Genomic DNA, 72,089 nt, shown 5'->3' on the forward strand with positions numbered 1-72,089 from the left:
AGACATTCATTATTGGTTCTGGAGGACTCACAAAGTAAGAATTCATGGGATTGTATCAAAAAGTCCATGTCACGGAAAAACAGCTGCATGTGTAGAGCAATTGAGTTATACATGGCATTCACAGTGGGGCCTGCTCTGTAAGGGTGGCCCATACAGAATATCTATCTAAAGCCTGTGACTCCATTTTCTTGAAAACCAAAAATCAGTCCAAATCATTTAATTTCCTGAATACTGCTCTTCCAAAACTATCCAGCTCATCAAATAACCACAGTTCATTTACAAATTAAAATTTTGATTTTCAAATATTCAAAGAACTCCAGAAACAACACCATACTGGTGTGCACCATTTTATATACTATATAAGACCTATCACTCCTCCTCCAAACCAATCATTATTCATGAGAAGATAAGTTGAATGTTTGATTTCTAAACCAAAATCATCTTCCATTTCTTCTTGTTTATCTGTGGTTTCCTATATTGTTGTTGCTCATTTTATAATCCAGCAGTGGCTGCAAAGAAGTCTTATTGAGTATTTTAGCAGCAAATAGAACCTGGGAAATAGCCCTGTGTTTTATGTACAAATTCTTCTCATACAATTTTCCTACTCATCTACTTCACTTGCATTCTGGGACCTGCACTGCCACTGTGATAATGTTCGGCTGAGTATGGGATAGAGAGCCTCTCTCAATGGATATGGACTACAGAGGATGTAGGACAAATGTAGGGCAAGTCTTTGTTGTGGGTGGTGATATGTCCCAATTAGTATTTGAGATGAGGCATACAGGACTACTGCTCTCTTCTCAATCTTATTGTACATTTAATAATAAACATGTAAAAGTGTATGACCTCTTGGTTTGTGATCAGTTACCCTGTGGGCTGAAGATGTAGATATAGAGAGTGTGACAGGCAAATTCTTTCATAGTAAAATAGATAAAATTAAGCATTCAAATAGGGTGCAAATAAAAATTCCAGTGGTTCAGATTCAGCACAGTATGGAATTTTGGTTCAGTTGGATAATTATTTTTTATAATTAATATACAGCATAGAAGGTTTTATTGGAGCAATTCACACATATGAAGCACGTCCTTTGTCGATATTTGCTCTTCTGTCACAGGTATCTGTTGCTCATCTTACTAGTGATTCCATCCCTCAATTCAAACAGCTTCCTTTTCATTTTGTGACTTTAGTGTACTTGTTCAGTTCATGAGACAGGTGTGATAGTATCTTCATACTGGCTTCAGATCGTAGACCACACCCAATTCCTTCAGGCCTTCAGTTCTCAAATCTTAACTCTCCTACATGCTTTGGGTGAATATATATGTATATATGCACACAAACACATGGACACACACACAAAAAAAAAACACATACACACAAACACACCCTAACTATGTTACATCTTGAGTCTGTGAAAAATTTGAATTTCCAGGGTTTGTCTATTTAGTTAACATGATGACCACATTCTACATCCCCAATTCCTGCTAGTGACGTCATTTAATTCTTCCAGGCTGAGGACAACTGCTTTATTTGCATGTAAATTCTTTGAAGCTTTCATCTGAATTCCAATATAACTAAGAGATTTCTCTACCCAGTAATCCTATTTTTTTAATTACATCACTGGTGTAGAAGTAACCATCTTATTCAATAAGAAACACAGAACCAATGCAAAGATGAAAAGCCCAAGAGGTCAGAGCTAAGAGCCTTACCCTTCACTCTGCCGCTATCCTCTTCAGTCAAAAGAACTACTTCTTGTGTGTTTGTCTTTATAAGGATTTTCTGTTCTGCCTTCTCATTGGTTGTAAACCCAACCACATAACTGCCTCCTCAATGCCTGTCTATACAGACCTCCAGGTCTTCTATGGTTGGTACTGAGATTAAAGGCGTGTATCTCCATGCTGGCTATATCCTTCATCATTCAGAGATCTGCCAAGCTCTGCCTCCCAAGAGCTGGGATTAAAGGTGTGCACCACTACCACCCAGCTTCTGTGATGGCTTGCTATTAGTTCTGGCCCCCAGGCAACTTTATTTATTAACATACAAATAAAATCACATTTCAGTTTAAATAAAATATCTCCATACACTGGTTTCAATCATTCAACTGAATTACATAGCAGTTATTTTTGTAAACTTCTCTAAAATTGGTGTCTAAGAATTAGTTAAAAATAACTGTGTATTTAAGTGTGGTAAATCATGGAATGAAACTTTCAAAATTCTAAGAATGCATTGTAAATAGCAATTATGCATCTTTGTACATATAAAAATAAAGCCACAAAATTTAGATGAAAACTTTTCTTTATTTTCTTATATGTTGAGGGGCATCTTGGTTGACCATTATCTTTAATATTCTTCATAATACTAAAATAAACAAGGTGCTTTCTTTTTTCCATTGTACACTTTTAGCTTCTTTGTCAAAAATTATATGTCCATAGGTGTGTGGGTTAATGTCAGGGTCTTCAATTCGATTCCATTGGTCCACATGTCAGTTTTTATGCCAATACCAAGCTATTTTTATTACTGTAGCTCTATAGTAGAGCTTGAAGTCAGGGATTGTGATGCCTCCAGAAGTTGTTTTATTGTACAGGTTTCTTTTAGCTATCCTGGGTTTTTTGTTTTTTCATATGAAGTTGAGTATTATTCTTTCCAGGTCTGTGAAGAATTGTGTTGGTATTTTGATGGGGATTGCATTGAATCTGTAAATTGCTTTTGGTAAGATTGCCATTTTTACTATGTTAACCCTGCCTATCCATGAGCATGGGAGATCTTTCCATTTTCTGACATCTTCTTCAATTTCTTTTTTCAGGGACTTAAAGTTCTTGTCATATAGGTCCTTCACTTGCTTGGTTAGTGTTACCCCAAGGTATTTTATGTCATTTTTGGCTATTGTAAAGGGTGATGTATCTCTAATTGCCTTCTCAGCTTCTTTGTCCATTGTATATAGGAGGGCTACTGATTTTTTTGAGTTGATCTTATATCCTGCTGTGTTGCTGAAGGTGTTTATAAGCTTTATCAATTCCTGGGTGGAATCTTAGGGGTCACTCAAGTATATTATCATGTCATCTGCAAATAGGGAAAGCTTGACTTCTTCCTTTCCAATTTGAATCCCCTTAATCTCCTTATGTTGTCTTATTGCTCTGGCTAGAACTTCAAGTACTATATTGAATAAGTATGGGGAGAGTGGACAGCCTTGCCTCATTCCTGATTTTAGTGGAATTGCTTTGAGTTTCTCTCCATTTAATTTGATGTTGACTGTTGGTTTGCTATATATTGCCTTTATTATGTTTAGGTATGTTCCCTGTATTCCTGATTGCTCCAAGACTTTTATCATGAAGGGGTGTTGGATTTTGTCAAATGCCTTTTCTGCATCTAGTGAGATGATCATGTGGTTTTTTTTCTTTGAGTTTGTTTATATGGTATATTACATTGATGGACTTTCATATGTTGAACCACCCTTGCATCCCTGGGATGAAGCCTACTTGATCATGGTGGATAATTGTTATGATGTGTTTTTGGAGTCTGTTTGCCAGAATTTTATTGAGTATTTTTGCATCAATGTTCATGAGAGAGATCAGTCTGTAGTTCTCTTTCTTTGTTGCATCAAAAACACTGAAGACACTTTATGCTGGAGAGGATGTGGAACTAGGGGAACTCTCCTCCACTGCTGGTGGGAATGCAAGCTTGTACAACCACTTTGGAAATCAATATGGCGCTTTCTTAGAAAATTGGGAATCAATCTCCCCCAAGATCCAGCTATACCACTCCTGGGCATATACCCAGGAAATGCTCAATCATACCACAATAGCACTTGCTCAGCTATGTTCATATCAGCATTGTTTGTAATAGCCAAAACCTGGAAACAACCTAGATGCCCTTCAACTGAAGAATGGATAAATAAATTGTGGCACATATACACAATGGAATACTACTCAGCAGAGAAAAACAATGACATCATGAGGTTTGCAGGCAAATGGATGGATCTAGAAAAAATCATCCTGAGTGAGGTAACCCAGACTCAGAAAGACAAATATGGTATGTACTCACTCATAGGAAGATGCTAGATGTGGAACAAGGATGACTGGACTGCTACTCACATCACCAGTGAGGCTACCTGGAAAATGGGACCCCAAGAAAGACACGGAGAAATGGATGAGATCTACACGAACAGCCTGGACATGAGTGGGAAAAATGAAGGGCAACGGTCGAGGGAAAGAGAGTGGGAGATCCTAGCTGGATCAAGAAAAGAAAGAGAGAACAAGGAATAGGAGACCATGGTAAATGAAGACCACATAAGAAGGGGAGGAAGCAGAGAGCTAGGGGGGCCCACGGAGATCCACAAAGATACCCCCGCAAAAGACTGCTGGCAATGGTCGAGAGAAGGCAGGAACTGACCTACTCTGGTGATGGGATGGCCAGACACCCTGATAGTTGTGCCATAAACCTCATCCAAGGACTGAGGAATCTGGATGCAGACATCCACGGCTGGGCCCCTGGTGGAGCACTGGGAGTCTAATTATGGAGAAAGAAGAGGGTTTATATGAGCGAGAATTGTTGAAGCCAAGGTTGGATAAAGCACAGCGACAAATAACCAAATGAATGGAAGCACAGGATCTATGAACCAAAGGCTGAGGGGCCTCCAACTGGATCAGGCTCCCTGAATGGGTTAGACAGTCATTTGGCTTGATCTGTTTGGGAGGCAGCTGTGTGTTGGTGCCGGGTCCTGGGGGGGAGAACAGGGGAATCTGTGGCTATTATGTTGAACTGAATGGTGTTGTAAAATAAAAAAAAAAAAATTCTGAGTAAACTATACATTAATTCAGTGAATTAATACTAGATATTAAATTAAAAATCTGATGTAAATTTAAAAAATAAATAAACAAGGACAGAGAAATGTCTATGTGCTGTGCTGACTTAGACACTTTCAGAAAGTCCTATGATGGACCAGAAGAATACTCCTACATTTAGTGACTGAACTAGCTATATGTACTCTATGGGACTCTAAGTTTCTACTCACACTAGAAACATTCATTGGAAGCCAGACAACTACTACATGCTCATTAATTTATTTGAGAATTTTAAGCTGCTCATTATCTCTATTATTAGGTGTTTATATATATGCAGATTAATGTCAGGGTCTTCAGTTTGGTTCCATTGGTCTACATGTCTGTTTTTATGCCAGTACCAAGCTGTTTTCATTATTGTAGCTCTATAGTAGAACTTGAGGTCAGGGATCATGATGCCTCCAGAGTTTGTTTTATTGTGCAGGATTCTTTTGGCTATTCTGGGTTTTTTGTATTTTTCCATATGAAGTTGAGTATTGTTCTTTCCAGGTCTGTGAAAAATTATGTTGAGATTTTGATGGGGATTGCATTGAATCTGTAGATTGCTTTTGGTAAGGTTGTCATTTTTACTGTTAATCCTAGCTATCCATGAGCATGGGAAATCTTTCAATTTCTTTCTTCAGAGACTTAAATTCTTGTCATACAGGTCCTTCGCTTGCTTAGTTAGAGTTACCTCAAGGTGTTTTATATTATTTGTAGGTATTGGAAAGGGTGATGTTTCTCTGATTTCTTTCTCAGCCCATTTGTCATTTCTTTGTAGGAAGGCAACTGATTTTTTTTGAGTTAATCTTGTATCCTGCCACATTACTGAAGGTGTTCATCAGCTGTAAGCATTACTTGGTCTAATTTTAGGGTTCACTTGTGTATACTATCATGTCATATGCAAATAGCCAAAGTTTTCCTTCTTCCTTTCCAATTTGTATCTACTTGATCTCCTCTTGTTGTCTTATTGTTCTACCTAGAACTTAAAGTATTATATTGAATAAATATGGGAAGAAAGAACAGCTTTTTCTTGTTCCTGATTTTAGTGTAATCACTTTGAGTTTCTCTCCATTTAATTTGATGCTGGCTGTTGGCTTGCTGTAAATTGCCTTTATTATGTAGGTTCCCTGTATTCCTGATCTCTCCAAGACCTTTATCATGAAGCGGGGTTGGATTTTGTCAAATGCCTTTTGAGAATTTGGTGAGATGATATTGTGTTTTTTTTTTTCAGTTTGTTTATATGGTGTATTACATTGACAGACTTTTGTATGTTGAACCACCCTTGCATCCCTGGGATGAAGCCTACTTGATCATTGTGGATAATTGTTTTCTTGTGTTTTTGGAGTCTGTTTGCCAATATTTTATTGAGTATTTTTGCATCAATGTTAATGAGGGAGATTGGTATTTAATTCTCTCCTTTGTTGCATCTTTGTTTGGCTTGGGAATCAGAATAACTGTAGCCTCATAGAAGGAATGTGGTAACATTCCTTCTGTTTCTATTGTGTGTAACAACTTAAAGAGTATTGGTATTAACTCTTCTTTGAAGATCTGGTAGAATTCTGCATTGAAACCATCTGGTCTTTTTTTGGTTGGAAGACTTCGAATAACTGTTTCTATTTCCTTAGTGGTTTTTGGTCACTTTAAATAGTTTATCTGGTCTTGATTTAACTTAGGTATGTGGTATTTATCCAGAAAATTGTCCACTTCTTTTAAATTTTTCCAAATTTGTGGAGTACAGTTCTTTAAGTATGACCTGATGATTCTCTGGATTTCCTCATTGTCAGTTGTTGTAATTCCCTTTTCATCCCTGATTTTGCTGATTTGGATGCTCTCCCTCTGCCTTTTGGTTAGTTTGGATAAGGGCTTGTCTATTATGTTGATTTTCTCAAAGAACCAACTCTTTGTTTCATTGATTCTTTGTATTGTTCTTTTTATTTCTATTTTATTGATTTCAGCTCTCAATTTGATTATTTCATGGTGTCTATTCCCCCTGGGTGACATTGCTTCTTCTTGTTCTAGAGTGTTCATGTGTGCTGTTATGTCACTCATGTGAGATTTATCCTACTTCTTTATGTGGGCATTTCGTGCTATAAATTTTCCTCTTAGCACTGGTTTCATAGCATCCCATAAGTTTGGGTACATAGTACATTCATTTTCATTGATCTCTAGGAAGTCTTTAATTTCTTTCTGTATTTTTTCCTTGACCCATTGATGATTCAATTGAGCATTATTCAGTTTCCATGAGATTGTAGGCTTTCTGTAATTTTTGTTGTTGTTGGAATCTAACTTTAATCCATGGTGGTCTGATAGAATACAAGAGGTCATTCCAATTTTTTTTATCTGTTGAGATTTTTGTTGTGACTGAGTATGTGGTCCTTTTTAGAGAAGGTTCCATGGGGTCCTGAGAAGAAGGTATACTTTTTTTTGTTGTTGTTAAGGTTGAATGTTCTGTAGATATTGATTAAGTCCATTTGAGTCTTAACATCAGTTTAGCACCTTATTTCTCTGTTAAGTTTCATTTTGGCAGATCTGTCCAATGGTGAGAGTCGGGTGTTGAAGTCTCCCACTATTAATGTGTGGGGCTTTATGTGTGATTTAATCTTTAGTAATGTTTCTTTTACATATGTGGGTGCCCTTGTGTTTGGAGCTTATGCTCTAAATATTCAGAATTGAAACTTCATCTTGGTGGATCTTTTCTGTTATGAGTATGTAATGTACTTCTAGATTTCAGTTGATTGATTTTAGTTTGAAGTCTTTTTTTTTTTGGATATTAGGATAACTACACCAGCTTACTTCTTAGGACCATTTGATTAGTAAGACTTTTCCCAGCCCTTTATTCTGAGGTAGTGTCTATCTTTGAAACTGAGGTGTGTTTCTTCTATGCAGTAGAAAGATGGGTCTGTTTTGTTTTCATATGCATTCTGTTAGCCTGTGTATTTTCATAGGTGAATTAAGTCCATTGATATTAAAGAATGTTAATGACCAGTGATTGTTAGTTCCTGTTATCTTTTGGTGGTAGTGTGTGTGTGTGTGTGTGTGTGTGTGTGTGTGTGTGTGTGTGTGTATTTCTCTTCTTTGGGATTTACTACTGTGGGGTTATCTATTGCCTAGGTTTTCATGGGTGTATCTGACTTCCTTAGTTTGGAATCTTCCTTCTAGTGTTTTCTATAGGGCTGGATTTGTGGACAGGTATTGTTTAAATCTGGTTTTGACTTGGGATGTCTTGTTCACTCCGTCTATAATGACTGAAAGTTTTGCTGGGTATGTTAGTCTAGGCTGGCATCCATGGTCTCTTAGTGTCTGCATTACATCTGTCAAGGTCCTTCTAGCTTTCAGAGTCTCCATTGAGAAATCGGGTGTTATTCTGATGGGTTTGCCTTTATAAGTCCCTTGCCCTTTTTCCTTTGCTGCTTATCATATTTTTTCTTTATTCTGTAGGTTTAGTTCTATTGGGCTCCTCAGCTATTGGTGCATAGTTCATGTGTTTTCACTAATTTGGCTATTTGTCATTGTTCTTTTTCCAGTCATAGTCTCAATATATCTTGCTCATAGAATCCCTCCTTTCTCTTGCCAATTGGACTCCTGGACTTCCACCTGGGGCTTGGCCATGGATCTCTGCATCTGCTTCCATCAGTCACTGTATAAGAGTTCTATCATGACAGTTAGGGTGTTCAGCCATCTTATCACCAGAGTAGAAGAATTCATTATATGAAGCAATCAAACTCTAAGCACACATGGAAAAAATTCACCAAGTTTTAGTTAATAATTCCCTTTATTTATTCATGTATTTACAGTTTTGTAGAATTGCTCCATATCTTGCAAATTCTGTGAAAAATATTCATGAGTATGTCTGTGAGACATTGACTTCAGAATGTTCCAAATGAGTTATAGGTGGGCCCTGTGACAGTTCTACTTTAAATGATTGAAGCAGCCATATTATAATATCCATGGCAGGTTCTTTGCCTTATACTCACATTGGGAAGGCAAATGGTATCTCTCTTTCCACTGCACTTGATCATTAATTATTATCCACTTTTTAGGTGATAAGTCTTCTCATTGGGATAAAGGATTCACATCACAGTCATAATTTATGTTTCTCAAAAGCTAAGAATATTAAATGCCTTTCCAGTCTCAACTACCTCAGTATATTTGAAATATTAAAAGTCAATATTAATTGTAAACACTTATATAGTAATTTTTAAAAGACTTACAAAATGTGAATCTGAAGAGTTGGCTCAACACTGCCTTCTCTACCACTGACCTGGTGGGATTCCCAACACATATAAGGTGACTCACTGCATGTCCAGGAAATACAATACCATTTTATGACCTGCATGGGCACCAGTCATGCCAGTGAAGTAAAAACATATGTGTAGAAAAATATTCATATATAAAATATATAGTGAAACATTTCCCAAAATTCAGGTCAATATCTCTAATTTTTCACTTTTTTTATGTTTCAGAGGGCTGTACTTCATCATTGCATGTGCATAAAGGAATTATCTACCACAGAGCTGTTCACCCTGAGTGCACTGGCTTTATAAAATACCCATGAGGCCATCATTGAATCTTTGATTTATTTTTCTAGTGGTATGGAAAGTTAGCCTCACTGTTTCAGGGCTACAAGACATATGTTTTACCATTTGGTCGCCTCTTCAGCCACCATTATCGACTCTTGCTCTCTTCATTTGTAGTTATGTATTTCATAAGTTGATTCTCACTAAATAACAATTAGCATACAGTTGCGATAAAGCACAATGTATTCAGAACATGATGAATAAATGGACCATGTGATAGTTTCACTTTCAGGAATTAATATGGGAAGGATTACTTATTTCTCTTTTTGATCTTTGAGGATGACTTATAAAGTCCAGTCTAAGCTCTGGCTTTAATATCACTTCCCTCTCCCAGGGGTATTTTAAATTGACAATAACCTATACTTTCATAATCTATAAAGTTCTGTAGAGACTGTCTAGCTTTGTCCTTCACTGTTCCATCTAACTGCAGGTGACATAAACAATTTTAATCCTGAATCTCATGCTTATGTGTACAGATCATCTTTGTGTACCTATTGCTTTGCAGATACTGAATAATTTTTTAAAGAATTGTCTTATAGTTCATTTTATTCTTTTATTTTTTTAATTTAAAATTAAAATAGGACTACATAGTTTTGCTGCTCCTCTCTGCACCATAAATTAGCTTCAAAAGCCCTAACACCATTTATATATATATATATATATATATATATATATATATATATATATATGATTCATAATTAATCAATTAATGTTGGATTTTGACCTACATATTTTGTCTGAAATAGATTAATTTAAAAGAGTAAATTGTCAAAATAAAAACACCACTAGGTCTTTTTATACTGTACACTACAGAGATTTTTTACTAATTATTAAGCATTTCAAGCAACTATTACAATGAACAAATATGCCCTGCCTCTCTATATATTTTTATTTATATTGCAGCTTATTTGTGTGTGTGTGTGTGTGTGTGTGTGTGTGTGTATGCATGCACACCTCATACAATCCTTGTGCTTATACATTTCAAGTCTCCTGGATTGTATGAGGTATGCATTCACACACACACACACACACACACACACACACACACACACACACACACACACACCTCATACAATCCTTGTGCCTATACATTTCGAAGTCTCCTCAGTTTATTGGCTTGATCTGTTTGGGAGGCATCTAGGCAGTGGTACTGGGTCCTGTACTCAGTGCATGAGTTGGCTGTTTGAAACCTGGGGCTTATTCAGGGATGCTTGGCTCAGTCTGGGAGGAGGGGACTGGACCTGCCTGGACTGAGTCTACCAGGTTGATATCAGTCCTCAGGGTAGGCTTTGCCCTGGAGAAGGTGGGAATGGGGGGTGGGCTGGGGGGGGAGGGGAGGGGGCAGGAGAGGGGAGAACAAGGGAATCTGTGGCTGATATGTAGAACTGAATGATATTGTAAAATAAAATAAAAGGGAAAAAAATTTCAAGTCTCCTATATCATGAGTTTTACTCAGTTGTGAGCCATGAAATGAGTGCTGGAAATCATAACTAGGTCCTTTATAAGACCAGATCCTCTCTTTAAAAACTAAGCCATCTCTTTGTCCCCTATGTCAACAGTTTTAAATGCTTGGAATTAAAATAGAATTTAACAAACTTCAATGCCACATTATATGATGTGTGGCTTCCTAATGGTGTGAGTCTATGTGGGCTGAGAATATTAGTGAAAAGGACTCAGCTAAACTGGAAGGCAGAGTCATATTTTCTTACTAGAGTTCACTTTAATGAGCCCACCATTTCAATGCTCAGAAAAAGAACCAAGCCTCCAAGAGATCAAAAGTGAGAGACAAGTGATATCTACTAAGGAGCACTTAAGAGCACAACCTGTTCTTCCAGAGGATCTGGGTTCACTTCCCAACACCCAAATGGCAGGTAACTAAAACCATAAAGCCAGTTTTGGGGTTCAAAGCTGCATTTTGGTTTCTGTGATTATTGCATGCATATTATAAAACACACTTATAAAGAAAATAAAAATAAAATATTTTTTAGAAAATAAATATAACCCATATCACCTGGGACCAGGGATGATTTATTATTGCAAAAAAATTGTCTTTGATAGTTCCTAACAGAATACAGTGGTATTAAGACCCATGTTTTGTAGATGAATTTCTAAAAAGTCTTATTAAAGAAGAAACACAGAGCCAAATACAGAGGAGAAGGCCTTAGAGATCAGAGAAATAGGAACAATCACCAGCTAACTTTAGCTCACCACAACTCTTTAGCTTCCCAAGAGAACCAGCTTCTTCCTGTCTAACATGTGCCTTTATTGACTTGCTGTTTGTTCTGTCTTCTCATTTGCTCTTAGCCCAGCTGACTCACTTCCTCATCACTGTCTTTCTGCACAGACCTCCAAGTCTCTATGGTTGGTACTGGGATTAAAGTTGTGTGTCACCACACTTGGCTATGTCCTTGAACACAAAGAGACTCTGCCTGTCATGATTAAGGGTGTGTGCTACCACCACCTGACTTTTGTTTACAGCTGGCTATCTATGTCCTCTGATCTCCAGGAAAACTTTATTTATTAACATACAAATAAAATATTATCACATTATAGCACAAATAAAATATCGCTACAATGTTTTCCTTCAATAGAAATGTAACAAATGGAGAGAACTTTAGTGGTGAGAGTCATTTACAATTCATGCATACTACAATACTACAAGAGATCAATTCAACAAGCTATTCATCCCTTATCAATTACTCTAATATATATATATATATATATATATATATATATATATATATATATATATATTAATTACACTTAATGTTGAAGGGTCTTATGTCATATGAATAATCTGAACTTCAGTCATCTCTTCCCATATCTCACATTCCCTCTGTATATTCTGATTCTGACACCTTAAGAACACATTGAAATTCAGAATCATAGAACATAGTCTTTGTAATATTCTACATTTAAAATGCATTATGTAATTTCAGTTGTGGGTGTGGTGAAGTGGTGTGTGTGTGTGTTTTAGTGTTTAATTATGTTAACTGTGTTTTATGGTAAACTTGAACCCCAGAAAAGGCCATCTGACCTTTGGAGTCATTACTACAAGCAGTTGGGAGAGCATTTTGTTGGAGATGGATATAGAATAAGTTCCTCTGTACGTGAATTTAAATGCAGAGGCATGAATTCACCTTCTGTAATATTCTTTCTATCTCTTTCTCAAAACACCCTGATCTCTTCTAAGTTCTACTTTTCTAATGCATCAGGATCCTCTTACCTTCCCCTGCAAGGAAGAACATTGTTTTACCTTCATCTGAAAACATGACCAAATTCTCAAGGCATGACATCCAGAGTCTAGATACAAGTAAGTGGGTTCTTGGCTCCCTCTAGTGGGACATCGCATTCTTGCAATATTACATACACCTTGCTATACAGTTTTTAAAGATAATAATTATAAATTACTTTAAATGAAAATGTAAAACCAAAAAACATAAATTCACTCTCTCACAAATATCCTGAATTTTTCTCTCACCCCTCAACTGCTATCAAAGTCATTCATTCATCCATGTATTAAAATAAGAACTTTGAAATTATTTTGAAAATATTTATATTTTAGAACAGAAAAGGATATTTCCAACTGTGATATTCCTGATTGGCTTGATCTTGTGAAATGAGTAGCTGAGTGGCAGATTGTAGGAGGCCATGGAGACAACATTAGCAGTCATGATACTGTTGGGTAACATCATTAGAGTGAAAAGTGAGTGCCATTCTAAAAGAGATAGATCTTGGAGTGTAATACAATATTTGGCAGTATGAAACAATTATACATTCATCACCAAGAATTAATCAAATATGATTATGGGAAATTTTCTTCCTGATATTTTGAAGAGAATTTGTGTCTGGTCTTAACAAAATTATTCAGCACTTGGGAACAAAGATACATTTCTGCCGGCCTGCACTGGAAGCCAAGATGGAGAAAATATTCACAGTCACTATCACCTTTTCTTGGCACTATGGTACACAGGGAGGAAAGTGATCCCAACACCACAGAACAACAGCATGTCAAATGTCAAGAATTTGGCATCATTGAATATGCCAGGCCGATTCCTGGACAAGAATGACACAGTGAAGCATACCAGGGCCAGGCAGGACAGGTATCCTAGAACACAGAAGAAGGCAGTTGCTGAGCTCTTGTCACACACAGGGATAATGTGGCCATGCTCAGAGTATGCATCAATATCAACATAGGGAGCAAAAGCTCATAGCCTGACTGCACAGAAAATAACTTGGATGAGAGTACAGAAGGTAATGATGTAGTTAAGTGCCCTTGAAACCAGAATTACTTCATCTTCTTTTATGTCCTCTTTTGGCAACAAAGACACCAAACTCCTGAGTCATATTCATAAGAAGTAGTAGCCTTATACCTCAAGGTAGAAACTTCTGCACATACTTAGCACTAAAAGTTCTACATCTTGATTCCATCACCTTAGAGAGAAGACAGCATCTTCATACTTCCCTAATTGCCATCTTATGAGATTCAAACTCGCAGAGAGTACTCTAGTGTGAAATAGATGTTGATAAAACATCATGAGCACCACAATCCTTAGCCATCAGGGAAATGCAAATCAAAATAACTCTGAGATACCATCTTACACATTTCAGAATGCCTGCAATCTAAAACACAGAAAACAGCTTGTTTTGGAGAGGATGTGGAGCAAGCAGAAATCTCCTCCACTTTTGTTGGGAGTGCAAACTTGTAGAGCCACTTTGGAAATCAGTATGGCAGTTTCTTAGAAAATTGGGAATCAATCTACCTCAAGACCCTGCTATAACACTCTTGGGCATGTACCCAAGGAATGCTCAGTCACACCACAAGACACGTGCTTAGCTATGTTCATAGCAACATTATTCATAATAGCCAGAACCTGGAAACAACCTAGATGCCCCTCAACCAAAGTATGGATAAAGAAAATGTGACACATGTGCACAATGGAGGTACTATTTAGAATTTAAAAAAAAATGACATCATGAAATTTGCCAGCAAATGGATGGAACTAGAAAATATGATCCTATGAGAGGTAACTCAGACTCAGAAAGACAAACATGGCATGTATTCACTCATAAGTAGATATTAGATGTAAAGCAATGGATAACAAGACTACAAACCACAGCTCGAGAGAAGCTACCTAACAAGGAAAACCCAAGAGAAACTCATGGATATCTCACAAAAGGGAAATAGATGAGATCTCCATGGGCAAATTCAGAGTGATGGGGGAGCAATGGAGTATAGGGAATGGAGAATGAGAACATAAAGGGATCAGGGTGGTTGAACTTGAATAGGGACAGAATGGGAGAGCAGGAAAGAGATATCATGATAGAGGGAGACATCAAGGGAACAGGGATTCAAAGGGTGCTATGGAAGTTCCCAGGAATCCACAAAGATGACCCCACATTAGACTGCTAGCAATAGTCGAGAGGGTGTCTGAATTGACCTACTCCAGTAATCATATTGGTGAACACCATAACTGCCATCATAGAGCCTCCATCTAGTAACTGATGGAAGCAGATGAAGAAATCCACAGCCAAGCACCAGGCTGAACCCAGGAGTCCAGTCAAAGAGAGAAGACGGATTCTATCAGCAAAGGGCATCAAGATCATGATGGAGAGCCTACAGAGACAACCTAACAAAACTAGTGGGAACCCATGAACTGTGGACCAATATCTGTGGAACCTCCATGGGACTGGACTAGGCACTTTGCATAGGCAAGACAGTTGTTTAGCTTGACCTGTTTAAGGGGACCCTGTCAATGGGATCAGGATCCATCCCTGGTTCATGAGTGAGACTTTTGGAGTCTAGTACCAAGTGAGAGTTGGTTCAGTGGGAGGGGCTCAAATCTGCCTCAACTGAATGTACCAGGCTCTGCTGACTCCTCATAGGAGTCCTTGCCTTGAAGGAGGTAGGAATGAGGGGAGGGTTGGGGGGAAAGGCTGAGGTGGGGCAAGAGGAGGGAGGAGAGGGGAATCTGTGGTCGGTATGTAAAATGAACAGAAAATTTCTTAATAATGAAAAAATAAAAAAATCATGAGCACAATAACACATAAACAATCAAGCATGAGTAGTAATACAAGTTTGTGTTGAGTAATTGTGACCCATTTATAAGTTGTAATGCCCAATGTTACAATTTTAGGGAATGAGATTCCAAATGTTCTGAACCATTGAATGACTATAAAATCATGATATGAATCCAGAATTTATTTATAGACAATTTTAATTAGTTAATAATGAGGAACTGGAATGTTGGCTCAAATGTGATGAGAATATACTGTTCTTGCGGGTGACCTGAACTCAATTAACAGCAGGTGTCTCATAACTGCCTGCAACTCTAAATACAGAAGCACTGGTTGCCTCTAACCTGAATCTATACTTGGGTAGGCATAACCCACGATTTCACATATAAACATAAAGTAATAATACAAATTTTTTGTTTAACCACTGTTTAATAATTGTAGCATTTATTTCAGTAAATATCTTTTATTCTTAATTGTTTTTAAATTTTAAAACAATTTCATTAGACTTTATTTAATTTGGTGGTGGTTGTATGCAGGTGTACATGGAGATTGGATGACAACTTTTAGCAACTGGCTACCTCCTACTACGACCTGGGACCTGGGGATGAACTTAGGTCAGCAGCTGTAGTTGCAAGTGATTTGACTGCTGAGCCTTGGATGTCCTTTAAAGACATTCATTGCATCATGTAGGATGACAGATCACAGGAGAGCTAAGTCATTAGTATGCCATTTGTATGTACACAACCCTAAATAAATGATAACTTGTCCAATATGTGCTGTGTAAGCATCAACATGATTTGGATAATTGTGGCTACTTGCTTTCATAGAAAATCATTTGAATCTATAATTTCGTCACATAATTAACTGGGTGATATATATAAAATATTAAATATAAGACTTATTATAATTTCTACCTCATTTATGAACATTTATCCCCACCTCCCCAGATTTCCAATCACACAAAAATTTTGAAAAACAGTGTGTGTAGGTATTGCATGATGTTTTATTTCTCAATCCAGTAAATTTTTGTTAATTTTATGACTAATTATTTTACAGAAAAGTAGTATAAATGATATTTTGTGGCATAATCATTAGGAGACAGAGTGAGAATCACTAGATGATGAATACATCTTTTATTGTATCCAACTAGGTGGTTCTGTACCAACATTAAAGTTATCAGATACAATTTAAGAAATGTGAGTTCAGGAATATGTTTACTCCTTTAACTATGGGAAAGTATTTTTCTCCACTCTTAACAAAATTATATAGATAATAGGATATAGATGTATTCCAACAGGCCTGCACTGGAGGCCAAGATGGAGAAGATGTCCACAAACACCAGGATATTTCCCTTGGTAACCTGGTACATGGGGGAAAAGATGATTAAGACCCTTCAAAATAATACTATGCTGAATTTCAGAAACTTGGCCTCGTTGAATGTATCAGGGAGATTCCAGAAATTTCACAATGAGGAAAATCACAATGAAGCACCCTAAGGCAATTATCTTAAATTATGGCATGTTAAGACACACTAGATTGTAAGAAATGAGCCTCTGTCACACACAATGATGATGTGGCCATGCTCAGTGTACATCAATGTCAGTAGAGGGAATAGAAACTTTCAGAAAGATTGCACAGAGAATAATTTGAATGAGAGCATATATGGCAATAATGTAATTAGGTGTCCCTGGAATCAGATAGTACCTCAATCATCTTCCAGGAGCTATGACTTTAAAAGCCAGAAGCCCAGTAACTGTTTTGGACAACACAGTGGAAACAGCTCCAGTGAATATTACTCGAAAGTAATTTATTGCAGGATGCAGTTAACTGAGTTGGGATGGCCAATGAAGAGCAAGATTCACAAGCAACAAGAGTTCAGTGTTATGAGCAAGGTTTAGCTGAGAGTGTGGTCATTGGCTGTCACAAGGGTAGTGTCATGGTGCTTCACAAAGACCCCCCAAAACACACATGTGAATTAGGAGAAGCACAAGGCCACTAGGGACAGTGCCATCCCCAGGTGATCCTCATAGGTCATAAAATTACAACTTTGTCAAGGCACTGGTTCTGCTCTGTGTTTGCAGATTGCGCCTATGCTCACTTCACATATTTACTTTCATCTGATGGAGAAACAAGTTATGATTAGTTCAGCTTCAGCATATTTATTGACAGGAAATTTCAATTAAGTGTGTTGAAGGAGATTTGCAATATCTGTATTTTGTGGTGTAGGATGTAAATGAAGGACATTGCTGAACAGACATGTTTCCTTTCCTAATACTCATTTTCTTTATGAATGAAACCAAAGTATCATTCTTTTTTTCTATTTAATTGTATTGAGGAAATCACATATCATGTTTTCAGAAAGCACAGAAACAATAAATACATTCTAGATGCGATGATGGAATGAATTATTAGAGGGAATAAAGAAGTGCAACGCATGTTCAAGCCATATTTGCCATGCTCAGACAGGCTAGAGTTCTCTCAGAATCATTAAGTTGTATGTATGTGTATACATTTATAAGTATGTGTGCATGTAAAATTAACACAAATATCTCATGAATATCCACATGATCAGGTTCATATAAGGTAAGTAGGAGGGTGAGAATGAAAAAAGAAAGTTATATAAAAATAATTCTGATGTTTCGAAACTGCAAGTAAAGATAAATACATATTTCCTAAGTTTTGTCCTTATCTAGCAATAGGGACACTGTATTCATGAGTCTTGTTCATGAAAGCAGTAGCCCTTTCAATGATGGTGGAAACCTCTGTAATACTTAGCATTGAAGATCTTACATCTTGATTCCATCATCTTTGAGAGCAAACAGCATCTTTCTCCTTCCCTAATTTCCATCTCTGTAAGACACTGACTCTGTATGTGTCCTCAAGGAAGAAGTAGATACTGATAAACATTGTGAGAATGATAACGCAAGAGCTCTTAAGAAGGAGTAGTAATATACAGCTTTGGGTTGAGCAGTAATACCCTATTCATTTTTTGTAGTTCTCACAATGGCAAATTTAGGAAATATGATTGCAATTTAGATGAATCATTGGATATTTAAAGGAAGTGATGATTTACTTCCAGATATTAAATCATTTAACCTAGAACAATGAATTTATAGACATATATAAATAGTTAATTTGTGGAAAGTTGGCTCAGCTGTGGAGTGTACTACTCTTGCAGAAGACCTGAGTTCAACCCACAGCACTCATATCAGATCTCTCATAACTGCTGTTACTCTAAATACAGGTGCATTGGATGCCTCTCATGTGCATCTATACTTGGGTAGACATAACCACTCATAACACACACATACACTTAAAAGCATAATAAAATATTTTTTTAAATTTTGTATTTATTGTTTTAAACACCATTTATTCTGATCTATTTTTACATTGAAAATAATTTAATTATACTTTGTTTAATTAATTTGGTAGATGTTCTATACAGAAGCACATGGAGATCTGAAGACAATTTTTAGGTGTTGGCTACCTCCTACTATGGTCCTAGGGATGAACTCCCGTCATCAGCATTAGTCACAAGGGTTTCAACTGCTGAGTTGTCTCACTGGCCAAAAAAGTCCTTTAAGGAATTTCTTTTCATTTTGTGGATTGTCAGATCAATGAAAAAATAACATCTATCTGTCACTTGTATATAGAAGGCCATAACCAAATAATCATTTGACAAATATGGGCTGTGTAGGTGACAACACTTTTTGAACAATTGTGGCTAATTGATTATCATACAAAACCATTTTATTCTATCACTTTATGACATTACTAACTGGTTGCTATATAAAAGAATATTGAATATAGGACTACTCATATTTGCCACATCATTTATCAATATGTGTACCAACTTCCCTAAATTTTGAATCACACTGGACCTTTGGAATGAGGTGTCTAGATATGTTACTAAATAGTCACTCTCATAATTACCAGTTTCTGATAGTTTTCCAAGTAATTATTTTCCCTTTTCATTACTCTTACAGAGCAATTGCATTTGGTTCCCAGCACCACATGTGAGAGTTCAAATGGGTCTAATGTCCTGATCTGTTTTCTGTTGGCTCCTGTACATACATGGTGTGAATGTTCTTGTGTAGGGACACATACATGCTTGCAAAAAGAATAAAACTATCTTTAAAGATGTGAAAACTGAACCTGATCTACATGTCATTTTAGAAAATATTAATCATTACAGAAGATCTTGTGTAGTATTTCCTGACACTGCAGGTTGATTATTAAAACTGCTTCTTTGAGAAAAAATGTGATTCACCTTGAATTTACCGAAACAAGATGTGAGTCAAGGCATAAGGAATTTTATGTAGGGACATTGTTAATGATTATATTCCTATAAAGACTTAATTAAGAAAATGATATATTTTATTTATGCAATACTCTTTTACATCCCTTTAGAATTCCAGTGTGTAGGGTGGGGCACATGATCAATGTGGATGATTTATGTGAAGAAACACTCCCCTGACTTATTAGAAACTTCATTTTCTAAGCAGGGTATACACTCGAAAGAACGGGCCACCATTAACTCCTGACATAATTGACTAAATCAAGAAGCACAATCAGCACTACAAAGAGATTATGGGATCTGAAGAAAATTAGACACATGCTGATATAATGAATTTACATACTCCTCCCATAAGTGTACTATATTAACATGTTGAAATATCAATAAGCTTATTTTATATACAACAAATGAGAGAAAACATTTAAATTAGGGTATTATATAATGCCAAATATATGAAAGTATGGAAACAAACTGACGTAAAGTTGAGTAGCTAGAAAATACTAGAAGTTTAGGGAGCAGATCTGGTTGTTCATTATGAGTAAACACTACAAAGGATGCAAAATGTGTTTTCTAAATAATGTCTGTCAACCTGACACACAGTAAAATAAAAAAAAATATAGAGGTAACCTTAACTAAAAACTTACCTCTATCAAACAGCTTGTTGTGATATTTTTATGCATTTTATTAATGGATAATTGATGTAGGATTGTCCAGTCCACTGTGAGAAGTGCTTCCCCTAGGCAGGGATGTATGAGAAATCAAGCAGAGGAAGCCAATAAGCAGTGTTCCTTCTGGGAGAGTGTCTTCATTGCAGTCTCCATATTCCTGCATTTCTTCCCTTGACTGTAACTTATGAGCCAAATCAGCTCGTGCTCCTCACTTTGCTCATGCTCTATGGCATATTGGACATATGAAACAAGGACAAGGTCTCCTCAAATCTCAGATAGTAAAAATGAACTCATGTTTCATTTCAGACCAGTGCAAAGGAAACAGCTGAATAGGTATTTATTGTGAAGAAGTGCTAAGTTGATTTATACTGAGCTGCAAGGCAAAGCATTTCCTTATGTGAAAAGACCTTACAAAGACTGCTGCAATGGGAACCTGATTAAATGTTATATAGTTTAAACTTATTTGAAGTATTTCTTAAATTTAAAAAATATGTAAATATCTTTGTAATACCATGATCTTAGTGATGGGGATCTATATGCTACCTTAGAAAGTTCCTAATTCTTGCTTGATAAATTTGCATCCTTTTTTGCATCTTCTATGCACAGGTTCATTTCATGTTTCCCCCAAATATGGATAACTACAATCTTCCTTTTCTGTTGTGGTTGAAACAGGGTCTCACTGTGTAGTGTTAATTGATCTCAACTCCTTATCTAGACTAGGCTAAAATCTTCCTTCTTCTTTTTATTCCTTTTTTCCATCCACCAATATTTTAATGACTATTTAGAAGAATTGTGGGGAAAATGAATATCTCTGTCCAGTTTCTGTTTAGTTCTGTCAAGGCAGGGTTTCCATATGAGACCCTGTCTGACTTGGATTTGCTACATAGGCCAGGCTCTCTACAAGAAGACAGAGATTTTATGCCTGTGCTTCCAATGTACTTGGATTAAAGATTTGCACTACCATACATACCTGTCTTCATTTCAGATTTTAGTGAATATTATTTTTTCTCTAGTGTAGTACAATGCTGTCCATAAGTTTACCATAGCAAAACTTAAAATGTGAAGATATGTTCATTCTATTTTTTCAGGCTTTGTTTTATTTTTTTTATCTCTGAACGGATGCTAGATTTTTTAAGTATCTTTTCTGAATATTTCTAATAAAAATGTAGTTGTAGTCTTATAATTTATTATGTAGTATATTACACTTAACTGATCTTCCTTTGTTGAACCATGCTTGTATCTCTTGAATGAAGTTAACTTGGACACAGAGATGGATCTTTCTGTTGTGTTGTTGAGTTTTCTTGGAATGTGTTTTTCTAATGCTCTAAAGTGGTAAGGACAAACGTGATTTCATTTCTGTCCTCTGAATGGATATTTAGCTCAGTAGCTACACCTTTAGCTCATGTTCTATTCCATTATCCTCATCATCATGAGGAAGAATATTAACTGCCTATTTCATACTATCTGAGCATCCTAAGTTAGCACTTCAAATCAAGTTAGAAGACTTTTCTGAAGTTAACTCCTTTAAAAATCAATCCACCTTTTAGTTGGTCAATTTGAATTGTGTACCTTAAAACCACCCACATCAGAATTCATACCTATATTTATGCCCAGGACATATAAAGGAATATTTCATTCACAAATTTCCTCAAAGCCAAAACTTTATTACTAATAAAATCTCCCAGACACAGAAGCAAACTAGATGTACTCTTATTGGTTTGAATGGACTATACAAAAGTAATGGGGACAAAGTAAGGTTCCTCTACTGAGCAATTTTTCCACTGGGTAAATTTCAAGGTTGGAAAGATGGCTCAGCTGTTCCAAAGGGGATCCAAGTTTGATTTTCAGGTCCAGCTGATTGGCATGAAGTTCTCTCCTGTTCCCAGGATCCTAAGTCACTCTTCTGGTATCATTACATATCAGTAATGCCAGTGTTGCACAGAAATATATGCAGACAAAATACCCATACCCACATAAAGAAAAAAAAGAAAGAAAGAAAAAGACAAAGTTATACTTCCTACAATACCTAATATGGAGCATAAAAATTTATTTTTATAGAAAGAAGTGTGGACAATTTAGGACCTCTTTGTAAAAAGACTTACACAAAATTACATGATAAAATGTAATGATTTGTGCATGTTGACTTGATTCTATCCTTCAGTTAACCCAATTCTTTTCAACATCTATTCCTGAGGTTTTGCACAATGGAGCTGAATGTACTTTGCAGTACATTTGCAGAAGGTAGTTGAAATAATCTTTCTCCATTGGCCCTGCACTCTTCTAAGGAAGAATGCACAAGCTGTTAACAAGTCTCCATCCTTGTCTTTATTCTGCTTCATTCTCCAAAAGCACCTGGGATGAATAAAACTGGGCACAAAAAGTACATGAGCAAGAAGAGGAAAATTAAAGTGAACATCTTTGTCCTGCTCTGAGCCTTGGCAGTGTGTATTGTGAAGTTCTGTTCAGATCGGTACATTATGTGTGAACACATATATTCCCACCTGCCTTTATTTCTGTAGCCAAAGGAAAGGCTACTTGTGCATTTATGATTCCTTTTTTTCCAGGTGGTTCCTTTCATCTGTAAGAATCTTGGACACTTGCCTCCCTGGGTCTCTGAATCTGATGCCCATGTGATTAAATTTGGTGGAAAAACATATGTGAGGAGAGCACAGGTAGTTTCATGATATCACTCATATATGTGGACATTGAGGCTCCTTTGAGATGCTATTTTGGAGAATTTGGTCCCAGGATTGCCTGAAAAATCTGTTTACATTAATGACTTTAGGAAAGATATCAGTAAATTTTGTTAGATGATCCACATTGAGACATGCAGTAATGGTTCAGAAAGGACTCACAAAGCCAGAATTCATGGTTACACACTGGGAATTGTATCACAAAACCCTGTCAGGCAACAGGAGCTCCATGATTAGAGTAATTGAGTTCTATACAGCACCCACAGTTGTGCATATGCAGCACCAGTGACAGTTACAGAATATCAAACCAAAGCCTGTTTTTCATTGTCATAGACAATTCTGAAATTTCCTGAATCCTGGCGATTCACTACATCACATAACCACTGTTACATTTACAACATTACACAAATGTTGATATTTATAGATTCAAAAACATCCATAGAGAGATTTGTGTGTGCTACATTTAAAATATTAAATAAGATCTACCACTCTTCTCCCCAACCAATCATTAAGGAGAAGATAGGGTGAATATTTGATTTTTAAAACATGATTCCCCTCCCCAAGGCTCAGTTCTCATACATCAATTCCTTGTATTGACCCATTTCTTCTGCTTTGTCTGTGATTTACTACAATATTTTTCTCATTTTACATTCCAGTACTAGCTGTGAAGAAATCCTGTTGAGTATCTCAGAAGGAAACAGAAACTGGGAAGTCACCCCGTGTTTAATGTGTAAATTCTTCTTTTACTATTTCCTATTAATCTATTTCTCTTTTCATTCTAGAATCTGCACTGCCAGTGAGAGAGAGTGCTGATGAGTGTGAGATGATGAGCCTCTTTCAGTGGATATGGACTTCAGAGAAAAAGAACAAATGTAGAACAAGTCTTTTTCTGTGGGTAGTTATATATTCTATAACATTAGAGATGAGGCAGAATGGGGTAAAGCTTTTTATCAACTCCACATCTGACAGAAACTAATATGCACAGTATTTAAAGAGATCAAGAAAAATCCCTGCTAACCCACAGGCTATACCTGCCAGAAATCCAGGTAGACTATCTGTAGATCTTAATTTCTCTTTGTTTCTTCCAGATCCAAACCCAAAGGCTTTTTACCAGCTTTTTAGCAGAACAGCAGTGGCAGCCTTTACAGACCCACTGTTGACACTTCCTATCAATCCTACAGTCTTCCACTTTGAAACCTCCCTCTCAACACCCATTGCTGTATCACAGCACCCAACTCCAACAGGCACATATTATTTACTCACAGGTCAATCCTTCCAGAAAACAAACAAGGCTTCCCTTAAACCTTTTCTCTCCATCTGTTTCCACAGAATCAATCCCCTCCTCCCCACCCGAATATCATGCAGAGCAATGCAGAAGAACACCTCTGGCAGCCTGCTGCCTGACCTAAAAATAATGCAAACTAGCCAGACAATGTGTCTCCAGTAGTGCCCTATAACTCTACCACTTTAGTCTTTGAATATTCCAACATTTCTGAAGCCCACAAAAAGACTCTAAATAGCCTTTATGAATATAATTAAGGTTCTTAAAATGAAGTTACTAGAGCCTTTAAATGAATCCAGGGAAAAGATGGGTAGGAAGCAAAAGCTGAATGACTCAGAGACCTAGGGCAGAACCAAACATAACTGACCCAAATAAAAACAAATACACGAAAAAAATTGAATTGATTCCTAAATATTCTGCAAAGCTCGTAGATCAGTGTCTAGCCCAGTCAACACCAGAGAGGCTTCCTCTGTCAACTGCTGGAAGCATATGCAGAGATGAGACCCACAGCCAACATTAAGTGGAACACAGGCAACCCTGGAGAAGAGGAGGAGGAAGGGTTAGAGGATTCAGAGGAATCAGGGAAATCAGGAGAACACAGTGCACAGAATCAAATAAGCAGGGATTATAATTGCTTACAACAACTGAAGCAGAAATCATGGAGCCTGAATGGGTCTATTCTATGTCCTCTGCATACATACATAAGTTGTTTAGCTTGTGGTGTTTGTTGGACTCCTAACAGTGGAAGAATTGTGTCTTTGACTCTTTTGTCTGTTCATGAAACACCTTTCCTCCTATTGGGTTGCCTCATCCAGCCATGATATGATGGATTTTTGCCTAGTTTTGTTGTCACTTGTTATGCTGTGTTTGCTTGACTTCCCTGGGAGGCCTGCCCTTTTATGAAGGGAAAAGGAGAAGCAGTTGATCTAGTGGAGAGCAGATGTGTGTGTGTGTGTGTGTGTGTGTGTGTGTAATAGAACAGGAAGGAGTGGAGGAGGGGAAGTTATGGTCAGAATGTATCAGCATGAAAATAATAATGATTAAAAAAGAAATCCAGGAAAACACAAATAAAAAGGGGAAGTGAATAAATACAACAGTACAACAGTTCAAGACCTAAAAATGTGTATGAAAGCAATAATAAAAAATGACCTAGTGAAATAATTCTAGAAATCAAAAATTTAGGATTATACTCCAAAACAATAGAACCAAGCTTCAACATCAGAATGCATCATTCCTACTCAATTTTTCATACATCTTGGGAGGAAAATATTGAGCTTCATAGTGAAAAACAACAAAACAGAATTTAATGATATTTTATGTGTGCTCTAACAAATAAAGCTTGCCTGGAGATCAGAGGAAAAAGCCAGCCACTATATTAAACATGGAGGCCAGGAAATGATAGCACACACCTTTAATCCGAGCATTTGTGAGCGGCAGAGATTCTATCAAATCTCTGTGAGTTAAAGACCACACTGGGAACACAGTCAGGAATGGTGGCATGTCTTTAATCCCTGAACTAGTGTTTTTGTTGTTGTTGCTTTGGTTTTGGTTTTGTTGTTGTTGTTTGTTTTTTTGAGACAGGGTTTCTCTGTGTAGCTTTGTGTCTTTCTTGGAACTCACTCTGTAGCCCAGGCTGTCCTTGAACTCACAGAGATCCACCTGACTCTGCCTTCTGAGTTCGGGATTAAAGTCATGTGCCACCACCCTGTACCCCCGGCTTAATACCAGAACTAATTAACCACAGAAGTCGTGATGTCTGTACAGAAAGACAAGAAGTGATGGAGCTGGATGGAAAGAGGAAGTGATATAGCTGGGTGGAGAGAGGAACTAAGATGGCAAGGCACAGAAAAGTATATAGGTGTGAGTAATTAGGAAGTAGCTATCTCTTGTGCTGGGATTTCCTACCATTAAGAACTTATGGATGGCTAGTTTTATCCCTCTGGTCTTCCCGTTTTACCCCAATATCTGGATCCTGGTTTTTATTAATAAGACCATTTAGCAATTCATGTTACACATTGAAATAATCATGAAAAAATAAAGTTTCATCATTTCTGACTGCAAATTGTACAAAAAGCTATAATAACAAAAACAGCATAGTTTTGGAATTAAAAGAGACAGGTTGAACATTGGAATCAAATTGAAGTTTTGTTTCACTCACCTATGGAACCTAATTTTGATAAAGAAAACAAAAATACACAGTTGAAAAAATAAGGCATCTTCAATAAATGTCTGCATACAGAAGACATGCTGCAATAGATCCATATTAACCACCCTGCACAAAACTCAAGGCCATATTTATCAAGTGTCTTAACATAATATCAGATACCTTGAACCTGGTAGAAAAGAAAGTGGGCAAGAGACTTGAAGTGATTGGAATGGGAGAAGAATTTTTGAAAAGAATGCCATTAGTACACACACTAAGACCAACAATTAATGAATAGGGCCTCATGAAACTGAATAGCTACTCCAAGGTAAAGGACACTATCATTGAGAAAAAAAACATCAGCCTAAGGAATGGGAAAAAAGGGGTTTTCCATCTCCACATCTGATAAAGTCCTAATATCAAAAATACAAGAAAACTCAGGACAGTAGGTATCCAAACACAAATAACCCAATTTTAAGATGTGGTAGAGATCTAAACCCAGAATTCACTAAAGAGGAAGCTTGAATTGGTGAGAAACACTTAAAGAAATGTTCTTCTACCTCATCTTACTGTGTATTGTTTTGCCTGGTATGGTGTTTGTATCTTCGTGTCCTGCTCTTTTGGGTAGGGTGATGGAAGCATAGTGGATATTGGAGAGAGGGTAAGAAGGGGCGAGTTGAGTGTGAAAACACCACACTGAGTTTAGTCCCAGCCTTCAAGGGCTTTAAAAGCCACACATTCAGTCAGACATCAAAAGAAGACCACAGTTTATTTCAAATCTTCATTTATATTAAAGAAAGAATAGAACTTCTACACTGGAATAATACTCAATAGCCAGGTCTTATAAAATAAGCTTTTGATTGGAAGTTTACAGGAGGCAATGTATAGAAAATTAGCATACATGATGATTCTCAGCATAGTCATTAGAAAAAAGAGTGAGAGTCACAAGATAATGCATACATCTTGCATTGTATCCTAATAGGTGGTTCTGTAGCAACACTACAGTCGTCAGTTTCTAGTTAGGATTTGTCAGTTCTGAAAGATGTTTTCTCCTTTAACTTTTGGAGAGAATTTCTCTCTGGTCTTAACAAAATTATGTAACACTTGGGGAAAAAGATGCATCCCAGCAGGCCAACACTAGAAGCTAAGATGGAGAAGACCTCCATAGCCACCATGACCTTACCCTTGGTGCTGTGGTAGACAGGCAGAAAGGTGACCCAGACACTGCAGAACAACAGCATGCTGAAGGTCAGCAACTTGGCTTCATTGAATGTGTCAGGAAGATTCCTGGCCAAGAATGCCACAATGAAGCTCCCAAAGGCAAGAAAGCCATGGTATCCCAAGACACAGTAGAATGCAGTAACTGAGCCCTTTTCACACACAATGATGATTTGGCCATGCTCAGAGTGTACATCAATGTCAATAGATGGAGGAGAAACTCCCAGCCAGATTGCAGACAAAATAATTTGGATGAGGGTACAGATGCCAATGATATAGTTGGGTGCCCCTGAAGGCAGGTAGAACCTCAGCTTTCTTCCTGGGGCTGTGACTTTGAAAGCAAGAACAACAGTAACTGTTTTGGCCAACACAGTGGAAATAGCCACAGTGAATACAACTCCAAATGTGATTTGCTGCAGGATACATGTAGCTGCATTGGGATGGCCAATAAAAAGCAAGGGATACAGGAAACAAAAGTGGAGTGAGATGAGCAAGGTGTAGCTGAGACTGCGGTTATTGGCCTTGACAATGGGAGTGTCATGATGCTTCAAAAATACCCCAAGAACCACAGATGTGAATGCAGTGAAGCACAAAGCCATTAAGGTCAGAGCCATCCCCAAGGGGTCTTCATAGGTCAGAAAGACCACAGATTTGGGAAGGCACTGGTTTTTCTTGGCATTGGCGTACTGCTCCTCTGGACACTTCAGACACTGATCCACATCTGATGGAGAAGGGAAAGTATGATTAGTGCAGCTTTAGCATTTTTAGAGACAAGGTATTTCAATTAAGTGTGCTGCAGAAGCAGTCCAATGTCTACATTCTTCCTGCGGATGTAGGTGAAAAGCATTGCTGCAAAGCAGTGCTTCAATTTCACTGTATTCACTCCTTATATCTATGTGTAAGGAAACCAAACAATCATTATGTTGTGTATTTAACTGTGTGTTAATGATTACATTTGTCATCTTAAGGAAAACACAGATATTTCAGAACAATTCTGGATATGATGTGAAAGTGACTTAAAGTTTTTAAGTGACAGAAGCTGAAATCTTTAACTATTGTTTTGCACAATGTATATTTTAAAGTCCTAGATCCCAAGAATGCACTGCTTGCTGATTTCTTTTTGTTCTGTGAATGCTGTCTGTATGATAGATGAAGACTGTGTCTTCTACTGATCCAAGACCTCTGATATATTTTCTAGTATGAATTTGTCAGATCAAATGCATTGACATAGAAGCAACACTAAACAGAATCAGTAGGAATTCTTAGAGTCAGAAAAATATACCCCAGAATCAAGTTCTCAACACAAAGGAGATTTATTTGCCTTGGAGGTGAATTGTGAGGGAATAAGAGACAAAGACAGGAGAGAGAGGATGAGGGAGAAGGAAAAGAACCATGGGAGATAGGGAATAGGTATTTGGCTGGAATACAAAGAACTGCCTTTGGATAGAGAGGAGACAGACATGCCCTGAAAGAAAATAGCAGTTTATAAAGTTAAAAGGGGTAGCCCATCTGAGGATGAAGTGTTGAATTTGATAGTCACATCAGTTAGGACAGCCACAAGGGAGTATGGCTGGCCTGACTTCATTATTTTTATATAAGGACCTTGGTAGAGAGCCTTGGGAGGAGGAAGTGGCCAACTAAGGGAACAGACCTTGGTGGCTAGCTTTAAGTATGTAATTGTCAGCCTGTAGATAGTGTTTCATGTCTTTAATCCTAGCACAAGAGAGGCAGAGGCAACAGAATTCTGTGATTTCAAGGACAGTGTGGTCTACAGAGCTAGTTCCAGTAGAGCCATAGCTACACATTAAACCCTGTCTCAAAATAAAAAACTGTAAATGCTTTAGGTAGTGTTTCTATTGCTGTGAGGAGAAAGCATGGACTTGGCAACTCTTGTAAAGATAAACATTTAATTGGGTGTCTTAGAGTTCAGAGGTTTAGTTCATTATTATGGTTGGGCATAGTGGCACGCATGCAGACCTGGTGCTGTAGAGAGTACCTTAAAATTATACATCTTTGAACCATAGGCCTCAGTAATAACCTGACTCACTGAGTGTCTTGAGTGTATCTGAGACTTCAAATTCTGCCTCCAGAGTGACACACTTCCTCCAAAAAGACCACATTTCTTCAACAAGGCAACACCTACTAATAAGACCACTCATCATGACCTTACGGGGACAAATTAAATTCAAACTACTACAGTAATTTAATGGTTCTTAGAAAGGCAAAGGGAATGTAGGAGAAAGGCAGGGCTTAAAAGACACATGTTGGCCATACTTGGTTGAGCTAAATTCCCTTCAGAATCATTAAGTTTGTGTGTGTGTGTGTGTGTGTGTGTGTGTGTGTGTGTGTGTGTGTGTGTAGGTTTGTATGTGTGTCTACACGAAGAGAAGCAAAAGAGCTCATGAATATCAGAGTGATTCAGTTTATATAATATAAAGAGGAGGAGGAAATGATAGAGGAATGTTATATAATTTTGATGTTTGAAAATGCAAAAATAATTAAACACAATAAATAAACATCCCCTTAGTTGTGGTCTCATCTGGCAGTAAGGACCCTGTACTCCTGAGGCTTGTTCAGAAGCAGCAGTAACCCTATCACTAAATGTAGAAACCTCTGTATATTTTTAAAATTAAAAAGCCCTACATCTTGATTCCATCACCCTTGGGAAGAGAAAGCACCTTCCTCCTCCCCTACTTTCTATTTATGTGAGACCCAGACTCTGTGAATGTTCTCCAGTATGTAGGGGATAGTGATATAGCACCATGAGCAACCCACCACAAGAACATTCAAGCAAGAGTAATAGCACAGAATGTTTGTTTTGAATAACGGACCCCATTCATAAGCTGTAGTCTCTAACCTGGCAAGATAAGGAAATGTGATTACAATTGCTCTGAATAAGTAGCTAATGGAAGAGAATCATGTTGTGCTTCTAGATTTTAAGCCTTTTTATCTAGGAAAATGACTTTTAGGACAGATGTAATTAGTTAACTTGTTTAAGGAACTGAACGTTGGCTCAGTTGTAAAGACAATGTACTGTTCCTGAAGCCCTGAGTTCATCCCCAGCACCAATGTCAGGTGTCTCACAGCTGTGACTCTACAGAGACACTGGACACCTGCCTTGCACATGCATCTGTGATTGTGCACAGACAACCACTGACCTCACCTCATACACATAAAGTAATTATAAAATATTTTTGCTTAAGTTTTGTTGTATTTATTTGTAAATACCCATTATTCTTATGGTTTTACACTTCAAACAGTTTCACTAGACTTTAATTACTTCAGTGAATGTTATATGTGTGGTTGAATGAGGGTCAGAAAACAACTTCTAGGAATTGGCTAGCTCTTCCTACTACATAGGGATGAACTCGTCATCAGCTATAGTAGAAAGGGATTTAACTGCTGTGGCATATTACTGGCCATGAGTTTCATTTGGGGACTTCCATGTCATTGCATAGGTTGACAGGCAATAGAAGAGAAAAACAATCTCTCTGCCATTTGCATGGAACCAACTGTAAACGAATAATCATTTCACTAATAAGGGCTGTGTGGGTGACAGCACCATTCAGATATTTGTGGCTAGGTGCTTTCATACAAAATAATTGTCTCTTATATTTGTGACATTATTAAATGGGTGATATACAGAAAAATATTGAATATGGGACTCTCCTGATTTTCTACATTAGGTGCCAACACTTATTCATATTTTCCTAGACTTCAAATCACATCAATCCTTTGATAAAGGAATCGCTGAATATTGCTTAAAGTTTTCTATCTCATAGTGAACAATTTATGATAATTTTATAAGTAAATATTCCTGTCTCCATTAATTTTACAGAGGACTTTCATTTTGTTCCTAGCACCCACATAATAAAGTTCAGTGGCTCTGGTGCCCTGTTCTGTTCTCTCCATTGATTCCTGTACATATATGGTGCCTAAAATTTTATGTAAGAATACATACATACATGCAATTTGAATAAATAAATATTATTAAAGATTAATGACTGGAATAAAATCTACATGCAATTTTAGAATAGATAATCACACTAGGTAACACCTTGTGTAGAATTCTCTCAAACTTCAGTTTAGTTATCCAAACTCTTTCTTTGAGAAAAAGATTCATGACATGAATTTTCAATGAGTAAAAGATGTATGCCATGGCAAAAGGTGTTAATTGGAGATATGCTGTCATTGATCACATTCCTATAAAAACGAACATAGGGATCATCCCTGTGTGGGTTAGAGAGGATGATCAATGAGAAGAACTTATCTATCAGCAAGCACTCACCTGTCTCATTAGTTATTTCATTTTCTGGGCAGGGTTTGCAATCAAAACAGCAGACTGTCATTCCCTCTTTTCTAAATTTTCTGAATCCGGGACCACAATCAGCACTGCACACAGAGGGCGGCATCTGAGAAAAATTAGACAAATGCTGTTATCAGGAGTTTTACCTACTCCTTACATATCTGTATTATATGAGCATGGTGAAATAAGCTTATTTTATATACACAAAATTACTGACCACTTTTTATATATACAATAACATTTCACTTAGTATATATATATATATATATATATATATATATATATATATATATATGAATCTGTGGAAACAATAATGTAAAGTTGAGTAGCTTCAATTTTTAGAAATTTAGAGAGTATAGGTTGTTTGTTGTGGGCAAACACTATGGTGCTTGCAAATTGGTTTTTCTAGTTAATTTTTGTCAACTTAACCCAAAGTACATTAAAATGCTAGTGGGAACCTCAACTAAAAAGTCTTCTTCAGTGAACTAGCCAGTCATCCTACCTTTAATACATTTTACTAATTGGTTCTTGATTTAGGAGTGCTAAGCCAACTGTGGACATTGCTGTCCCTAGGCAGGGCATATGAGAAATCAAGCAGAGCAAGCCAGTAAGTAGTGTTTTTTCACCTAAGGCTCTACACTTTAGTTGCAGACTCCAGAATCCTTCCTTGTCTTCCCTTAACTGTAAGCCATGAACCTAATCAACCATTCCTCTTCACCTTTTTACAGTCAGTGTTTAATTACAATGATAGCATAGCAAGCTAGAACTAGTGGACATCTGAAACGGGAAATAACTTCTCATATCTCAGATAGCATACATGAACTCCGACAAAATATCACTGCAAAGCATGAAATATGGAGTATAAGAAAACACAGGTAAGTGGCAGAGTCTGGGACATTTGTAGTGATAAAGTACTTACTGCATTCACAAGAATTGAAGTGGAAGGTGCAGTTTTTCCTGGGGCAAAAATTCTTTACAAAAGCTGTGTTTTCGGGGAAACTGAATAAAAATTAACTTGCTTAATCTTAATTAAAGTTTTTTTTTAAGTAAAAATACAAAATCTTCGTTTCATCAAAAATCTGCTTAGAGGGATCTGTATGCTGCTTCAGAAATTTGATGATTGTTGTATATTCACAGTCAGTTCTGTGTTGAAACTGCAGTGTCTCTTATGCACTGGCTCTTTCATATTCTCCACAATACGGTTAACTATAAATCTTCCTTTTCTTTCAAAGTTTTCTTGAAAGAAGGTCAATACACTATTGGTAGACCACAACTCCTGATATAAACTAGACTGATTTAGTTACCACGCAGATCTGAGTCTCTTTCCTCCTGAATACTGGGATTAAAATATATGCTGTCAGTAGACACATTGCTTCCCTTCTTTTCTGTTTATCATGTTTACAATTTCTTTTTGGACTTGTTAAGATATTAAGGACTATTTTGAAGAAGAGTGGAGAATATGTATATACTTGTTCCATTTCTGACCATTATTTTTAGACAGGGTCTCTATATGCAAGCTAGCATGTTTGGCCTTCCCATGCAGGTAAGACTGGACACACAAACAGACATAAATTTGCCTGTCTGTTCCTCCCAGGAGTTTGGATTAAAAATATGAACCACCACATACATCTGGCCTCACTGATGATTTTAATGGAAATGCTTTGAGTTTCTCCTCATATAGTACAATGTTCACAATATGATTGTCATAGAAAATCTATTTAATGTTACCAGTGTGCACAATGTGATTATTTATTAATAAAGGAAAAAACCTTGTTAAGTCAAGATGTGTTCAGTCTACTGTTTCGGGTTTTTGTTTTTTTTAAATTTTAACTCTGAATGAATGCTGAACTTTGTTAAGAGCCTTTTCTGCCCATATTTAAATGATCATGTATTTCTATCCTTGAGTTTATTTATGTGCCACATTTAATTTACTGATGTGCATATATTAAGCCAGATTTGTATCCCTAGAATGAAGTCATCTTTGACATAAGGACAGGTAATTCTGCTGTGTCATTGAGATATATTACTCAGTGTTTAGTTGAGAATTTTTCCATCCATGTACATGAATGCGTTTAGTCTCTAGTTCTCTTTATTATGCTTCATTTCTTCCACATTCTTTCACCATATTTTGAAAGGAGGGATTTCTGAATGTTTGTAAGTGAGGTTAGATTCTGGAAGCAAAAATCACTGTTGGTTTTACAAACTAGTCTTGATATTTGTGTATTTTCATTACAGAATATGAAGAACAACATTGAACTGTTATTGAGAATTATTTGTTGTTTTTTTTTTTTTTTTTTTTTTTTTTTTTTTTTTTTTTGGTTTTTCGAGACAGGGTTTCTCTTGTGTAGCTTTGCGCCTTTCCTGGAACTCACTTGGTAGCCCAGGCTGGCCTCGAACTCACGGAGATCCACCTGGCTCTGCCTCCCGAGTGCTGGGATTAAAGGCGTGCGCCACCACCGCCCGGAGAATTATTTGTTAATTTTGGTCTGTTATAATATTTAATATTCTTCTAAGAGTTGTTTTTCTGTCTGGTGTTCTAGTGTTGTATTGGTAATACTTGATCATTTGAATATATCTTACTTTTCCATACGTAGATATTCTTCAAGTGTTTCCATAGTACTATAAAATGTTTATGAATTCCTATAAATTATGTTCATGATTTAGCATTGCTCTGTCTTTGTATTAATTAGGGTTCTCAGGGGTAACAAATCTTACAGAATGAATATGTCTCTGTCTCTGTGTCTCTCTATATATGTATGTTTACATATATACAAATTTTTAGAATGTCTTATAGGCTAAAGTTTAGCTATTCCAAATTTCTATTTGGAATATTTAGCTATTCCAAAAATTGCTGCATGTGAATGGAAAACCCAAGAATCCAGAAACTGCTTAGTCCCTGAGAAAGAAAGTCTTCAGTATATATTAGAACCCCAAAGAAATAGGTTCTAAAGCCAGTGAAAGAACAGGTGTGCTAACAAGGTAAGAGCAAGTAGATAAAGAATAATAGCGTCCTATTTCAATGTTTTTATATAGACTTCCAACAGAGAGTGTAGCCCTAGATAAACACGTGCTTTCCAAAATCAAATTATCTGGATTAATGATGTGTCTTCCCAAATTAAGTCCCAGATAAAATATGTGTTTTTTCCCTTCTTAAAAATCTCATTTTGGAGTCTTTCTTCTCCTAGCTGATCACCCTGGCCTCTAGGCTTTAGGTTCTGGGTTAGAACTTGTTTCCCCATACCCCTATTCATTGCTGCCCCAGTTGCAGGCCAGAAGGCAGTGCTCCTGAAGGCAGGGCTGACAACCACCATTCTCCTTCAGACACTACAACCTATAAGACCCATTCCACTGCCCAACCTCAACCATCTTGGGAGACTTCAGCTGCTTCCTGAGACATAGACTTTGCCAGCTCTGATTGGATCAAGAGGTGATTCTTTGTTCTCCTAGCCAAACACCTAGACTCTAGGCTTTAGGCCCAGGGACATAACATGCCCCCCCATACCTCCACCTATTGCAACCCAGGTGCAGGCCAGCAATCAGGACTCCTGCAGACAGGACTGATGACCACCACTCCACACCAGACCCTGTAACCTACAAGTTCCACTCCATCGCCCAACCCAACCCATCCCCCAAGACTGCAAGTGCCCCTGAGATACCGAATCTACCAGCTCTGATTAGACCAAGAGATGAGTCTTTGTTTTACTAGCCAATTATCCCAGCCTCTAGGCTTTAGGCTCCGGGGCACAATGCCCCCATACTCCCACTAATTGTAGTCTCAGTTGCAAGCCAGTGTCAGGACTCCTTCAGGCAAGCCTGACTAGGGGCACCCCCCAATTGCACTCTATAACCAACAAGCACCACTTCATTGCCCAAAACTACCCATCCCCCAAGACCACAGCTGAGACTAAGACCTTACCAGCTCCAATTGGACCAAGAGCTCCAATTGGACCAAAGTGCCAATTAGACCAAATGTGACTCCCTAAGACTCAGATATTATTGGCACCAAATCAAGGAAGAGATGGGTAGATGCCAGTTTAAGAATATATTCAACAGAATAAAAAGCAATATAGTACTACAATAATGTAGTGGTTCTACATCAGCAAGACGTGAACCCAAAGTACAAGACACAGAAGAAAATGACCTTAAAAATGATTTTAAAATGATAGAGACTTTAAAGAGGAAATGAAAATTTCCCTTAAAGAAATCAATGAAAAGAGGAACAAATTATTGGAAAAAAATCAATAAATCCCTTAAATAAAGTCAATAAAACCAATAAAAAGCAATCAAACAGGTGAAGGAATCAGTGCAAGACTTGTCAACTGAAATAGAGGCATTAAAGAAGACACAAACTGAGGGAATACTCAAAATGGAAAAACTGAGGAGATGTAAAAAACTGTTGCTGCTCATGAACAGGGCTCAAGTTTTTTTTTTTTTTTTTTTTTTTCTGGTACTCATTTTGTTCCACTAAGTTGTCTCTGGTTTCTAGGGATCCAAGTTACTGTTTTGGAATCCTTATGCACCACGCATTCCAATGTTAAACAGACATACATGCAGACAAAACATTCATACCCACAACAAAGAAAAAGAAAGAGAAAAAACAAGGTTATAATTCTGAGGGTATGTAAAAGTATCATGAAAATGTTATGTTTATGTATGGCTAGATATGTTAACAATTTAGGACATGTTGGGAAAAAAGCTTAAAACAAATTTTGTAATAAAAGATAATGATTTGCATATGTTTAATTTGCTCCATGTCAAAGGTTCAGCAGAAAAGAGGTAAACCATTGTGTGGTGAACAGAGTAGTACCAAGAGAATTTTGCTTAATTTACTGGAAACAATATTAAATGATGGTAACAAGCATTTTTATTTTTATATTAAAAAAACAGACACATGTCTAGCATGATAAAAACTTAATGTGTGCATGTCTGAAATCCTCAAAGAATTATTAAAACATCACATCAAGAATTGAAAAGCAGAGACATATTAAAGGAAGCCAAAGAATGTTTCTTTATGTGACAATCTATTTCATTTCACTAAGTTACAAGGAAGCACAAATGGATCAATTGACAGTTTTCCTGCTTTGTAATGGAAATCAGAACAGTAAGATCAGACTCACCTCTCTACTTCCTGTGGCCCACTCTATAATGTCTTCATATAAATACAGCTGTTGACCATGTAGAAAATATGGGCTAAACTTTCCAATCTTCACCTTAAGTCCAAGACCATTTGGAAAATTCCAAATCTGGAAAATGTCATACTCTGCCTGCAGTTTTTCTTTCTGTTTCATATTCACTTTGTCCCCAGCAGTATAGGTGAAGTTGGTCTTCCTAAGAATGGAGTGCAGCTGAAAGACAGTGAACATTGGATAGTGTGTGTCCTTTCTTGAAGTCAGAAAATGTATTCTGATTCCATTATAAATATAACTTTATTGAAGGTGCACAGTTGAGAAATCTCAATGAAAGCAAGTGGATTAATATAATTATCGTAATATCCCTAGAATTTTAGTTCTTTCAGAGGAAACCACCAAACGCAAATGCAGTCATACATGCAGACACCAAACTGAATATTAAATATGCACACACATAGACACACACTCATATCTATACAGATATACATACATAATACAGCCACATACTGTTTACTCACACATACATATGTAAGCCAAGACACACATGGGAACATTAAGGCATACTAAGACACACTTATGTATCCAAATAGGCACAAATCACACACATAGGCACATGTAGACTCATGCACTAAAAAAATACACACAGGAAAATACACAAGAACACATATTCAGAAAAAACACATTGATGTAAGACAAATTTGTGCTCACTTCTACAGACAGATATGAAGATAGACAGAAACACATATTTATTCACATCATATATATACACACATCAACACAGGTATACACACAGATACACAGAACCACACAAACATATATCCATAACCAGTGATAACCATCCAAACACAAATGGATACATACACACACATACATACATACATAAATATATACATCACAGCATTATTTCCTGTGTACTTTCCAGAGCCTAAAGTGGAGGCAGAAAAATTTCCACTACACTGATTATCACATATTTGACAATTAACAAACAAAAGCTTATCTTTCTATCATGGAGAGGATTAATGAAGAACTCATGCTTCCAGTATTAGAAGAGGGATGATGATATTCAGGTGCTCTGTAACAAAATCACTGAATTTCATTGATAAATTGTGTGTTCCACTATACTGTCTTTGCATTTAAGTTTATGGCAAACACTAGATTTTTTTCAGGAAGAAAAATGTTGAGAAACCTTTAAATTTGGTAAAAATATTTCCTAATCAACTAGAATAGGGAACCAGAGAGACTATTAAAGACTCTGACTTTGATGAAACCAAGTATCATCCTATAGAAGAAATATTACCTTCAAGCAATTTGATTGGGATCCTTTCCCATTGTTCATTGGCTGAAGAAGCATCTTACTGAAGAAATGGGCCACCATATACACAGCATCATATATATCATAATTGCCATCATTAAATGCCATATCAAAAGTTTCTAAATTTAGCCATTCCAATGAGGCATTGGATGAGCAATTCATCAGTGTCTGACACTTAGAATCTGAAACTTCACAGTTAAATTCCATCCACTCCAGACTTGCCAGGATTTCATTTGGGGTGAGAGGGCTCAAGGTCTGGAGAAAATTTTTAAAACCAGAAATCTCAGCATGATGGTGTGCAAAAGTTAGAGTCCTGTAAGATGAGTCAAGTGTGAAGTCGCTCTTGCTTGGAATGACATCCCACTGTGAGGTGGTGATCCATATTCTCTGTATACCTAGAGATTCCCACATTCTAAAGCTCTCAGCTAGAGTACCGTCTGTGTCACCATAAATGATAACAACATTTGTGGATGATGTCATTATTTGGTTATAATACAGTTCAGCTCTTGACATGTATAAATGCATGTTGACCGGAATCATGTTCACAAAGGCAAAGCAGATTGTATTTTGCTCCATCTCTCTTCTCAAATCTGAGAGAAACTGGGTGCCCTGATCATTATCTGAAATGGCCAGCCCTACCCAGTTCCAGCTGAAGTGAATTATGAGGGAGATCATGGCCATGGCTAGAGTTGTGTCCTTTGGGGCCATCTGATACAAATAAGGAAACTGTTCCTGATCACTGAGGATAGGATGGAAGGGTCCAAAGGTAAGCTGAACGATCTATGACACAAAGAGGAAGCATGAGGTATCATGCACTCCTAACAACTTCATAAACACACTTTTCTGAAAAGAATTCTTAAATAGCTCCTTACTTGTTAATTCGTCCCTTATCTATACTTCAAAAGGGGAAATACAAAAGGCCCATAAAATCCCTTGAACTACATAGTTTTACGTAAGTGTAAGGTCAGTTCCCTCCTCACACTCTTCTTAGCATCTTGGAATGGCATCAATAGAGACAGGATTTCTTGCAACCCAACTCTTAAAATCTCACCTGCTGTGAATATCTGAGGTCCAATGCTTTACCAAGTATTAAAGATTTTGTCCAGTTTGGTCCTGAAAGCACCACTCTACACATGTTATTTCCATCACATTTATAATTCTCAGGATTATCAATGCTCACAGAAGATTGAAAGTCACTGTACATTTGCCAAATAGTATTACATTCACTTGCAAAATATTGAAATGCTAATGACATATTTGGTAAAAGTTCAGGGTTTCTGTTGACTTCATCCACTGTAAACACTAAAGCCAGTACAATGGGATTGCCTTCACTTCCTGGTCTGCAAAAGGTTACAGTGATTAATAGGGACAGAGATATAAAGCTAATTATGTAGTCAGTAAAAGGACTATCCTGTACTTGATGGTTTTCCCAACCACACCCACAGTTTGAAACAAATATTCTGCATTGGGATGTTGGGATGACAGAAGAAGATGGATATTTGCAAAAGGTTTAAAAGTTCATGAGAGTGCATCTACCATAAATAAGATGAGACACTGGTGTCTTTGACAGAGAGCATTGCCCATCTCTGGTTTTTGAGTGCTTTCTCTGGAGGTAAAGACAAGGCCTCCGGATTTGATGAAACAATAAATCTGATCATGCTTTCATTTTTAAATATTTGAGAAATATGAAAAAAGCACATGAATTGTGAGCCATTGAATTTGTGGTACTTTCTTATGACAGCAACTGATTTAGGTAAAGCAGTCACAAATGTCAGGTGTATGCACAATAGTCTGGGCAACATTTGGCTCTTGTACTTACAATTCTTTATAATCAGTGGGCAATATAGTTAACATATCTCATCCTGACCATCTTCATATTCTTTTCTCTCTATATATTGCAGTCATAAAATCTTTTTAGGGATTTATTTTTTAATGAACTCAAATACCAGAAATGTACTTGTTTAAATTGCATGCCTATATTCATCTGTGAGTATGGACAGTATTAATGCTCACTTAGGCTATAACTAGGAAATAGATTCCACAAATTTGAATGGCAGTTAGCTGTAGACTAAACTGGCTTCAAATGCACAGAGATGCACTTTGTCTGGGTCCTAAGTACAGTGATTAAGGACATGTACTTCCCTTCTGTATTGTTCACCTATTTATATTTACACTGACATGTCATAAATTCACAATGGTTATATCAGAAGAAAATAATTTTTCCTTCTAGAAAATATCTTTTGAATATCATTCCAGTCACATTAACAAAAAACAAGCATCTTACTGAGATTTGAATGTGCCAATGTTACAAGTTCTTTTGTCTATTCATTTGTTTGTTTGTTTTCTAGACTGGGTTTCTTCATGTAGTTTTGTGCCCTTCCTGATTCTGGCTTTGTAGACCAGGCTGGCCTCAAACTCACAGAGATCCGGCTGGCTCTACCTCCCAAGTGCTGGGATTAAAGAAGTGTGGCACCACCATGCAGAATGTTGCATGTTTCTTAAATAGAAATTTCTAAACTGTAAAATGCATGGAAAATTTTATGGAGTTTTATGCAATAAAAATGGGTAACAGGTGAGTTGAAATAGAATAGTAGCAATTTGTGTTCATGTTTATGGGAAGAATAATAACTCATGTTTCTTTCTAGTAATCTCAAACTATTTGACCAATAAAGTTCAAATATACAACTTCATTCTGAATAATTCTCAAAGAGTTATATACAATTTTTTCCCACTTAGGAATTTTAACACTGTGGTATCTTTATGTATGAAAATAGGAATTTATCTACACATTTTTTTAATAAGAATAACTTTAGAATATCCTTTGTTATTACACAGGGGAAAGTGTCATTGAAAAAAATAAAATAACACACATCAGGTATTTGATATTAGAACTTGTTAAAATCAAACAATATATCCAACACACTAAACATAAAGAAACATCAATTAATTGCGCTGTTAGAGTCACCAAGTGGACTAATGTGCTGTCCTTAAAACAGCTATCAGCAGGTAACAGAATCAAAATGTGTATAGTGCTGCAATTGGTAAAATATGCATATATGATTAATAACATTACTTAATGAAAACCATAAGAGGTAAGTGTAATATCGGTGTCAGACAATAAACAGCATAGATATAAAGAGAGAAGAAACATGCTTCTTAAATAATGGAAAAAATGAGCTAGTCAGTAACTTCACTAACCCTGTTCTCAATTGTTGCCAAGTGTCACATGCAACAGCTGCTTTAAGGCAAGTGACAATGGAAGTAAGCAGTCACCACTGTTAGTAACAGCCTCACTTTTTGAAGAATGAAAACCTATCATGTACATTCCATATAATACTTCTTTACTCTAAAGAGAAAGTTAAGAATTGGACTTTGAAACTAAAGTCCAGTGGTTATACATATATATATAAGTGAAGTATGGAGAAACAGGAACACATGTGAAGTTCAAAGTGGACAGGTTTCCTACTTACATTCTGGATGCATCTTTATAAGTCCTTCTTTGACCACATGCAGAGCATCTGAGAAAGTAACTGAAAATCTATGTGAAAATTCTCCCCAGCTAGCTATGCTACAAATATTAGTTGCCCTGGAAGTGCATTAGGGCCTACGCATTGATGGAATACCCATCAGCTGATTCTACAGAAATTTACTTGTATCCATTTAGAATGACAGTCATTAAAACAGCATTGGATTTCTTTCAATAAGACATCACCTGCTCCTATGCTGTGGAAACTATGAAGATGAGGGCTATATGTAATGGAACAATGTATAGTATCCTTTCTTCACTCAGATTCCAGCCTTGTATATTGCATGGTAACTGGGAGAGTAAAAAGAAAACTCTCTGGACAAATTGAAAGACAAATAGCATAAGCCTCTAAAAGAATTTGGGTTTTTTTTGGTGTGCAGGTGGTTTTAACAGGGCAGATGATTCAAGACATTGCTCTCATCCTAATCCTCTTAATCCCTCATGAAACATCCATGATGGCATTTACATAGAAAACATAAAGGCACTTACTCTTCATTGAAACTGTGTATGAAATCCTTTATGTCCAGTGGCCATGGCACTGTGTAAAATAAAAAGCCACATATCCCCAATTCTCCAACCACATATTCAATATTCTTCACTTTCCAAAAGCACTTGGGACGAACGAAACTTGCCAACTGAAGTGGAATGTTCAGGATCAAGAAGAGCAAAATCAACTTGAACATTTTTTTCTGTTCTAAGCCTGGGAACTTGGGATTGTTATGTGACATGAAGATCAGCACATCAAAGATATCTCCACCATGATATCTCCACCTGCTTTTATTTCTGTGGCCAAATAAGAGGCAATTGATGCATTCATGATTTCTTTTATTTTTATGCAGTTGTTTCCACACCCATTGAGAATACTTTGAAACTCTCTTGCCTGGGGCTAAGCATCTGATGTCCACAATCCCTGTCATGAAATTTGGCTGATAAACACATATGAGAATAGTATAGTTAGTTTCATGATATCAATCATCTTTTTGGAAATTAGTGCCCCAGGGGAAATGACATTTTGAGAAAATTTGGTTCCATGTGTGCATCATCAATGTGTTAATGTTATCCGCTTCAGAAATGATGTCAGGGGATTTTGTGAGATTATAGACAATGAGACATGCTTTACTGGTTCAGGACTCCCTAAATCAGAATTCATGTTTATACATTGGGAATTGTATCACATCAGGGGAAAGCAGCTTCTTGTTTAGAGCAATTGAATTACACACAGCAGGTACAGTGGGGCCTACTCTACACCAGTGACAGGTAAAGAATATCTAGCTAAAGCCTGTGATTCCATTATCTTGAAAACCAATAATGAGTCAAAAACATTTAATTTCCTTCCCCAATTGCCATCTCATGAGACCCAGACTCAGAGTGTACTCAAGTGCGAAGTACATATGGATAAAGCCTCTTGAGCACAATAACACAAAACACTCAACTATGAGTAGTAACACACAACATTTGTGTTGAGCAATAGTACCCCATTCATCAGCTGAATATTAGGAAATGGGATTCCAGTTGTCTTGAACCATGAAACATTGCAGAGTCATGATGTGATTTTTAAGTCTTTTTACATAGCACAATGAATTTAGCTTTAATTGGTTAATAATAAGGGACTGGTACTGTGGAATGGTCTTTCTGTATGGTGTGCATATGTGTTGCTTTCATTGGTTGGTTGTAAAGCTGTTTAGCCAATGAAGAGACAGATAGCATTTGGTGGTACTGTGGCAGGGTCCTGTGCTGTTGTTCCCTTTGTGGGAGGGGGTGAAGTAGTAACAGAGTCAACAACACAGACTCGGGGAGGGTGACAAGAAAACAAGCTCTGTTTATTCAGGAAGAGGCAAGCCTTACATACCCTCCACTTCACTCTGGGGGAAGGTCTGATGAATACTCATCTGCTGGTGTGATATGGCTGCCTCTCATTAGTCCAGGTCAACTCCAGATCATGTCTCAGCTGCTATTGCTAAGGCCCTTAGGCAGACCCAGGTTGGCTCTCAGAAAGTATCTCTTTAACTGGTTTGGGACAGCTGGACCTCAAACCTGTTAGGAATAAGTCATCCCACATGGTACAATCAAACTGAAGACTAAGAAGAAGGGCAGAGTGAGAGGAAAATGCGAGGCAGCCAATAAGCAAGCAGGAAGTGTAAAAATTAAGGTAATGAGCCACAAGCCACATGACTAAACATAAATAAGAATTATGGGTTAATTTAATTGTAAGAGATAATAACAAGGCTGAACTAATAGGAAAGATTTATACTTAATATAAGCCTTTGTGTGGTAATTTGAGAAGTAGCTGCTGAGCATTTGGGAGTTGTTGGCAGGACAGAAACTTCTGGTTACAGGCTGGAAAGTTGCCTCAGCTGTGGAGAGAATATACTGCTCTTGCAGAAGACCTAAGTTCAGTCCACAATAATCATCAGCTGTCTCATAACTGCTTTTAACTCTAAATCCAGGAGCATTGGATGCCTTTCATCTGCATTTATACTTGGGTAGACATTGCTGCTTGGATTCTAATGGTTCCCTCAGGGAAGGGGATGAGAAGGCACAGCATCAATAGCACAGACAATAAGAGTCCATTGAAAGCAAAAAAGGAAATCATTTATTCAATAACAGGTAAGGCCTTACATACCCTCCTCCCAGCACCCAGTCTGTATGGTCATCCCTCATTGGCTGGGCATGATCCAGAACTCTGACAGCACCTGTTGTTAGGCCTTCAGGCAGACTCCACACAATCAGGACCTCTAACAGTGACCAGGAATGTTGACGGCTCCTATTGCTAGGCCCTCAGGTAGATTTCAGGTTAGCTCATAAGGAGTATGTTATGTGCATGCCTTGGCAACTGGTCTGAGCCAATTTCCTTGACTTTATGGACCTGTCCATCTCACACACAAAGTAATAATAAAAATATTTTGTTTAATATTTGTTGTATTTATTATTGTAACTATCATTTATTCCTATTTTTTACATTTTAAAAATTTCATTACACTTGGTTTAATTAATTTGGCAGATGTTGTATGCAGGAGCACATGGAAGTCAGAAGAAAACTTTCAGTAAATAGCTACCTCCTCCTACTCCCTGCACTCTGGTATAAACTCAGGTCATCGGCATTAATTGTAAGGGATTTAACTGCTGAGCCATCTCATAGCCATGAATGTCCTTCGAGGGAAAGAGAGTGGGAGATCCTAGCTGGATCAAGAAAAGAGAGGGAGAACAACGAATAGGAGACCATGGTAAATGAAGACCACATGAGAAGGGGAGGAAGCAGAGAGCTAGGGAGGCCCACGGAGATCCACAAAGATACCGCCAGAAAAGACTGCTGGCAATGGACGAGAGACGGCAGGAACTGACCTACTCCGGTGATGGGATGGCCAGACACCCTGTTAGTTGTGCCATAAACCCCATCCAAGGAAGGTCTGAGGAATCTGGATGCAGACATCCATGGCTGGGCCCCTGGTGGAGCACTGGGAGTCTAATTAGTGAGAAAGAAGAGGGTTTATATGAGCGAGAATTGTTGAAGCCAGGGTTGGATAAAGCACAGGGACAAATAGCCAAACGAATGGAAGCACAGGATCTAGGAACCAAAGGCTGAGGGGCCCCAACTGCATCAGGCCCCTGAACGGGTGAGACAGTCATTTGGCTTGATCTGTTTGGGAGGCAGCCGTGTGTTGGTGCCGGGTCCTGGGCTTGTTGCATGAGTTGGCTGTTTGAATCCTGGGACATATGCAGGGACACTTGGCTCGGTGTGGGAGGGGGGACTGGTCCTGGCTGGACTGAGCCTACCAGGTCGATCCCGGTCCTCGGGGGAGACCTTGATCTGGAGGAGGTGGGAATGGGGGGAGGGGGAGGGGGGCGAGAGTGGGAGAACAGGGGAATCTGTGGCTATTATGTTGAACTAAATGATGTTGTAAAATAAATTTACTTAAAAATTCAAACAAAAAAAAAAAAAAGACTTTCATTGCATTATATAGGAAAAGAAACTATAAGAGAAATAAACCATTGATATACCATTTGTATGTAGACAAACCTAAATAAATAATAATTTAACCAATATATACTTTGTAGGTGACAACACCATGGGGACAGTTGTGTCTAATTGCTTTCACAGAAAAATCATTTGAACCTGTTACTTTATAACATAATTAACTGGGTATAATATATAAAAATATTGAATATATATTATGTGGCGAGGGGACTTTTCTTTTGGATCCAGTCTATTTGGTGTTCCGTAACCTTCTTGTATCTTGATAGGCATTTCCTTCTTTAGGTTGGGAAAGTTTTCTTCTACGATTTTGTTGAATATATTTTCTGTGCCTTTGAGTTGGTATTCTTCTCCTTCTTCTATCCCTATGATTCATAGGTTTGGTCTTTGCAAGGTATCCCAAGTTTCCTGGACATTTTGAGTCATGATTTTGTTGGCTTTTAGTTTTCTTTGACTGATGGATCTATTTCCTCTACTATATCTTCAATGCCAGAGATCTGCTCCTCCATTTCTTGAATTCTATTGGTTAGGCTTGCAATCTGTAGTTCCTGTTCATTTACTCAGATTTTCCACTTCCCGCATTCCCTCAGTTTGTGTCTTCTTTACTGTCTTGATTTCAGTTTTCAAATCTTGAACTGTTTCCCTCACTTGTTTAATTGCTTTCTCTTGGCTTTCTTTAAGGGATTTACTGATTTCTTCCCATTTTTTGTTTGACTTTTCCTGGATCTCTTTAAGGGAATTTTTCATTTGCCCTTTAAAGATCGCTATCATCTTCTTAAGGTCATTTTAAAGGTCCATTTCTTCTGTGTCTTCTGTGTTGGGATGTTCAGGTCTTGCTGCTGTAGGTTCTGATGGAGTCATATTGATCTTTATGTTGTTGACTGTATTTTTGCACTGGCATCTACACATGTCTTTCTACATTTGGTGCAAGCGGAGGAAATCCAGAGAATCATCGGGTCATACTTCAAAAACCTGTACTCCACAAAATTGGAAAATCTGAAAGAAATGGATGATTTTCCGGATAGGTTACACATACCAAAGTTAAAACAACACCAGATAAACTATTTAAATAGACCAATAACCCCTAAGGAAATAGAAACAGTCATTAAAAGTCTCCCAACCAAAAAAAGCCCAGGACTAGATGGTTTCAGAGCATATACCCAAGGAATGCTCAATCTTACCACAAGGACACATGCTCAGATATATTCATAGCAGCATTATTTGTAATAGCAAGAACCTGGAAACAACCTAGATGCCCCTCAACTGAAGGACGGATAATGAAAATGTGGCATATATACACAATGGAGTACTACTCAGCAGTAAAAAACAATGATATCATGAAATTTGCAGGCAAATGGATGGGACTAGAAAATATCATCCTGAGTGAGGTAATCCAGACTCAGAAGGACAAACATAATATGGACTCACTCATAAGTGGCTATTAGATGTGAGGGAAGGGATAGCCAGACAGCAACCCACAACTCCAGAGAGGCAAGCTAACAGGGAAAGACCCTAGGAGGGACACATGGAGGGCTCAGCAAAGGAGAAGTGGATGAGACCTACATGAGTGGATTGGGAGTGGGGGGTGTTGGCAGAGGGCAAGGAGTGGGGAATGCAAACATAGGGAAATGGGAGGGTTGAGCAGGAACAGGGACAGTGTGGGAGGATAGGGAGGGAGATACTATGATAGATGTAGACATCATGGAAATAGGAAGAGGCAGGGTGCCAGGGAGGCTCTCAGAAATCCACAAGGATGACCCCACCTGGGAGTGCTGGCAGTGGTCTAGAGGGTGCCTGAACTGGTCTACTCTGGTAACCTGTCTAGTGAATAACCTAACTGTCTGTCATACAGAGCCTTTGTCCAGTGACTAATGGAGGCAGATGCAGAGATCCATGGCTAGGCACCAGGATGAGCTCTGGGAATCCAATCAATGAGAGAAGGGATTCTGCAAGTAGGAGACGTTGAGATCATGATGGGAAGATGTGCAGAGATGACCGGCCACACTGGTGGAAACCCATGAACTGTAGACTAGTGGCTTTGGAGTCTCCATGGGACTGGACTAGGCCCTCTGCAAATGAAAGACAGTTGTTTGGCTTGAACTGTTTGAGGAGGTACCCAGACAGGGGGATTGGGATCGATCCCTGGTGCATGAGCAGGCTTTTGGGAGCCCAGTGCCTGTGGTGTCACACCTTGCACAGCCTTGGTGCAGTGGAGAGGCACCTGGACCTGCCTAGGCTCAGTGTGCCAGGCTCTGCTGACACGCATGAGAGACCTTGATTTGTGGGATGTGGGGATGTGGGGTGGCTTGGGAGGGAGGGCTGCGGGATGGGAGGAGGGAGGAGATAGGATCTGTGGGTAGTATCTAGAGTGAGTAGAAAATTTCTTAATAAAGAAAAATGAAAAAGATTGATCTGCTTCATTTGAAATTCTTGAGCAATGTAAAATACACAAGTGATGCATGAGCCATTGAGTTTATGATATTTTCTTATGAATAGAGAACTGAATTTGATAAGGTAGTCAAGGAATGGTTGTTGAGTTTACAGTAGTCTTTCTGTGGCAATATTCGTCTCTAGTACTTATAATCCTTTATAATTAGCATGCAATACAGACAACATATTCCCTCATGTCCTTCCTCATCTTATTCTCTTTTCTTTCTGGTTTATATATTACAGGCACAAAATATGTTTTAAAAGATTTATTTTTAAATAAACTCAAATACTAGAGATGCATTTGGTAAAGGTATATATCTGTGTGTATGTATTTGAGTAATATACATTTAGGCCATAAAATTGCAGTGGATTCAATGTTTTTGAATGATACTTGGATGTAGACTAGACTGGGTTCAAAGGCAGAGGGATACAGCTTCATGTGGCCTTAGTGCAGATATAAAGGGTATGTATCCCAATATTGTTCATCTACTTTATGTTTACACAGGCATTTGAGAATTAATAACACTACCAACACAATTTTTCTTCTAAAGAGCACTTTTTGTCTACATTTCCAGTTACACTAATACAACACAAGCATGCTACTGAGAAGTAGGAACATCTGAAAATGGCCATGAATTTTGTTCATACCAGATTATAAGTTTGAAAAATAAAAGAGTATGAAGTGTAAAATATTTGTAAAATATTAACAATTTTCATAAAAAAAGTCACCAAATTAGTAGGAACAGACCAATACAATTTTGTGTTTATGTTTATGGGAATAACAACTCCCATGTTTTCTGACTCATTTTGTACCATCTGACCAGTAAACATCAAACTCAAACATACTCTTTCATTCTGAATCATTCACTCAATTAATACAATGTTTTCCACATAGATGTTTTACCACTCTGGTATCTTTATGCATAAAAATAGGTATTTATCTATACATTTTTAGAATAGATAATTTTAAAATATTCTTTATTATCACATAGAAAAAGTGTCATTGAAAATTTCAGTAACACTCAATAGGAATTTGAGAATAGAACTGTTGAAACACTAACTCCTGCACACTAAAGAGTAAGAAACAACAATGACTTGAGCAATTGCAGTAGCCTAATGTACAAAAATGCTGTATTTGAAAGCAACTATCAGCAATCCATAAAATCAAAATGTCTATGGTGCCCAAATTGATAAAAAAAAAACATGCAGCTATAATTAGTGAAATTAATGAAAAAGAAATGCGTAACCTAAATGTAATAAAAGTGTCAGAAAATAAACAATTTAGACATAAAGAGAAAATACACATGCTTCTTAAATAATGGCAAAGATTAGCTTTTTAGCAACATCTCTAACCTTGTTCTCGTGTTTCCAAGTATTCACATGCCACACAAACTGTCACTCAGGCAAGTGACAAGGGAAATAAACTGTCACCACTATTAGTGTTAGCCTCGTGTTACAAAAAAAATGCAAGCATATCATTTGATCCCATTCATTCTTTATTTACTCTAAAGAGAGAGTAAAGAACTAGACTTTTAGGCCAGTAGTTATACATGTATATGAATGAAGTACTGAGAAACAGGAACACACATGCAGTTCAGAGTGAACAATTTTCCTACTTTATTCGTGATTCAGATTTGACAGCACAGCGTGACCACATGCAGAACATCTGAGAGAGTAACTGAATATCTATGTAAAAACTCTCTGGAGTTTGAGATGTCACAAATATTAGTTGCCCTAGCACATACATAAGGAGTTACACTGTGATAAAAAGGGTGATCAGCAGACTCTATTTGACAGCCATTTACTTGTACCTGTTTAGGATGATACTCATTGAATTCTATGGGGTTTCTTCCATAAGACATAATCAGATACTGTGATGTGGAAGTTTTCAAGAGGTGTGCTACATTTGATGGGCCGAGATATTGAGTCCTTTTTCCACTCAGCTTCCAACCTTATAAGTAGAAGTGTAACTGGGAGCATAACAGAAGACGCTCTCGTCAAATTAAAAGTAGAAAAATAGCATTGAGTTTCTGAGAGAACTAAGGGCTGTTTCTTTGTGTGTAGACTGGGATAATAGGGAAAAAAGACTCAAAGCATTGCTCTGATTCTCAACTTCTGACATTATATGAAATTTTCCTGATGTCATTTACATAGAAAATACAAAGAAACTTCCTGTATGTTTAGAATGTGTTTGAAATATTGTTTCTCCACAGTCCAGCACATGCTTCTAAAGAAGAAGAAAAAAACTGTCAACAAAGACCTATCTTTGTCTTTATTCTACATCATTCTCCATAATTATCTGGGGTGAATGAAACTGAACAAAGAAGTGGAATGTTTAGGAGCAAGAAGAGAAAAATCAAAGTTAACATATTTGTGCTACTCTAAGCCTCTGCAATGCGTACGGTAAAGTGCTGTTCAGAACAGAACATTTTATAGACACTCATATACCCCCACCTGCTTTTACCTCTGCAGCCAAAGGAGAGGATACCTATACACTCACGATTCCTTTTTTTCCAGATGGTTCCTCACCTCTGGAGGAATGTTAGACACTCTCTTCCCTGAGGCTCTGTATCTGACATCCACGTGATCAATTTGGTTAATAAATACATATGAGAAGAGTTCAGGTAGTTTCCTGACATCACTCATATTTGTGGAAATTAAGGCTCCATGGAGAATGCCATTTTGGGAAAATACAGTACCAGCACTGCCTGAACAATCTATTTATGTTAATGCCTTTAAAAATGATCTCAGTAGATTTTATTGGTAATTCACATTGAGACATTCAATAATGATTCAGAAAATACTCACAAAGTCAGAATTCATTGTTACACACTTGTATCTCAAAATCCCTGTGAAGGAAAAGCAACTCCATGTTTAGAGCAATTCAATTCCACACACCACACACAGTGGGGGCTATGCTACACCAGTGACAGTTAGAGAATACCTAAACAAATCCTGTGTTTCCATTGTCTTGAGAACTAATAATCAGGCCAAATTCCAAATTTTCCTGAATCCTGCCAGTCCGCAATTATCGAGATCATCACAGAACCACTGTTACATTTACAGCATTACAAAATGTTGATTTTTAAATATTCAACAAGACCTATAGAGATCTTTTGTGCTAACATTCAAATTTTAAACAAGATCACCCACTCTTCCTCCCACCCAATTGTTACTAAAGAAAAGATAAGGAGAATATTTGATTTCTAAATCATGACCTCCCTTCACGAGCCTCAGTTCTCACAGATCAATTTCTTATATTGACCTATTTCTTCTACTTTATCTGTGATATCATACAATGTTTTTTATCATTTTACATTCCAGTAGTCACTGTGAAGATGTCTCATTGGGTATCTTAGAAGAAAATAAAAACTAGGAAATGATGCTCTCTTTTATGTGTCAGTTCTTCTTATACCATTTTCCTACTCATCTATTTTTCCTTTGCATTCTAGACCTTGCTGTGCCAGTGTGAGAGTGATCTGACAAGTGTGGGCTGACAAGTGTGGGCTGACATGTGTGGGCTGATGAGTGTGGGCTGATGAATGTGGGCTGATGAGCTTCTCTCAGTGGATATGAACTGCAGAGAAAGCAGCACAAATGTAGGACAAGTCATTGCTGTAGGTGGTTGTGAGTCTTATTTAGCATATGAGATGAGGCAAACAGGGTTAGTGTTCTCATCTGGATTTTACTGTACACTTGAAGATCAACATTTAAAAAGGGCAGGACTGCCGGGTGGTGGTGCATGCCTTTAATCCCAGCACTCGAGAGGCAGAGCCAGGTGGATCTCTGTGAGTTCGAGGCCAGCCTGGGCTACCAAGTGAGTTCCAGGAAAGGCGCAAAGCTACACAGAGAAACCCTGTCTCGAAAAACCACAAAAAAAAGTGCAGGACCTCTGGTTCTGTAATGAGCTGTCATGAGGGGCTGAGATATGGATAGAAAGGAATGTAAGAGAAAGAATCTTTCGTAGGAACACAGAACAAATTCCATTCTTATTTATTTATTTATTTATTTATTTATTTATTTATTTATTTATTTATTTATTTATTTATTTATTTATTTATCTATCTATCTATCTATTTATTTATTTATTTTACAGCCTGTCAGCAGTTTCCCCTCCTCCTCTTTTCTCAGTTCTTTCCCTCACCTCTGCTCTGTCTCTACCCCTAATCCACTCCTTCTAGTTTTTATGCAGAAAATATCAGCCCTTTCATGGATATCAACATAACACAACATTTCAAGTTGTAGTATGACTAAACACCTCACTATGTATTAAGGCTGGTCAAAGTGAAGCAGTGTGAGGAGTGAGGTCTGGACAATATGCAAAGGAGTTAGAGACAGCATTTTCTCAGAAAATTGGTAACTGATCTACCTCAAGACCCTGAAAAGTCATCTTTCAAGAGTGTAGAAATTTCCAGTAGTCCAGATTTGGTCTGGTATCCAGTTTTTATATGAAATTATTATTATTATTATTATTATTATTATTATTATTATTATTTTAATTAATATATACCATAAAGAATTTCATTATGTCACTATCACACATGTGTAGCATGTCCTTTTTGGTATTTGCCCCTTGTCACTAATATCTGTTGCTACTCTTACTACCAATTCTATTCCTCCATTCAAACATATTCCTTCTCACTTTATGATGTATGTGTGCTTGTTCAATTTATTAGGCAAGTGTTTCCATTTTATAGCTAAAATACTTGATTGTACATTCCTATGCACAGTTCCTCAATGTATTCCACTTACTAGACTTAAATCAAAGTAAGCTAGACAATGGTACTCTAACTGCTAGTGAAATAGAAGCAGTCATTAAAATTTTCCTAAAGAAACAATGCCAGAACCAAATAATTTTAGCAGAGAATTTTTCCACACATTCAAAGTTGAATTAATGTCAACACTTCTAAAGTATTCTGAAAAAGGAAAACAGAAGGAACATTGGTTAGTTCATGTTATGAGCCCTTGGTCGTTCTGATGCTCAAGCCACATTATGTTATAACAATGAAAAAAAAAGAATTATACACTAATTTACCTTATGAATGTTGGTACAGAAATATACAAAAATTGCACAAAACAAATCCAAGAATACTTCAAAAATACTAACTATAATGATCAAGTAGGATTCATTCCAAAGATGTCAAGATGTTTCCATCTAATAAATTCAATAAATTTATTCCATAAACTTCAAAAATAAAAACACAACATCATACCATCAGAGGCACAAAAGGTCTGTCACAGAACCCAACACCTCTTTCATGATAAAAGTCTTGGAGAAATTGGGGATTCAAGGCATGTATCTGAACATAATCATGGAAGTTTACAGCAACCCTATAGCTGACATCAATTTAAATGAAGAGAAACTCAAATGAATTCTGTTAATATTAGGCACAAGAGAAGGTTGTCCACTCTCTACACACTTATTGAATATAGTACTTGAAGTCTTACCTAGATCTACTGGAAAACTGTATGAAATCAGGGGAAACAAATTGGAAATAAAGAAATAAAATGATTTGTATGTAGATATTGTGAAACTATACATGAGTGACTCCAAATATCCCACTGAGGAATTCCAACAACTGATAAACACTTTCAGCAATTACCAGGATATACAATTTCCTCACAAAAATCAATGGTTGTCCTATTTACAAATTAAAAATGGACCAAGAAAAAAATCGGGGGGAAAACTTTCACAATAGCCAAAACACACACACACACACAAAAAAAAAAAAAATAACTTGGGACAACTCTAACCAAGCAAGTGAAGTACTTCTAAGATAAAAAAACTTCAAGTCTTTAAAATAAGAAATTAAAGAACATATCAAAAGGTGAAAAGTACTCCCATGCTCTTAGATCACTAGGATTTCAATAATAAAAATTTCCACCTTACAGAAAGCAATCTACATATTCATTTCAACATTCATCAAAATTCCTACGCAATTATTTTGAGGTCTATACAGAAAATTTTCAGTTTTACTGGAAACACAGAAAATCCCAGATAGCTAAAATCATCCTCAAAAATAAAAGCACAGCAGCAATTCTCAGCATACACAATTTTAAGTTGTACTACAAATCTATAGAAATAAAATTCTTATGGCATTGGCATATAAACTGAAAAGCTGATCAATGGATCAAATTGAAGAAACATAAAAATCTTGTATCTTTAATAAAAAAAAGTGAGAAATACACCCTGGAATGTAGACAGCACCTACAACAAATATTGATGGTTGAACTTTATGTCTGCATGTAGAAGACTGCTGATAGATCCATCTTCATCACCTTTCACAAACTCTAGTTTGATTAAAAACTTCAAAATAAAACCACATACACTAAATCTGACAGAGGAGGAAGTGGGGTTTAGTCTTGAACTCATTGGTATAGGAGATGATTTTTTGAACAGAGTAATGATATGGCATGCACAAAGATCAATAATTCATAAATTGGAACTTAGGAAACATAAAGGTTTCTCTAAGGTAAATAACACTGTTTTCTAGAAGAAACAATAGCTACCAGAATGAAGAAAATATTTATCAATTCTACATCTGACAGAAACTTATAAACAAAATATAGAAAAAAGTAAAGAAAGGAACTTACACTCTGCACTAGTGTTCATTAGCTAGGTATTGTAAAATAGGTGGCTGAGTGGAAGATTATAAGACACAATGTACAGAAAAGTAGCTTACATGACACTGTTTAACCTTATTATTATTAGAAGAAACTGTGAGTGTCAGGAAAAATGTATATCGTGCATTGTATCCTAAAAGGTGTCTGTACCAACATTAAACTTGTCTGTTGACAAATTTCTAAACGGTCTTATTAATAGAAAACACAGAGACAGATATAGAGGTGAAAACCTGAGAAAGGTCAGAGGAATAGGAACAGCTACATGCTAACCTCACCTCACCAGCTGTGCAGCTTCGAAAGCTGCAGATATTTCCTCTCAACCCATGCCTGTATGCCTTTCTGTTCTGCCATCTGATTTGCTCTCTCTGTCCAGCTACATCATTTCCTCTTCCTGCCCAGTTCTGTCACTTCCTGTCTGTCTGTACAGACCTCCAGACCTCCATGGTTAACTAGTGTTGGAATTTAAGGCACGTGCCACTATTTCTGACTCTGTTCCCAATGTGGCCTTAAACTCACATAGATCCAGACAGATCCCTGCCTCCCAAATGATAGGATTAAAGGCATGTGCTAACATTGCATGGCTTTTTTACTTACTTATAATGACTGGCTTTTTCCTCTGATCTCCAGGAAAGTTTTATTTATTAAAGCACAAATAAAATATCACATTTCAGGGCAAATAAAATATCACCACGCATTTCTGTTAGTATTTATAAAAAGTGAGATCAAGAAAATGTTTTCTCCTTTAATTTTTTAAGAGAATTTCTCTCTGGTCTTAATAAAATTATGTAGCACTTGGGAACAAAGATGCATCCCAATAAGCCTGCGCTGGAGGTCAAGATAGAGAAGACCTCCACAGACACCATGACCTTACCCTTGGTGCTGTGGTAGACTGGGAGAAAGGTGATCCAGACACTGCCGAACAACAGCATGCTGAAGGTCAGCAACTTGGCTTCATTGAATGTGTCAGGGAGATTTCTGGCCAAGAAAGCCACAATGAAGCTCCCTAAGGCAAGGGAGCCATGATATCCCAAGACACAGTAGAATGCAGTAGCTGAGCCCTTGTTGCACATGATTATGATATGGTTGTGCTCAGAGTGTGTATCAATGTCAACAAAGGGAGGAGAAACTCGCAACCAGATTGCACAGAGAATAATTTGGATGAGAGTGCAGATGGCAATGATGTAGTTTGGTGCCCCTGAAACCAGGAAGTACTTCATCCTTCTTCCAGGGACTGTGACTTTGAAAGCCAAAAGCACAGTAATTGTTTTGGCCAACACAGTTGAAACAGCCACAGTGAATGCAACTCCAAATGTGATTTGCTGCAGGATGCAGGTAGCTGAGTTTGGTTGGCCAATGAAGAGCAAGGAGCAAAGGAAACAAAAGATGAGTGAGATGAGTAAAATGTAGCTGAGATTCCTGTTATTGGCCTTGACAATGGCAGTTTCATGGTGCTTGACAAAGACCCCAAGAACCAGAGCTGTGAATGCAGAGAAGCACAAGGCCATTAAGGCAAGAGCCAACCCCAGTGGGTCCTCATAGGTCATAAAGATCACAGCTTTGTCAGTGCACAGGGTCTGCCCTGTATTGGCATACTGATCCTCTGGACACTTCACACATTGATGCAAATCTGATGGACAAAGGGTAATGTTATTAGTTCAGCTTCAGCATCTTTACTGACAGAAAATTTTCATTTTGGATTTTGACAAAGTTTTGCAATATCTGCATTTTGTTCCTGAGGATGTAATGGAATTACATGGCTGCATGGCAAAGCTTCCATTTAGTAATATTCATTATCTTTATGAGTAATGAAATTAAAGCATCACTTGTTTTGTCCACTTAAATGTATTGATGAGATCATTAATCATGTTTTCAGAAAGCAGAGATATTTCTAGTGCATTCTAGATGTGATGATAAAATATTTACACTGGTGAAATCACAGAAGCTAAATTCATCGACCACAATTTTTCTGAGTGTATTTTAACATCACAGATCCCTTCAATTCAGTGCGTCCTGAGATCTTTGTTCCTTTTATGAATGCTATGCTCATGAGAGATGGAGATGATGTCTTCTACTGGAACAAGCTCTATGATACATTTTCTAGTGTGAATTTGCCAGTCCAAACACACTGACATACAAGCAACACTAAATCACATATGTTGGTTGTATGTGCTTACAAATATTTATATGTGTGTGAGCATTTAAAAGGAATAGAAGATCTTGTGAACTTGAGAATGCCTGGACTTACATGGGGAAAGCAAGAGGGTAAGATTGAGATGTGGATGTTATATGAATTTTATATTAATGTGCGAAAACAGCAAAGGGTAAAAATTTACATAAATATGCCCTCATTTGTATCTTCATCTGGAAGCACAGTCACCCAATTCTCATGAATTGTTTTCAAAAAGCCAAAACTCTTTACTGAAGATAGAATCCTCTCTATATACTTAGCACTAAAAATCACTACATTTTGATTCCATTACTTGGAAGCAGACAGTACCTTGCAACTTACCTAATTTCCATCTCTGGGATATTCTGAGACTATGCATGTGTACTCAGGATAAGTAAGAAGTGATAAACAGTATGAGTAAGATAATACAATATGCTTAAACAGGAATTATAACACACAATGTTTATGTTGAGCAATATTCCCCCATTATTTGTAACACCCACTGTGGCAAAGGTAAGAATTGTGATTTCAATTGAGCTTAATCATTGGGTAATTGCAGAAAGTAATGATAAGCTTCCAGGATTTTAAGTCATTTTATCTATAACAATACATTTAAGGGCACAAGCTATCCACTAAATTGTTTAAGAAACTGGAAACTTGGCTCAGATGTGGAGATAATGTATTCCTATTGCAGGATACACAACTTCGATCCCCAGAACTCATATCAGGTCTCTCATAACTGCCTGTCACTCTAACTACAGGAACATTGGATCCCTCTCACCTGCATCTGCACTGGGGTAGACTTAACCATCCATCTCACATACATACACATAAAGTAACAAAGATATTTTTGTTTAATTTGTTGTATTTATTGTTTAAATATCCTTTATTCTTAATTGTTTCTACATTTAAAACAATTTCATTACACATTGCTTAATTATTTTGGTGAATGTTGTACATGGGAGTACATGGAAATCAGAAGGCATGTCTAGAAGTAGGCAACTTTCTCCTACTATGTGGAACATGGGGATAAACTCAGGTCATCAGCTTTAGTTGAAAGGGTTTTAACTGCTGATCTATCTCACTGGCCATAAATTTCCTTTGAGTACTTTCATTTTATTTTGTTTAATTACAGAGCATTGATTGAAAAACTGTGTGTCTGCCATTTGTATTTAGCAGTCCTTAATCAAATAATTATTTGACAAACATGGGCTGTGTAGGTGACAAGATATTTTGAATTATTGTGGCTAACTATGTTTCATAAAAATAATTTTATTCTATTATTTTGTTACAGTAGTATTTGGGTAATGTATATAAACACACTGAGTATAGGACTACTCATATTATACACATCATGTGTCAACATGTATCCTCACTTTCCTCAATTTTCATTCACATTGAACCTTTGAAACCGGTCTCTGGATATTATGCTAAGTCTTTGGTCTCAAACTTTGCAGTTTCTGAAGGGTTTCCACATAATTATTTTCCCATTTCATTAACCTTACAGAGGACTTGTATTTTATTTGGTTCCCATCACACACATGACAGTGGTCAGTGCACCTGATGACCTATTCTGTTTTCTATGGGCTCCTGTACATACATGGTGTGCATAACCTTACATGGGGTCACATGCATACATGCCAAAAAATAAAACTATTTTCAAGATTCATGATCTGAATCTTGTGTACATGTTATTTTAGAGGAGTTTAATGACTAAGAAAAATGTTGTGTAGAATTTTCTGACACTACACTTTGATAATAAAATGTATCTTTCATAAAATTCACCTGCCAAGAATTTACAATGAGTCTAAGATGCATGTCATGGTGTTACTTTATGGGACATTGTAATTGATTACATTCCTACAAAGTCTAACTTAGAAAAATGATGTATTTGACTTGAGTAGTTGCATATTAAACACCTTCAGAATCCCAGTAAGAAGGGAGAAAGTATGGCCAATGTGAAGGATATTTTTTCAAAAGCAAACACTCACTTGTCTCATTAGAAACTTCATTTTGGGGGCAGGGGATGCAATTAAAACAGCAGGCTGCCATTCCCTCCTGCCCATATTTTCTGAATCCAGGACCACAATCAGCACTGCATACAGAGGGTGGCATCTGTAGAAAATTAGACACATGCTGATATGAGGAGTTTTACCTACCCATTCCATTAATGTATTATATTAGCATATTGAAATATCATTAAACTTATTTTATTTTATAGACCACATGAGTGATCACATTTCACTATGTAAGTTATATAATGTCAACCATATAAATTTAAGGAGACAAACTGATAAAAATTGAGTTGCTTCCCTGTGGGATAACTGATCCCTAAGAGGCTTGAGGGCCAGAGGGCCCAAACAAGTAAGAAAGATACTTTCCTAGAGCCAGCCTGGGTCTGCCTGATGGTCTTAGCAACAGCAGCTGAAACATGATCTGGAGATGACCTGGACCAATGAGAGGCAGCAATGTCATACCAGCTGATGCATATTCATTAGACCTCCCCCCAGGGTGGGGTGGAGGGTATATAAGGCTTGCCTCTTCCTGAATAAACTGAGCTTGTTTCCACATTCTTCCAGAGTCTGTATGGTTTGACTCTGCGCCTACTTGCCTCCCATCCCCAAAGGGAACAACAGCAAAGGACCCTGCTACACTTCCCAAACTTAAATATTTAGGAGTAAGAATGAGTTGTTCACTCTATGCAAACACTATAGAACTTTCAAGCTGCAAATTCTAGTTAGCTTTCATCAACATGACACAAAGTACATTTAAAAGATAGAGGAAATCTTAACTAAATATAACTTGTTGCATTGGACTATCCTGTCATATCGGTAAAACATATTATTATTGGGTAATTTGTGTAGGAGTGTCCAGCCCACTCTGGGCAGTGCCATTCCCAGGCAGGGCTGTATGAAAAATCAAACAATCAAGCTAGTAAACAGTGTTCCTTCGGGGGCGGGGGGGGGGGGGCGTGTTGCTTTAGCTGCAGTCTCCAGATTCTTTCCTTTTCCTCCCTTGACTATAACCCATGAGCCAAGTCAACCATTCCTCCTCACATTGCTTATGGTTAATCACAGCAACAGAGTAGCAAGCTAGGATGCATGGATATCTGCAACAGGGGAGATATCTGCTCAAATTTCAGATAGTAACAATGACCTATAGCAAATTACCACTGCAAACCATGACAAATTATAAGGAAACTGTTGAATAGGCAGAACCCAGAATATTTGTGGTGAAGAAATGCTGAGTTTATGTGTATTGAGCTGGAAGATGGAGTGTTTCCTAATACGAAAAGTCACTACAAAGACTGTAAAAGGAGGAGGAACCTCAATGCGTGTTAGGCTGTTTAATATCAATCAACGGATTTTTTAAATTTAAAAAATAGGTATATATCTATGTATTAACATGAATCTGGTGATTGAAATCTCTCTTGTGCACCAAAAAGTTCCTAATTCTAGTATCCTTTGTTGTGTCTCCTATACACAGACAGGGTCATCACAAGTTCTCCACAAATATGGGCAACTACAACATCTTCTTTTCTGTTTTTGTTGTGATAGTTGGGTCTCACTGTGTAGGGTTGGTTGACTACAATTCCCTACCTAGACCAGGTGACAATTTTTTCTTCTTTTTTGTATTTTTTTCCTTTCACCAATGTTTTAAGAACTATTTTTAAATAAGAATCCAATTTCTTTTCATTTATTTAAGGCAGTGTTTCCATATGCAGTTCTGGCTTGTCTGAACTCACTATGTAGGCCAGGCTAGCTACAAGGGGACATAGAATTTTTTAGCCTCCGCTTACAATGAGCTGGGATTAAGACATGTACATCTGTCCACACACAGCTATCCTAATTTCTGATTTTTATGGACATTCTTTTATTTTTCTCTTCATGTAGTACATTGCTGCCAATAGTTTTGCCATAGAAAACCTTATTATGTCAACATGTATTCCTTCTATTCTTTCAGGCTTTGTTTTGTTTTTTAAATCTGAAGAGTTGATAGGTTTTTAAGAGTCCTTTCTGCATATTTTTGGATAATAATGTAATTGTATTCTTATGTTTATTATGTGATATCTTACACTCTGACTTGCCCATGTGAACCATGCTTGCATCCCTGAAATGAAGACATCTTGGCTCAGAGATTGATCTTTCTCTTGTGTTTTTGATTTTTCTTGGAAGGTGTTCAGTGAAAAATTGTTTCATCCATAACTATCAAAGAGATTTTCTCTAATTTTCTTTCTATTTTACTTCATTTCAATGTTTTCCCACATTTTGTAGAAGTGCTCTCTACAAAATGTGGGAAATATTCATAAATGCATATATTCGATTCCCATATTGATAGCAGAGTAACTTTCTTAAACTAATGCTGTTGTCTGTGTGTTTTGATAAAAGAAGGTGACCCTTAACACCTAATTATTACAGAAAATTATTTTCCATTTGCTCTTATTCAATATTGGATAGTTTTCCGGCAGCTGATTTTCAGTCTGTTATTTAAGTGCTGTCTATTCATTCCTTTGATCTCTTGTGTTCGTCTTGCTTTCCAGTGAAGGGGTTCTTCGAGTTACTGCTTGTTTCAGTGGTTATGAATTGTTGTAATTGTGTTCATTGTTCAACTTCCATCTGTCTCCTTCTATTATTAGCAATATCTTACTGTGTATAGTAACTCAGCTTGGAAGTTATGTCCCTGCGTGTTAGAAATGCATCATGGGCCGGGAGGCACTTGGAAGGCAGAGTTAGATGGATCTTTGTGAGTTTGATGGACAGCATACACAGAGAACCCCTGTCTTGAAAAAAAAGAAAGAAAAGAAAAGAAAAGAAAAGAAAAGAAAAGAAAAGAAAAGAAAAGAAAAGAAAAGAAAAGAAAAGAAAAAAGAAACACATCATGGATATTCTGCTTCTTTAAACATGTCCGTGGTGAAATCTGCTGTTATCTAGATGGGGCCTTTCTATGACTAGGGTTTCTCTCCTGTAGCATTCCATTTCTTCTCCTTGTTACAAAACAATTTTAAGAAACGTATTTCAAGGCCTTGATCTTTTCTGGTGTTAAGTGTGTGATATTTAAATGACTACTGTATCTAGATGGCCACATATCTCATTGCATTTTGAAAATTTATACCTATATTTTACTGGATATAATGTTGATTGTTTTAGGGTCCATGATTTGTAAATTTGATCTTCTAATCATATCTCCTTGATATTCTATGTTTTTCTTTCTTTGTTATTGTTTTACCTTTGTCATTGTTTGAATTTTCTTAAGCATAGCTGGTGTTCAAATCTTGCTATCCTATCTTCAGCCTGATAGATGATCTAGATGAGAATTTTCACTGCTTATTCCTTTGATTTAATTAGCTTTTCCTTCAAATATTTTATTTTGAATTTTTCATTATTTTGTGTCTTTTATGATTTCCTTGGATACATGCTCACACAGTGATTTTTTTTTTGTTATAGCATTTTATTCTTCTAGACACTTCAGGGATTTTTTTGGTACATTCTTACAATCATTCTTTGTTAAAATGTCATTGAATATACTTGCATTTAAGTCTATTATTATAACATTTAGAGTTATTTTGCTTGGGTATCTTTATGATTATATTTGTTTGTTTCTTCACTGGGATTTGCATGATTGGGAGCAGAGCACTGGTTGAATTGTTTTTAATCCTGTTAATTCTTCAACTGGATGTTTTAGTAATGCTCAATGGAGCTATGGTAAGAACAGAAATGATATTTCATTACTACCCTCTGAATGGATATTTAGCTCAGTAGCTACACCTTTAGTCCATGTGTGCTTTTCCATGCAAATAATTCTCCTCATTACTCTGAGGAAGATCACTAACTGTAAACTTTATACTATCTGAACAATCTAAATATCACCTCAGATCAAGCCTGAAGACTTTCCTGAGGTTAGCTTCTTTAATATTCAACCCACTCTATAGTTGGTCAGTTTGAATTGGATATCTTAAAACCACCCACATCAGAATCCATGCCTACTGGTATGCCCAGGACACATAATGGGATATTTCCTTTACTGCTGATTATACAATCCCATGTGGGACATGCCAACTCTGGGTCCTATTTTATTAATTTGGGCATCAGAAATTTCATATTTTGGGGTTTTTTGTTTGTTTGTTTGTATATTCACAGTCATTATAAGACAGCAAGGCAAAGGTTTGCAGGCCTTAACTGTTGAATTTCATGCTTCACAGCTTGAAAGAAAAAGGGGATATGGCCATGCTAAATATCTTGAAGGCATTGCTTAATAATCCCACAGTTCTTGAATGAATTGAACTGACCCTTCACTGCCTTTGGAGGACTTTGCTACATAACTCTTGCCTGTATCTTTGACATTTTAATGTTTGAATATCTTGCTGATAAGGGTCCCCAACTGAAGGCTAGCACTGGGATAATATAACAATTTTTATAAAAACTGATGTTGAAGAGAAAGAAATTATGGTGGTTCCCTAGGAGAATTAGCTATGCAAGAAATTGAATTTTCTATAGAACCTATTACCCTTAGGTAATAGTATAGGTATTAGTAAGCATGAGGCATAGGATTTGGAAAAAGTAATTAAAGAAGAAAAATTAAGTGAATTTTGAAAGTTGACAAACTATAACTGAATAATTCGATTTCATGTATTGCCAAAGAAACACAGAACTATTATTTACAGGAAAGAATTTTGATTATAAAATTAATGACAAGTTTGGTAATGCTGTTTTAGGAATCTTGATGTTCTTTTACTCTTTGTTGGATTGTAATAAAGTTAGAGACCATATTGAAACAAAAGTTTATGACAGAGACACAAACAAAAACATTTTGTATCAGTGTACTGCCTAGCTTCCTGAGGAGACTTGTCACATCAGGACTTCTCTGATTGTAGAAAGAATAAAGAAAAGTACATGGTATTTTAGAGGTCAAGGGAAAGGATGATGGTCTTATGTCAAATTTAAAAGAAAGAATTTAAGCAAGGGAAGGAGGAATTAGATTTCTGTAGAAAGATCAAATATCCATTATAGTAAATTAATAGACTAACAGGTAGTAGGAAATTAATTCTGATGTGTTAACTTAGTCAAACTTACATAGAGATATCCTGCATAGTTTTACTGTAACCACAAAGGTTTACAACACCAATTTTAAAGAAACAGTAACTGAGTTAAAAGAATTGATTTTATCATAATGTTAGATTTTAGTTCTAAATGAAATTTGCTGTTTGCTGGTTTTGTTTCTTTTATTTTAATATGCTTATGTAATCATGAAAGACTTTTAAAAAGTATATGCCATGGAAAGACTTTGGAATCAATGATTAAAGTATATGAGCAAATAATTTGTGTACACATAAAGCCTGTGAGAGCTGCAAGTTTTCATAATATGACAAGTCATACAGAGATATGTTTCCCCTCTGACCATAACTTCTAAAATGAAAGTTGAAAGTATCCTCAAGTCTGATTTCTCCATCACTGCTCTTACATGCAGTCACTTCAGACCCTACCCTCATCCAGAGATGGACAGTGACATTTACAATTATCATGAAAGCCAAAGTTTATTACTACCAGTTCCTCCCATACAGAGAAGGAAAGTAGGCACAATCTTGTTATTTTGAATGAACTATGCAAGAATTATGGGGAAAAAGCAAAGTTCCCTACTGTGAAATTTCATTGACGTTATAATTCAGGGCTGGAGAAATGGTTCAACTGGTAATTACAATTGTTGCTCATGAGCAGGACTCAAGTTTGATTTTCAGGACCCTCTGACTGGCACTAAGGTCTATCATGTTCCCAGGAACTTGAATCATTCTCCTGACATTCTTATGTACTAGAAATGCAAATGTTCAACAGACATACATACAGACAAAATACCCATACCTACCTTTAAAAAAAAGAAGGAAAAAGTGAGTATTTAATTATAGAATACCTAATATGGATCAAGAAAATGTTAATTTATGGTTAGAAGTGTTGATAATAAAGGATCTTTTTGTAAGAAGGTTTGCAGAAAATTATATCATAAAAATTAATATTGCATGCATGTTGACTTGACTCTATCCTTACAATCAATCTAAGTCTTTTCATCATCTGTGCCTGATGTTCAGCATACAGGAGAAAATCACTATGTAGTAATCAGAATGGTACCAAGAGAATATTGCTCACTTTACTGGAAATAATATTAAACATTGGTTATAACCAGTATATACTTATGTTAAAATCATAAACAGTTTCTGATATGATATAAAATACACTCTGTGTATGTCTAAAATAATCAAAGAATTACATAAACTATGACATCAAAAGTAAAAAGAAGAGAGATAACATAGGAGGCCAGAGACTGGTTCTTAGTGTGACAATCTCTTTCATTTTACTGAGTTACAAGGAAGAACAAATGGACAGACTTGACTGTAGTGGGTAGCCATTCCAGCTTTTATCTGGAAGTTCCATCCCCCATTGAGGCTTCAGTAACTGTCCACCCTACAAGGTGGGGTGGAGAGAGGACCCTGAAGACCCAAGATACAGATGTGCAGGCTCTCTTGGTTCCTGGACCCTGGATGCTGGAGTTAGACTGAGCAGAGTTCTCCAGAGAACAAGGCCGGACTGTGCTACACCTTTCCCAGACCCTGTTCCCTATCCTTTCACTTCTAAGTTACCCTACAAAATAAATCTCCCATTTAACTATGTGGAGTGGCCTTAATAATTTCACCAATATCTGGTGCCCAACATGTGGCTTGAACACATGACTCTGAGATTAAGAGTCTCATGCTCTACCGACTGAGCTAGCTAGGCTTCCAAAGAGATGCACTGAGGGACTGGTGCGGCTCCGAGAAGACCTGAAGAACTAGGGGTGGTCAAGCTGGTGGACCAACGGAGGAAGAGGCCTTGCTGACCAGGGTTGGAGCTTCCAGATCAAAGCTGGAATGGCTACTCACTACACTTGACACGTTACTACTGTGTAATGTAAGTCAGTACAGTTAGGTCAGACCCACCTGTCTACTTTCTGTGGGCCACCATTTCCTATATTCAGATAAACGGATCTGTTGACCATGAGGAAAATATGGGCTAAAAATCCCTATCTTCACCTTAATTCCAAGACCTTGTAGAAAATTCCAAGTCTGAAAAATGTCATAGTCTGGCTGTAGTTTTTCTTTCTCGTTCATATTTACTTTTTCCCCAACAGGATTAGTGAAGTGAGTCTTCCTCAGAATGGAGTGCAGCTGAAAGACAGTCACCATTCTATATTGAATGTGCCCTTACTGGAAGTCAGAAAACATATCTCAGTTTCATCTTAAAGGAAACTTTATTGAAGGGGCCAAGGGTAAAAATCTCCATGAAAGCAAATGGAAAATAAACTTTTCATAATGTTCCTATCATTTTAATTCTCTCAAAGAAAATTATGGAACACAAGCACAGACATACATTCAGAAACAAAACATAGATATGGACTATACACAAACACAGACACACATACACCAACACAGCTAAACACAGAGCTATGCACATTCATACAGATATAAATACCTAATACTCCCATATACTCATTTACACACACACTCACATACACACACACACACACACACATGCCAACACACACATATGAACATACTGGCACACATAGACAGAGAGACTTATACACTTAAACTGACACATAGAAAGATAAATATAGAAAACCTATACACAGGCCCACACATACACATAGTCTCAGACAAACACACACAGGGAGACATACCAAGATACAGACAACCACACAGACACATTGACACAGTAAATTTATGCACATATCCAAAGACATTCTGACACAGACACCCACTCACATATACACAGCAACATATATGCAAGTAAATACACAGAAACATACAAAACACACATAGGAAAATACACAGAAAAACAACACCCATACAGAAAGACATTGACATCAGGCAAATTTATGTTCACTACTACAGACAGGTAGATATGCAGCTAGACTGACACACATACACACAAAGCAATACAGATATATACACAGATACATAGAAGCACAAAAACATGCATTCATACACACTGAGAAACACCCATTCATGTACATGAATACACATGTATGTACTGAACTGAATCACAGAACAATTTCTTGTGTAATTACTCTCAGAGTTATAAGTGAGGTCCCCAAACCTAGAGTGCAGGTGGATTCAGTTAAGAATGCTTTTGAAAACCAACTCCTACACTCACTACCATGTATTTTATAATTAATAAGTTAATGTACAGCATTAACGGGGAAGGACTGATCTGTTTCCACTATAAGAACAGTGTGATGATATTCAGGAGCTCTCTAACAAAATCACTGATTTCTACTGATAAATTGTGTCTTCCAAATGATTGCCTTAGTATTAGAGATTTATACCAACATCCAGATTTACTTCCTCAACAGGAAAAATGTTCATAAATCTTTCTAATGGGGGAATATTTATTAATACACTAGATTTGGGCATCTGACCGACTCTTGAGTGCTATAACATTTATAACACAGAAAACCTTCCAATAGAAATAACACTACCTTCAAACAGTTAAAATTGTGTTCTTTTCCATTGTCCATTGGCTGATTTACTTGTTGTTGAAGAAGTCTCTCATGAAGGGCATGGGCCAAAGCATACACAGCATTGTATAAATCATAACTGGCATCATTAAAGGCCATGTCAAAAGTTTGTACCATCAGCCATTCCAGTGAGGCATTGGATGAACAATTCTTCAGTGTCTTCCACTTAGATTCTGCTACTTCACAGTTAAATTTCATCCACTCCAACCTTGCCAGGTATTCATCTGAGTATCTGAGATGGGTCAATGTCTGAACAAAATTTTTAAAACCAGAAATCTCAGTATGGTGGTGAGCAAAAGTTATTGTTCCAAGGGATGAGGTAAGTGTGAAGTCTCTATTACTTGTAGTATCATCCCACTGTGAAGTGGTGACCCATATTTTCTGTATACCTAGAGATTCCCACATTCTAAAGCTCACAGCTAGAGTACTGTCTGTGTCTCCATAAATGATAACTACATTTGTGGATGATGTCATGATTTGGTTATAATACACTTCAGCTCTTGACATGTATAGCTCCATGTTGACCGGGATCATGTTTACAAAGGCGAAGCAGACTGTATTTTTTTCCATCTCTGTTCTCAAATATGAGAGAAATTGAATACCTTGATCATTGTCTGAGATGGCCAGCCCAATCCAGTTCCAGCTGAAGTGAAGCATCAAAGAAATCATGGCTTGGGCTAGTGATGTGTCCTTGGGGGCCATCTGATACAGATATGGAAATTGTTCACAATCACTCAGGATAGGATGGAAGGGTCCATAGGTGAGCTGAAGTAACTAGGACACAGGCAACAGCATGAGGTAGCACACACTCCCAAGAACTTATAAACACTATTCTGCCAAGGGGTTCAAGAAACCTCCCCTGACCTACTATTTCTTCCCTCATCTCCATTTACACAAGGAAATGTGGAAGTCCCATCAAGTCTCTGAACTGTACCCTTGCACTACACAGTTTGACATAAGTGTAAGGCCAGTCTCCTCCTCACACTCTTCTTAGCATCTGGGAATGGTATCATCAGACATGGCATTTCTTGCAAACCCACCAAAAAATCCTCACCTGCTGAGATTGGTAGAGATCCATGATTTTCCACATTATGACAGATGTTGCCCAGTAAGGTCCTGTAAGCATCATTGCACACCCGATGTCTTCATTACAGACATAATTAGGTGGAGCTTCCTGGCTTTGTTCAGAATTATGTATGAGACTGTGTAATAGTGACACAGGATGACAACCCTCTGCTGGTAATTCAAACACCAGAGACATATTTGGTAAAAGATCAGAGTTTCTGTTGACTTCATCAATGGAAAATGCCAAGGCCAGAACAAACTTGTAGCTTGCAGTTGGTATTCTGTAGAAGGATACAATGATTATTACAAACCGAGATCTACAGATGATCATTTGTAGTCAGTACAAGGATTATCCTATCCTGGAGTGCATTCCCAAACTTGCCCAAAGTTTGAAACAATTGTCCTGTGTTGTGAGGCTGGGATGACATAAGAAGCTGAAAGCTTGCTAAAATTTTAAAAGTTCATCAGAGTGTGTCTCCAATAAATATAAGGACACAATAGCATCTTCCATAGTGAGCACTTTCCATCTCTGGTTTTCAAGTGCTTTCTCAGAAGATAAGTACAGTGGCACAGGTTTGACCAAACAGTAAAACTAATCATGTTTTCATTTTGAAATTATTGGGCAATATGAAAAATACATGTGATGTGTCAACCAAGTTTCTGGTATTTTTTATGAAACAAACTGAATTGTATAAAGGCATTCAAAGAATGACTGGTGAGTGCACAGTGATCTTTCTCGGGCCGTGTTTGGCTCCTGTTCATTATAATTAGTGGGCAATACAGTTAACATATTCCCTCATGCCCAGCCTCATCTTGCTGATTTTTCTTTGTGATTTATCTACTGCAAGCACAAAATGTTATTTTTAATTAAGAAAAATGTTTCAGTCATTTTACACACCAATCAAAGATCCCTCTCTTCCCTCCTCCTGCTCCCCCCCTTCCCCTCCCAATCCACCTCTCACTTCCCCCTCATAAGAAGGCAAGGCCTCCCATGGGGAGGTATATCCAGTAGAGGCAGTTCAAGCCCTTCTCCCTGCCTCAAAGCTGCATGAGGTGCCCCATCATAGGTAGTAGGCTCCAAAAAGCCCCCTTGGGCACCAGGGATGGATTCTGATCCTACTGGCAGGGGGCCCCCAAGAAGATCAAGCTACACAATGGTCTTGCCATGCAGAGGGCCTAGTCCAGTCTCATGCAGGCTCCACAGCCATTGATCGAACTTTCATGAGTTCCCACTAGTTTGGTTTGGTAGTCTCTGCAGGTTTCCCCATCATGATCTTGATACAATTGCTCATATAATTTCTCTTATCTCGCTTTGACTGGACTCCTGGAGCTCTGCCTGGTGTTTGGCTGTGGATCTCTGCATCTGCTTCCATCAGTCATTGGAATAAAGGTCTGTGATGACAGTTAAGGTATTCACTGGTCGGATCACTGGGGTAAGCCAGTTCAGATCAGGCACCCTCTCCACTATTTCTAGTAGTCCAAGCTGGGGTCATCCTTGGGGATTCCTGGCAACTTCCCTAGCACCAGTTTTCTCTCTATCCCCATGATATCTCCCTCTATCATGGTATCTCTTTCATTGGTTTCCCACTCTACATTCCATTCCTTTATGTTCTCATGCCTATCTCCTACCCTCCATTGCCCACCCCTCATCCCCAGCTTACTCATGGAGATCTCATCTATTTCCCCTTCCTAGGGCAATCCAAGCATTCCTTTTTGGTACTTCCATGTTAGTTATCTTCTTTGGATTTGTGGGTCGTTTTCTAGTATTCTTTGCTTTATATCTTGTATCTACTAATGATTGGGTACATACCATGTTTGTCTGTCTGAGTCTGGGTTACCTCACTCAGGATGCTATTTTCTAGTTCCATGGGAGTGCAAATTTATACAGCCACTTTGGAAATCAGTGTGGTGGTTTCTCAGAAAATTGGTAATAAATCCTCTTCAAGACTCAGCTGTACCACTTTTGGGCATATACCCAAGGAAGGCGCAATCATACCACAGGGACACATGCTCAACTATGTTCATAGCATCATAATTCATAATAGCCAGAACCTGGAAACAACTTAGATGCCCCTCAACTGAAGAACAGATAAAGAAAATCTGGTACATACACACAATGGGGTGTTTTTCTCAGCAGAGAAAAACAATGACATCATGAAATTTGCAGGCAAATGGATGGAACAAATAATTTTTTTTTTTTGTTTTTCGAGACAGGGTTTCTCTGTGTAGGTCTGTGCCTTTCCTAGAACTCGCTCTGTAGACCAGGCTGGCCTTGAACACACAAAGATCCGCCTGCCTCTGCCTCCCAAGTGCAGGGATTAAAGGCTTGCGCCACCACCACTTGACCAAAATGTTTTTTTAAGATTTAATTTCTAAATAAATTTCAATACTAGAGTATATTTGATAAATATATGCATCTGTGTGTGTGTGTGTGTGTGTGTGTGTGTGTGTGTGTGTGTGTGTGTGTACATGAGAAATACTCATGTAGGCCATAAGTTGGTAATGGATTTCATGGTTTTCAGTGACACTTGGCTTTAGATTGGACTGGCCTCAAATGAACAGGTATACATCTGCTCCATTCCCCAAATGCAGAAATTAAGAGCATATACCCTAGTATTGTCCATCTGTTTTATGTTTACACAGGAATGTTCAATGTAATCACACTTGGTATATTGTACCAACATAAATTTTCTTATACTGAGCACCTTTCAACTACATTTCCAGTTACAAATATACAACACTATCATGCAGCTGAGGACTTGGAACACCAGGAAAATGCAGTGAGATTTATTTCTGCCATTATTACATGTTTGCAAAATAAAAGAATATAAAGAATACAATATATGGAAAATATATATAAAGTTTGTTAGTAAAATGGTCAGCAAGTTAGTAGGAATAAAACAATACCATTTTGTTTTTAGATTTATGGGAAAATATTAACTCCCAAGTCTTTCTACACATTGCATAACATCTAACCAATAAATATAAAACTCAAACATACTGTTTCACTCTTAATAATTCACTCAGAGTTGAATATAAACTATTTCTCACTTAGAAATGTTACCACTGTGGTATCTTTATTTTTAAGTAAATATACTTATCTATACATTTTAAATGAAAATAATCTTATAATATTCATTCACACAGAAAATTATCATTGAAATTTTCAGTAAAAGTCAACAGGAATTTGAGATTAGAATTTGTGAAACTTAACTACTACCTCCTTCAAACTAAACATTAAAAAACATCAATGATGTGAGCTATTAGAATGGCCTAGTGGACTAAAGTGTGGTGTTTGAAAA

At 37.2% G+C, this 72,089-nt stretch overlaps 2 protein-coding genes across 2 annotated transcripts in view; both read right to left on the reverse strand.

Moving 5' to 3' along the window:
* Nucleotides 1–24,759: 24,759 nt before the first annotated feature.
* LOC114685591 (vomeronasal type-2 receptor 116-like) lies at nt 24,760–42,669 on the reverse strand. The gene is made up of 8 exons (XM_028860229.1): nt 42,476–42,669; nt 39,512–39,800; nt 38,446–39,240; nt 37,137–37,364; nt 32,002–32,125; nt 27,540–28,434; nt 25,291–25,308; nt 24,760–24,889 (listed from the first exon to the last, which is right to left on the reverse strand). Exons 1-8 carry the CDS (start codon nt 42,667–42,669, stop codon nt 24,760–24,762), a joined length of 2,673 nt encoding a protein of 890 aa, XP_028716062.1.
* Nucleotides 42,670–55,735: 13,066 nt separating this feature from the next.
* LOC114685601 (vomeronasal type-2 receptor 116-like) overlaps nt 55,736–72,089 on the reverse strand; it is a 17,534-nt gene continuing 1,180 nt past the window's right edge. Inside the window, exons 2-6 of the mRNA XM_028860242.1 lie at nt 68,777–69,068; nt 67,684–68,496; nt 66,143–66,370; nt 59,172–59,295; nt 55,736–56,640 (exon numbers count right to left, since the gene is read on the reverse strand). Coding sequence (XP_028716075.1) covers nt 55,736–56,640; nt 59,172–59,295; nt 66,143–66,370; nt 67,684–68,496; nt 68,777–69,068 — 2,362 coding nt within the window. The remainder of the gene's footprint in view (nt 56,641–59,171; nt 59,296–66,142; nt 66,371–67,683; nt 68,497–68,776; nt 69,069–72,089) is intronic.

The sequence above is a fragment of the Peromyscus leucopus genome, chromosome 1 (genome assembly GCF_004664715.2).
Source record: "Peromyscus leucopus breed LL Stock chromosome 1, UCI_PerLeu_2.1, whole genome shotgun sequence".
Classification (NCBI taxonomy): domain Eukaryota; kingdom Metazoa; phylum Chordata; class Mammalia; order Rodentia; family Cricetidae; genus Peromyscus; species Peromyscus leucopus.

What these genes read in the sequence shown, in the direction of transcription:
- LOC114685591 (XM_028860229.1), bottom strand. Translation starts at nt 42,669, where the DNA reads ATGTTCAAGTTGATTTTGCTCTTCTTGATCCTGAACATTCCACTTCAG. An exon ending in ATACACAGTTTCAATGAAGA is followed by an intron (nt 39,801 to 42,475) that starts GTAAGTGCCTTT and finishes AACCTTTTGCAG; the next exon opens with ACCAGGAAGTGAAGGCAATC. An exon ending in GGGCCACAGGAAGTAGAGAG is followed by an intron (nt 32,126 to 37,136) that starts GTGAGTCTGATC and finishes AATTTTTCTCAG; the next exon opens with ATGCCGCCCTCTGTGTGCAG.